The 60,948-nt window shown below is 43.4% G+C and overlaps 1 protein-coding gene across 1 annotated transcript; it reads left to right on the forward strand.

The window, feature by feature from the left end:
• The first annotated feature begins 14,295 nt into the window (after nt 1–14,295).
• Nucleotides 14,296–57,727, forward strand: LOC125457005 (transmembrane protease serine 3-like). Its single transcript, XM_059649987.1, has 14 exons — nt 14,296–14,306; nt 15,504–15,740; nt 23,018–23,254; nt 28,184–28,290; nt 30,265–30,388; nt 34,592–34,717; nt 37,287–37,330; nt 41,679–41,844; nt 45,594–45,659; nt 46,092–46,261; nt 47,606–47,701; nt 50,803–50,948; nt 54,860–55,012; nt 57,665–57,727. Exons 1-14 carry the CDS (start codon nt 14,296–14,298, stop codon nt 57,683–57,685), a joined length of 1,704 nt encoding a protein of 567 aa, XP_059505970.1. The 3' UTR covers nt 57,686–57,727.
• The last annotated feature ends 3,221 nt before the right edge of the window (nt 57,728–60,948 follow it).

The raw sequence follows: 60,948 nt of genomic DNA on the forward strand, positions 1-60,948 counted from the left end.
TTTCCATCCCAGGCAACATCCTGTTGAAGATAATAAAATGTGAGGCTGGATGAACACAGCAGGCCAAGCAGCATCTCAGGAGCACAAAAGCTGACGTTTCGGGCCTAGACCCTTCATCAGAGAGGGGGATGGGGTGAGGGTTCTGGAATAAATAGGGAGAGAGGGGGAGGCGGACTGAAGATGGAGAGAAAAGAAGATAGGTGGAGAGAGTATAGGTGGGGAGGTAGGGAGGGGATAGGTCAGCCCAGGGAAGACGGACAGGTCAAGGAGGTGGGATGAGGTTAGTAGGTAGATGGGGGTGCGGCTTGGGGTGGGAGGAAGGGATGGGTGAGAGGAAGAACCGGTTAGGGAGGCAGAGACAGGTTGGACTGGTTTTGGGATGCAGTGGGTGGGGGGGAAGAGCTGGGCTGGTTGTGTGGTGTAGTGGGGGGAGGGGACGAACTGGGCTGGTTTAGGGATGCAGTAGGGGAAGGGGAGATTTTGAAACTGGTGAAGTCCACATTGATACCATATGGCTGCAGGGTTCCCAGGCGGAATATGAGTTGCTGTTCCTGCAACCTTCGGGTGGCATCATTGTGGCAGTGCAGGAGGCCCATGATGGACATGTCATCTAGAGAATGGGAGGGGGAGTGGAAATGGTTTGCGACTGGGAGGTGCAGTTGTTTGTTGCGAACTGAGCGGAGGTGTATCCACTGTACCCGGTGCGGCTTCCTCTACATTGGGGAAACCAAGCAGAGGCTTGGGGACCGCTTTGCAGAACACCTCCGCTCAGTTCGCAACAAACAACTGCACCTCCCAGTCGCAAACCATTTCCACTCCCCCTCCCATTCTCTAGATGACATGTCCATCATGGGCCTCCTGCACTGCCACAATGATGCCACCCGAAGGTTGCAGGAACAGCAACTCATATTCCGCCTGGGAACCCTGCAGCCATATGGTATCAATGTGGACTTCACCAGTTTCAAAATCTCCCCTTCCCCTACTGCATCCCTAAACCAGCCCAGTTCGTCCCCTCCCCCCACTACACCAAACAACCAGCCCAGCTCTTCCCCCCCACCCACTGCATCCCAAAACCAGTCCAACCTGTCTCTGCCTCCCTAACCGGTTCTTCCTTTCACCCATCCCTTCCTCCCACCCCAAGCCGCACCCCCAGCTACCTACTAACCTCATCCCACCTCCTTGACCTGTCCGTCTTCCCTGGACTGACCTATCCCCCTCCCTACCTCCCCACCTATACTCTCCTCTCCACCTATCTTCTTTACTCTCCATCTTTGGTCCGCCTTCCCCTCTCTCCCTATTTATTCCAGAACCCTCACCCCATCCCCCTCTCTGATGAAGAGTCTAGGCCCGAAACGTCAGCTTTTGTGCTCCTGAGATGCTGCTTGGCCTGCTGTGTTCATCCAGCCTCACATTTTATTATCTTGGAATTCTCCAGCATCTGCAGTTCCCATTATCTCTAACATCCTGGTGAATCTCCTTCACACCATCCTCAGGGCAATCACATCCTTCTGATAGCGTAGTGACCAGAACTACACACATTATTCCATCTGTGGCCTAACCTATGGTTTGTAAAATGTAACAAGGCTTCTTTGCTTCAATATTCTACATTCTGACCAATGAAGGCAAGCATCCTGTATGCCTAATTCACTACCTGTGCTGACACCTTCAGGGATCTATGGATTTATACACCAAGGTCTCTTTGTTCCTCAGTATGCCCTAGGGACCTACCATTCATTATGTATATTCTTCCCCTATTAGACCTCCCAGAATGCATTCCCTCGCACTTCATGGGATTAAATTCCATCTGCCATTGCTTTGCCCAATTTACCGTCTGATCGATACCAGACTGTACCCTGAGACCATCCTCCCCAGTGTTAACAACATCACCAATTTTCATTTTGTCTGCAAACCTGCAAATTATACCTTCCACATTCACAGCTATATCTTTAATGTACATAAACATGTGGTTAACTTTAAGCCACCCTCTGAGCAATGCACGGATGGGCCATAAATGCTGGGATGCTTTTTTTTTATAAAAAAGACACTCTGAATCCAGGATTTCTGAATCAGAGGCAAGTGCCGCATTAAAATAACATGAGTTGCTCATTACCGCAGCAAGGCCTCGCTTCACTTCAGTTTGCTGCACTGCAGTTTCCCACACTGTAACAGCAGCCACATTGCCATTGAGCCCTCATTTCCTGGAAAGTGCATTGTTCACTCTTTTGGCTAGAACACAGAAAGGGAGAAAGCACACGACGCAGCAGCGCGGGCAACAGCAAGACGGAAAATTAATGAATCCGCTTTTCCGAAAGGGCAAGATGACGGAAGGAGTATTAAGACAGGCCGTTGAGAGACAGAAAAAGAGAGAGTTAACAGTAAACGCCAACATTATCTGGAATCAAAAGGTGAAAAGAGCCTAGAAAAGTAGACATTGGAAAGAAAATGAGACTTGAAAATTTTCTCGGTCTGCAGGGAAACAGTACAATGGTTGGAGAATGACCATTTACAGTGTTTCCACTGACCACATGACAAAATTCTACCAAAAGAATTCATTAAGAGCTCCACAGGAATCTGCAGAGTCTACAGCCACGGATTAAGCCCAAGGAATTACTGGGTGTTATATAAACAGAGGGCTGCGCGATGCAATGCATTAACATAGCTATCTGAGGAAAAGGATGTTCAAGGACAACAATATCAGATCCAACACCAAGCTCAATGCCTTACAGAACCATGGTGGTCCCCACTTTGAAACGACAGACAAGCCCCAGGTGGACAGAGGAAGTGTTTCAGGTGCACCTTCAAGGCTCATTTGTGAAGTGTGGCATTCCCACAGACACCTAGCAATCAGTGACCCAAGACTGGCCAAAAGTGGAGGAAAAGCAGCTGGGAAGCCCCAAACACGTCGCAACTTGCCGTCAGGAAAAAAAGTGGAAGCCAGGCAAATCAGCATAAGGAGCGTACTGTCACACCAATGCCACACCCACCCCTTCCATAACCAACTTCTGCCCCAAGTGTTACCAGAGCCTGTGATAGGCACATCAGTCTGTACGGTCACCTATGGATTCATCCTGAGGGTGGAAGAACAATAGAATCCCTACAGAGGGGAAACAGGCTCCTTCAGCTAAACATGTCCACACCGACACTCAGAGCATCCCACCCAGACGCAGTCTGCATAACCCACCTAAGCTACACATCCCTGCATACTACGGACAATTTAGCACGGCCAATCCACCTAACCTGCACATCATTGGACAGTCGGAGGGAACCGGGCCACCTGGGGGAAACCCACGCAGACACAGGGAGAATGCACAAACTCCACACTGTTGCCCGAGGCTGAAATTGAACATCTGTCCCTGGCGCTGTGAGGCAGCAGAGCTAACCACAAAGACAGCAGAGTCGTCCTCATCTGCAAGGGACCACCAGTGATGATGAAAATGTCCGAGGAAATAGCAAGGGGAGGCCGAATCAGAATGACAGGGAAAATAGAAGCGAAGAGACCCTAATCATCTTGTGAGAGCAGTCCAAGATTTCCAGTATGTGCTATTAATCTTGAGTCCCAAGACATTAGCCTGACTGAACCCTCCCAGTCAGATCGTTATCTGGGGTATGTAACATTTAGATAAAAGCAGTTATCACTGGTATTTTGTTTCAAATATCCATTGAACACATCCAATATGAACTGAGATTGATTTAATCGAATCATTTTTGCCATATTTGTGCTGTTAAAATGATGGTGATAGTGCACGGTGTAAAGGAGGAATGCACAATATTTAAGCAGGTAGGATACAGAAATTACAGCCAAAATATTTTGGATTATAGAAAGCCTTTGAAGATGTTGATAAAATGCCACAAAATGGCATCCACCGTGTGCAATGTTTAAGCACCAAAATATAGTTAATGATTTTTACTTGGTCCCCTTGCTGGTGTTTTTACCGCTAAGCGAAGTGACACACCACTGGAAGCCAACGCTTGATGATTTTGCAGAATCATCATTTTCTTGTGCATCTCAAAACCTCACACTGAGTCAGCACTCAAGCAGATCGAGCTGTTCACACAGTGGCTTATGCATTTCTCATTGATTCATAGGTGTTCCCAGCACAGGATGCCATTCAGCTCATCATATCCACACCAGTCAGCAGAGGTGTGTCTATATTAACGCCGTTTTCCAGTTCTTTGTCCGCAGCCCTGGACGTTGCAGTAGTGCAAGTGTATATCTCAAAACAGATTAAATGTCATGAGAGCTTCTGACTCAGTAACCGCACAAGTGCCTGGCAATTGCCAAGGCAAAATATAAACATTGCTCTTTGACACTCAAAAGCATAACCATCACAGAATCTCCCACTGTCACCATCCTGGGGTTATCATTGAGAAGAACTAAACTAGACTAGTCATAGAAATACTGTGGGTACAGGAGGAGATCAGAAGCCAGGAATCCTGCAGCAAGGAACTCATTTCCTGCTTCCCAAAAGTCCACATTGTGCAGGCACAAGTCAGAAGTGTGTTGAAATGATCTCTATCGGCCCAGATGAGTGCAGCTCTAACAACACTCACCCAAAAAACTTGACTCCATCTAAGTCAACCAAGATTGATTGGCACCACATCCCCATACATTCACTTCCTCTGACAACGACGCCCAGCAGCAGCAGTGTGTACTATCTGCAATATACATTGCATTCACTAAGATTTTCACCAAGTCTTTTTAGACAGCATCTTCCAAACTGATGACCACTTCCGTCTGGAAGGACAAGGAAGGTGGGAACACCACCATCTACAAGTTCCCCTTTAAGCCACTCACCACCCTGAATTAGAAATATATTGCCATTTCTTCGCTGTCACTGGGTCATTCCCTTCCTAAGGCCATTCTGGATCTACCCACAGCACATGGCATTTGGGCGGAAGATCCCCAGGTGAAATGGGGTTAGTGGCTGTGGTGAACACAATGATCTGATATTCCATGGTGGGGTTATAGACCAGGAGCAGGTAGGAGGAGGTATCTGAGAGCCACCTCTCAGCATCTGCTATGTAGGGGTCAGTCCCCCAGACTACAACACCACCATCCTTGTCAACAGGCTTAATTTACCAAGTCAGGGCTGGGTCTGAGCACATGGAGTTCAGTCAGTTCACAGAGGGGGTAGGTTGGAATGTGTGATGGGGGGGTTGAAAGAGAAATTAAACTGGCCAATGTCACATTGACAGATCTCAATGAACAGGTTGAGTACGGATAAAGGATCCCCAGAGGGAAGGCTCCAGGTGGAGGGAAAGCGTTGAAACTGAGCGAAGGGGTCTGTGGGTCGGGGAGAGGACTCTTGTCCAAAGAAATGGGTGCAGAAGTGAAGGCCACAGAGAAGAGTTCAATGTCATATCCTGTCTGAAACTTGTTAAGGTGGGGATACACAGGGGTAAAGCTGCGGCCTTTACTGAGTACAGAATGCTCAGCATTGGAGAGCGAAAGGTCAGGAGGAATAGTAAATACAAGACAGGAGATGAGGTTAGGTGAGGGGATTGAGTCAAAGGGAAGAGGACAGGAGGATGAAGCCAGAGAGTCGTGAGTATTCCTAAGTTGTCATAGAGCCATTGAGCCATAGAGATGTACAACACAGAAACAGACCCTTCAGCCCAACATGTCCATGCTGACCAGATATCCCAAAAATATCTAGTCCTATTTGCCAGCATTTGGCCCACATTCCTCTAAACGCTTCCTATTCACATAGCCATCCAGGCACCTTTTAAATAGTGTAATTATACTGGCCTCCACCACTTCCTCTGGAAGGGCTCATTCCATACATGCACCACCCTCTGTGTGAAAAAGTTGTCCCTTAGATCCCTTTTAAATCTTTCCCCTCTCATCTAAACCCGTGCCCTCTAGTTTTGAACTCTCACACCCCAGGGAAAAGATCTTGCTTATTTATCCTATCTATGCCCCTCATGATTTTATAAACCTCTATAAGGTCACCTCTCAGCCTCCAAAGTTCCTGGGAAAATAGCTCCAACCTATTCAGCTTCTCCCATTAGGTCAAACCTCTAACCCTGGCAACATTTTCGTAAATCTTTTCTGAACCCTTTCTAATTTCACAGCATCCTTCCTATAGCAGGGAGAGTAGAATTGCATGCAATACGCCAAAAGTTGCCTAACCAATGTCCTGTACAGCTGCAACATGACCTCCCAACTCACATACGCCATGTCCCGATCAATAAAGGCAAGCATATCAATAATGAAGCCTTCTTCATTATCCTACCAACTTGCAACTCCACTCTTAAGGAAAGATGAGCCTGCACTCCAAGGTCTCTTTGTTCAGCAACACTCCCCAGGGCCTGACCTTTAAGTGTGTAAGCCCTGCCCTGGATTGCCTTTCCAAAATGCAGCACCTCACATTTATCTAAATTAAACTCCATCTGCCTCTCATCTGCCCATTGGCCCATCTGATCAGGGTCCTGTTCTGAGGTAACCTTCCTTTGTACACTACATCCCTAACTTTAGTGTCATCTGCAAACTTACTAACCATACTCCCTATGTTCACATCCAAATCATTTATATCAATGACAAAAAGCAGCAAACCCAACACCAATCCTTATTGCACACTGCTGGCCACATGCCTCTAGTCTGAAAAGCAACCCTCTACTACTAACCTTCTACGTTTGAGCCAGATCTGTATCCAGATGGCTAGTTCTCCCAGTACTACATGTGTTGTAACCTTGCTAACCGGTCTACCATGAGGAATCATGTTGAACATCTTGCTGAAGCTCATATAGATCAGATCAACTGCTCTGTTCTTGTCAACTCCTTTGTAACTTCAAAACACTCAAATAAGTTAGTGAGAAAGAAATTATATTCCATGCACAAAGCCATGTTGACTATCCTTAATCAGCCTTTGCCTTTCCAAACACATGTAAATCCTGTCCCTCAGGATTCCCTCCAACAACTTGCCCACCACCAATGTCAGGCTCAACAGTCTATGGTTCTCTGGCTTTTCCTTACCATCTTTCTTAAATGATGGCATCACGTTAGCCAACCTCTAGTCTTCCGACAGCTCACGTGTGGCTATCAATGATACAACTATCGTTGGAAGGAGCCCAGCACTCACTTCCCTAGTTTTCCACAGAGTCCGAGGGTACACCTCATCAGGTCCCGAGGACTTATACACCTTTATGTGTTTTAAAACACCCCACGCCTTCCTCTCTGCTTCTAACTGTGTTATGGCCACTATCTCTAAGAATGCTATCTGCCCATTTGACCTTTCACCTGCCTTGATCCACTTACAAACATTAGCTCCAGAACTGCTATGTCTTTTGTCAGGCTCTCTCTAACCATGAATAAAAAAAAAATTTTCCAGGTAGCAAATTAAGAATTTTTCTCCATCTATCCCTTGCACATTATAACTGTCCCCAGTAATATTAGTCGAGTTAAAATCCCATTCTATTACTGCCTTATTACTTTCACACTTCTCTGAAGTTTGATGTCATGTTTGATCCTCTATCTCGCCCTGAATTTTTAAGGGTCTGTAGTACATACCTAGCAGCATGTGCGTCCCTTTTGTGTTTTTTACTTCTACCCATGGGTCATCATTTGATGATCCTTCCATGATACCATCCTTCCTCACTGCTGTAGATCTTTAGGCCAGTCTCAGTCATGGCTATCATTTACTCCCATGTACCTATCTATGCCCTCAGCTCATCTCTCTTATTCCTCAGGAATTAAGATGTAATCCATTTGGTCTTCCTGAACTCGTTTCTTTCTTATCTAGCCTGTGGTTCCTCCTCTTTCCAGATTCACCTCATGATGCTTAAACTTCAAATTCTATCTCAGCTTTCCTTCCATCTGAACTACCTGGCAGAACCCATCTCCAAGTTGATCTCTTGAAATCTGCTCCAACAGCATTAACATATCTCCCTTTGAGAATGTTGGTCTCATTCCTGTTCAGATGTAATCTGTCTGACTTGTCCAGGTCCTACCTCCCCCAGAAATGTTCTCCATACCTCAGTCATCTAGGGTCCTTCCTTTTTCACCATCTCTACAACCGTGCATGAATTTATCCTATCCAAATATTCCTGTAGAGTGTCACCAGAAGTAATCCAGACATTATTTCCTTTGAAGACTTGCTTTTGAATATCCAATCTAACTGCCTAAAGTCTGCTTGAGTCTGGCCTGTGGGACAATGATCATTCTCCTGCCTCATTCATTAGTGTTGTCAACTTTCATTGTCCTGGCCTCTGATACTCTGGAATTCCCAATTCATCTCCAGGACAGTCACTGAGTATGAAAGACCATAAGACCATAAGACATAGGAGTGGAAGTAAGGCCATTTGGCCCATCAAGTCCACTCCACTATTTAAATCATGGCAGATGGGCATTTTAACTCCACTTCCCTGCACTCTCCCCGTAGCCCTTGATTCCTTGTGATATCAAGAATTTGTTGATCTCTGCCTTGAAGGCATCTATCGTCCCGGCCTCCACTGTGCTCCGTGGCAATGAATTCCACAAGCCCACCGTCTCTGACTCAAGAAATGTCTCCTCATTTCCGTTTTAAATTTACTGCCTCTAATTCTAAGGCTGTGCCCACGGGTCCTAGTCTCCCTGCCGAACGGAAGCAACTTCCCAGCGTCCACCCTTTCTAAGCCATATATTATCTTGTAAGTTTCTATTAGATCTCCCCTCAACCTTCTAAACTCTAATGAGCACAATCCCAGGATCCTTAGCCGTTTATCATACGTTAAACCTACCATTCCAGGGATCATCCGTGTGAATCTCCGCTGGACACGCTCCTGTGCCAGTATGTCCTTCCTGAGGTGTGAGGCCCAAAACTGGACACAGTATTCTAAATGGGGCCAATCTAGAGCTTTATAAAGCCTCAGAAGCACACCCTGCTTTTGTATTCCAAACCTCTTGAGAGAAATGACAATATCACGTTTGCTTTCTTACTCACAGACTCTACCTGCAAGTTAACCTTTAGAGAATCCTGGACCAACACTCCCAGATCCCTTTGTACTTCTGCTTTACGAATTTTTTCACCGTTTAGAAAATAGTCCATGCCTGTATTCTTTTCACCAAAGTGCAAAACCTCACATTTGCTCAATTTCACATCTGTTGAATTCACATTTGTTGAATTTCATCAGCCATTTCCTGGACCACTCTCCTAAACTGTCTAAATCTTTCTGTAGCCTCCCCACCTCTTCAGTACTACCAGCCTGTCCATCTATCTTCGCGTCACAGGCAAACTTCGCCAGAATGCCCCCAGTCCCTTCATCCAGATCATTCATATATAAGGTGAACAGCTGCGGCCCCAACACTGAACCTTGCGGGACACCATTTGTCACTGGTTGCCAGTCCGAAAAAGAGTCTTTTATCCCAACTGCCTGCCTCCTGTCAGACAGCCAATCCTCAATCCAAGCCAGTAGCTCACCTCGAACACCATGGGCCCTAACCTTGCTCAACAGCCTCCCGTGAGGCACTGTATCCGAAAGGAGGGGTGCCATGGTGATGGCCATGTGCTCTGACCAATGACCAATGTTCTGATGATCCAAACCTCTCAGGATTTGGATGAGTGGAATCAGCTGGCCATATGTGGCAGCGTCCAGCATTATTTACAAGTTTGAGTCCTGCTTCTATAGCCCATTGTTCCTGTAGGCTTGAAATGCCACACTTAGATCCCAAATACTGGAACTTCATGAAGTGCTGCCCACCACAGGACTGATGGACCACAACATTGTTACATAGCTGAGGTGCAGCAGTAAAATGTACATTCCAGATCCCAGCTCAACATTCTCATCACAGGTAGTTCCCAGCACATATGCTAATGTTCCTACTACACACACACACACACACACACACACACACACACACACACACACACACACACACACACACACACACACACACACACACACACACACGCAAGCATGCACTTCTCTCTCTTACTTTCTGGTGTAAGGCTTAAGTTCAATTTCTCCAGTTTTGCAATGAACTGTACCTGAATTGAAGTTTGTCTCTTGGAAAATGTTTTCTTGGGCTAATGGGATCAAAGGGCAGAAAAAAACAAAGAGTTGTATGATCACCTATGATCATATTGAAGGGTCAATGGACCAAATACTCCTGATCCTGTTTTCTACATTCTATACATGGAGACGAGATAACTTCTACAACACATAAGTTGTTGAGAAACATGGAAGCCAGATGTCATTCATGCATCCTTCTTTTCTCTATTGCATTATCATAGACATATGACAAAGAATGAGATAGTCAGGTGTGGAGTTGGAGGAACACAGCAGGTCAGGCAACTTCAGAGGAGCACAAAAGCTGATGTTTCTGGACCCTTCTTCAGATTTTTCTGTGAAAGCGCCCACACCCAAAACATCAGCTTTCGTGCTCCTCTGATGCTGCCTGGCCTGCTGTGTTCCTCCTGCTCCACACCATGTTATCTCAGAATCCAACATCAGCACTTCCTACTATCTCATTACAAAGAATGAATTGTGTGTGAAGGTCTGAACATAGCTGACTCAGATCTGCATGTGCATGCATGTGTTTTTCAGGATGTGTGCATGCATGTGTGCGTGTGTGGGTATGTGAGCACATGTGTGTATATGCGGGTATGTGTGAGTATATAAAAGTGCAGTCATCTGTGTGTGTTGTCATGGAGCATAGGTTTAAACATGGAGGATAAAATTTTCCAGTCTTTGAAATGGTGAGAGAGAATCTTGATTTAAGACTCACAACAGTTATTCAGCCCAACCAGCATGTAATATCTCAAAAAAACTCCTGTGTCAGGCCAAAATACAGACCCCTTGGTTAGACTTTGTCAAAATAATGGCATATTTCTCTGTAAGTTGCAAGATGTCAGAGATGGAAATGACAAGACACCTCTTGTAGGGGATAGGTGCAATCAGAATAAATTGTCTACCTCCCTGATGGTCAGTTTGAAGGACCTGTGAAATAAGCTGTACAATGTCTGAATCACAAGCTGTAAATTGAGTTGCGCAAATTCAATATCAAAATCATGCCAAGAAGGGGAAATAATGAAGTGAAGAAAGAAGGGACTAAAAGAGGGGAAAGAAAAACTATTTTCCATCTTCAACAGGCCTGAAAGATACATAGATACATAGAACATTACAGCACAGGACAGGCCCTTCGGCCCTCGACGTTGTGCCGACCTGTCATACCGATCTCAAGCCCATCTAACCTACACTATTCCATGTATGTCCATATGCTTATCCAATGACGCCTTAAATGTACCTAAAATTGGCGAATCTACTACCGTTGCAGGCAAAGTGTTCCATTCCCTTACTACTCTCTGAGTAAAGAAACTACCTCTGACATCTGTCCTATATCTTTCACCCCTCAATTTAAAGCTATGCCCCCTCGTGCTTGCCGTCACCATCCTAGGAAAAAGGCTCTCCCTATCCACCCTATCCAACCCTCTGAATATTTTATATGTTTCAATTAAGTCACCTCTCAACCTTCTTCTCTCTAATGAAAACAGCCTCAAGTCCCTCAGCCTTTCCTCATAAGACCTTCCCTCCATATCAGGCAACATCCTAGTAAATCTCCTCTGCACCCTTTCCAAAGCTTCCACATCCTTCTTATAATGCGGTGACCAGAACTGTACACAATACTCCAAGTGCGGCCGCACCAAGAGTTTTGTACAGCTGTAGCATAACCTTTTGGTTCCGGAACTCGATCCCTCTATTAATAAAAGCTAAAACACTGTATGCCTTCTTAACAGCCCTGTCAACCTGGGTGGCAACTTTCAAGGATCTGTGTACATGGACACCGAGATCTATCATCTCATCTACACTACTAAGAATCTTACCATTAGCCCTGTACTTTGCCTTCCGGTTACTCCTACCAAAGTGCATCACCTCACACTTGTCTGCATTAAACTCCATTTGCAACCTCTCAGCCCAGCTCTGAAGCTTATCAATGTCTCTCTGCAACCTATAGCATCCTTTGACACTATCCACTACTCCACCGACCTTAGTGTCGTCTGCAAATTTACTAACCCATCCTTCTACACCCTCATCCAGGTCATTTATAAAAATGACAAACAGCAGTGGACCCAACACCGACCCTTGCGGTACACCACTAGTAACTCGTCTCCAGGATGAACATTTCCTATCAACGACCACCCTCTGTCTTCTTTCAGCAAGCCAATTTCCGATCCAAACTGCTATATCTCCCACAATCCCATTCCTCCACATTTTATACAATAGCCTATTGTGGGGAACCTTATCAAACGCCTTGCTGAAATCCATATACACCACATCAACCGGTTTACTCTCATCTACCTGTTTGGTCACCTTCTCGAAGAATGAGATCCCACGCTTGGAATCATTGATTTTTAGTGCCAACAAGGACCTATTGTAGTAAATACTTCATCATGTCATTAAAAATGTGCCTGACTTAAATTTCTGCAGTGAGTTTATTTCACATTGATTTTGTGAGTACACAAACTTAGCCCCTTAATATAGACTGGAAAATCCCAAGTGCAAATAATTTGGATGGAGCAGATTTTGTCAGGAAGGATTCCGGACTCAATATGTAGATAGGCCAACTAGAGGGGTGGCCATATTGGATTTGGCCCTTGGCAATGAATCAGGCCAGGTGCCAGATTTCTCAGTGGGAGAACATTTTGATGATTGTGATCACAACGCCCTGACCTTTACCATAGTCATGGAGAGGGATAGGAGCAGATGGTATGGGAAAGTATTTAACTGGGGGAGGGGGAATTACAATGCTATTAGGCAAGAACTGCAGAGCATAAATTGGGATCAGATGTTCTCAGGGAAATATGCGACAGAAATGTGGAGCACTTGCTACAAGTAATGGATAGGTTTGTCCCACTGAGGCAAGGAAAGGATGGTAAGGTGAAGAAACCTTGGATGACAGAATACGTGGAACATCTAGTCAAGTGGAAGAAGGAAGCTTACTTAAGATTAAGAAAGCAAGAACCGAACAGAGTTATAGAGGGATAAAAGATAACTAGGAAGGAACTGAAGAATGGACTTAGGAGAGCTAGAAGGGGATATAAGAAAACCTTGGGGAGTAGGATCAAGGAAAAACCCAAGACATTCTATTCTTCTGTGAGGAACAAGAGGATGGTCAGAGTGAGGGCGAACCGAACAGAGTTATAGAGGGATAAAAGATAACTAGGAAGGAACTGAAGAATGGACTTAGGAGAGCTAGAAGGGGATATAAGAAAACCTTGGGGAGTAGGATCAAGGAAAAACCCAAGACATTCTATTCTTCTGTGAGGAACAAGAGGATGGTCAGAGTGAGGGCAGGGCCAATCAGAGATAGTGGAGGGATCTTGTGCACAGATTCAGAAAAGGTGGGGGAGATCCTTAATGAATACTTTGTTTCAATATTCACCAGTGAGAGGGACCTTGACATTTGTGATGACAGCATGAAACAGGCAGATATGCTAGGAAGGAGGATGCGCTGGAAATTTTGAAAAAACATGAAAATAGATAAGTCAGAAATAGTAGGAGCTGCAGATGCTGGAGAATCTGAGATAACAAGGTGTAAAGCTGGATGAACACAGCAGGCCAAGCAGCATCAGAGGAGCAGGAAAGCTGATGTTTTGGGCCTTGACCCTTCTTCAGAAGAGCTGCTGTGTTCATCCAGCTCTACACCTTGTTATCTACGATAGATAAGTTGCCTGGGCCACACAGGACATAGCCAAGCTCACTAGGGGAGGCAAGGAAAGAGATTGCTGCCTTTGCCAATCTTTGTGTCCTCACTATCCACTGGAGTAGTATCAGAAGATTGGTTGGTGGCAAAAGCCAATCCCTTGTTCAGCAAAGGGAATAGGGATAATCCTGGAAATTACAGGCCAGTCAGTCTTACTTCTGTGGTGGGCGAATTATTGGAGAGGATTCTGAGAGACAGTATTTATGATCATTTGGATAAGCACAGTTTGATTAGAAATAGTCAGCATGGCTTTGTGAGGGGCAGATCATCCCTCACAAGCCTTATTGAATTCTTTGAGGATGTGGCAAAACACACTGATGAAGGCAGAGCAGTAGATGTGGCGTACATGGATTTTAGTAAGGCATTTGATAAGGTTCCAAATGGTTGGCCCATTCAGAAAGTAAGGAGGCATGGAATTCAGGGAAATTTGGCCGCCTGGATACAGAATTGGCTGTCCAATAGAAAACATAGGGTGGTAATAGATGGAAAGTACTCAGTCTGGAGCTCGGTAACTGGTGGTGTGCTGCAGGGATCTGTTCTGGGATCTCTGCTCTTTGTGATCTTTATAAATGACTTGGATGAGGAAGTGGAAGGGTTGGTTAGTAAGCTAGACGATGACACGAAGGTTGGTGGAATTGAAGACAGTGTGGATGGCTGTTGTAGGTTGCAACGGGACATTGACATGATGCAGAGCTGGGCAAAGAAGTGGCAGATGGAATTCAACCTGGATTTTAACCCCAATGCGAAGCATCTTCTAAAGTGTGAAGTGATTCATTTTGGAAGGTTGAATCTGAATGCAGAATACAGGCTTAATGGCAGGATTCTCAGCAGTATGGGGTCCACATCCATAGATCCCTCAAAGTTGCTACCCAAGTTGATAGGGTTGTAAAGAAGAGATAATGGAACTGCAGATACTGGAGAATCTGAGGTTAAAAAAAGTGTGGAGCCGGATGAACACAGCAGGATAAGCAGCATATTAGGAGCACAAAAGCTGACGTTTCGAGCCTAGACCTTTCATCAGAAAAAGGGGATGGGGAGAGGGTTCTGAAATAAATATGGAGAATGGGGGTGGCGGATCGAAGATGGATAGAGGAGAAGACAAAGGGAGCAGAGACAGACAAGTTAAAGGGGCTGGGATGGAGCCTGTAGAGGTGAGTATAGGCAGGGAGGTAGGGAGGGGATAGGTCAGTCTGGGGAGGACGGTCAGGTCAAGGGGGCAGGATGAGGTTAGTAGGTAGGATATGGAGATGCGGCTTGAAGTGGGAGGACGGGCTAGGTGAGAGGAAGAACAGGTTAGGGAGGCGGGGACGAACTGGGCTGGTTTTGGGCTGCAGTTGGGGAAGGAGGAATTTTGAAGCTGGTGAAATCCACATTGATACCATTGGGCTGCAGGGTTCCCAGGCGGAATATGAGTTGCTGTTCCTGCAACCTTCGGGTGGCATCATTGTGGCACTGCAGGAGGCCCATGGTGGACATGTCATCTAAAGAATGGGAGGGGGAGTGGAAATGGTTTGCGACTGGGAGGTGCAGTTGTTTATTGCGAACCGAGCGGAGGTGTTCTGCAAAGCGGCCCCCAAGCCTCCACTTGGTTTCCCCAATGTAGAGGCAGCCACAATGGCTACAGCAGATGAAATACACAAACATTTTCAGAAAATGTTAAGGCAACAAAAGAAAAAGGGATGTCCGATTTAGGAACAAAGTGAGCAACGTGGGCATTCTACATGTAGCTTTTCACAGGCGTACTGCACAGTGCTTGTGATTAAACCGATATGTCGCCCTTGAATTGGCTTTGGTTTCCCTTGTGACTCTTATCATAATGAAGAGCAGAGCAAACCTGCCTGGTATCCATAGCCACCTGCTCACTGGAGAAGCAACATGATAGGCACTGTCAGAGCCATTTGCTGGCTCTCTCGGCTTTCATTGTTCCTGACACAGGGATTATCGAACCAACTGCACTTTTCATCGCGATTTTGGCAAGACGAGTGGATCCTGTTGGATTAGGTCATGTATTCGCTCTGAGTTTTTCACAGAATCCATGTGAGGAATGTCTTCAGCAGAGGTAAGTAAGGTGCAAGTAATTAGGGGCTTAAAATTTGGCCTGAGGGTCAATCATTTATAGATTTATTGGAGAAATATGGATTGACTAGCATTGTTAAGCAGGGATGGAATTATTAAAGAGAAGAACGGCTCACATTTGTGATAATATCTGTCGTGGCACGGGAAGTCCAAATGTGTTTCACAGGTAATAAAACATTTTTGAAATGTAGCCATTGGTTTCACGTTGGAATGTCAGTCACTAAGTTGTGTTCCCACAAACAGCAATGTTGCAATAACCTATTTCAGTGATATCACTTTTGAGGACATATCTAACGGGTACATGCTATTCCACCCATTTCTTCACAGTTCCTTGTGCATCACTGTTGTTAGCACTGTAACATCATGCAATGTATGGCCATCTCATTACATTTTCATTCTGTGTATACCACAATTATGTCACAGTCCTTTTTTTTCTTCAAGACTTCAAAAATGGAACTGTTGACCTTCCCAAACTTTCCAAGCTCTTCCTTCAGTTTAAACTATGTCTTAATGATATCTAACTAGTATTTCTTGATTCACACTGAATCTTGACTTGAAACAATTTCATTGTTTCTTTCCAATCCTTTATGGAGTCAAGATGCTGATTTTCCCTTCCCAAGAGCATGGTGGGCAATCCTATGTCCCATGGACTGCAGCAATTTAAACATTGTAGCTCAATCTCACCTTCTCTAATTTGTGACGTGCAATAAGTCATTGCCTTTCCAGCAGCATGCACATCCCATAATACAGAAATTAAAAGTCCTGTCACTCTGGGTGAGGACTGAAAAAGACTTTTCCTTTAGGTTTCTTGAGGATTTAGTACCTCTTGTAGTGCCAAAACTGTTGCTATCATATTGCCAAAGAAGTGCTGTCTTGATGGAGGATGCATTTTTTGGATGTGGGGTCAAACCAAACCCATGCCAACCCCTCATATGTGGAGGTAATCTGAAAAAAAATCCATTATATTAATTCAAAGCACGGCAGAAGAATTTACTCTGTCCCTACATCTTAGAATCAAGAATAATATCAATTAAAAAGCCGGTCAAAAATATTCAGAGTCACTTTTAAGTAAACAGAAATTATTATAGACACAACCTGCCAGAGACAAGCCTGTCAATTTCTCCTATGTGCAGAGTAGAATATGAAATGACGAGCCTTGTGCCAACAAAAAACAATGTGACTCTTAGCATGAAGGCACGAGGGAGAGAAGAGTGTTGTAGTTCAATAATAATTAAAATGCTTCAGGATTTAAAATACCATTGTTGCTGCCATTCCCACAGAAGCTATCATTTATTAAAAGTCTAGGTGTATCTCACACAACTACGTTATTGCTATTGCCACCAGTCCTACCTCCAACATCTTTCCTGCAAACCCACCAAGACTGAAACAAACACAAGGAATGCTGGAGGTCCACAGCATCTGTCTAGAGAGAAACAGTGTTCAATTTCGAGTCTGATATCTCTTCTTCAGGACCACCAGTCCTTGTCCACTTTTACAAATCCTTCCTTATCATTCCCCAGTCGGTCTAGGCCCGAAATGTCAGCTTTTGTGCTCCTGAGATGCTGCTTGGCCTGCTGTGTTCATCCAGCCTCACATTTTATTATCTCTACTCCTACAACTGCCTGGTACTGAAAGTCTCAAATAGGCTGAAGGATCAAGACTACATTAATTTCATTGAGCTGAACTCAAACTCTGAGTGCGGCTCTGTGCAAGATATTATTTATTTTTCTAGTTCATATTAAGAAGAACTTTAATGCTAATTATTACCTCATTTCTTTTTTTTTCTACTTATTCTATTAAGACAATGCTAAACATTTTAAACTGTATTTCTTTTACTACTGTACACTTAGGCTTTTTGCACCTAGGTACCTTTGTACTTAATTTGGTGCCTTGCGTGGCACGTTATTCACTTTTCACTGTACTCCTGTAATTCTGCACTTGACTACACGTGACAATAAAATCTAAAATCTAAATCTTAAGATACAATACTATCAAGATTTGATACCCCTCATCCCTACTGCTGAGTAGTGGCATGTACTTTAATTATCTTTTTGCTTGTTTAATGGACTGAAGGTGCAAGCCGAGAAACCAGGTCATACAAACTTAGAAATTGTTTCAGTCACAGAAGATGAGCTGCCGACGATCAAACTCCCCCACATCGCACAAAGAATCCCCAACATACTTGAAGCAAAGATATTGCCAGTTGAGGCAGGTAATGAGCATATTCTTCTGTCTTTGTTCAATGACTTTTAGCATTTGTTTCAGAAGGTTATGTTGCAGAGTCAACATATAAAGGGTATGGTTGCAGCAATTTATTCACCTCACACAACAAACAAAGACATGAATCATTCATCTTTCAAACAGCCCACTCATTACCACCTTCAGTAACTGGCCATCTGCTATTGCTTACACCACCCTCAAATAAACCAATAACCAGCCCCACCAGCGGCAGAAGGGTATCAGATGAACAGGGACGACATTGTGTCCAATTTCAATTTCTCCTCTGAATAGGACGCCATTCTGACCTGGAGAAATAATGGTGCTGTCATTGTTTTCATGATTCACAGGCTTGAGCTAATCCTCTGGGCCACTGGTGCGAATCCCACCATGGCACCAGATAGAATATAGCTGCAATAAAGAAATAGAATGTAATGCTCCTTTGAGTCACAGTGACCATGAACATGATTGGTTGAAGCCCTTCAGGACTGCTATCCTCATTGGTCTGGTCCATGTGTGACTGCATATCCACAATAAAGTGGTTGACTCTGAAATGACTCTGAAGTTCACTGGAGATAAATATCCCTAACTTGAATGATGGAAGACCCAATACATTGGTGCAAAATGTAAGGCTGAAGCATTTGCAGTAATCTTCAGCCAGAAATGCCAAGTGGGTAAACTATCTCAGCCTCTTCCAATGGTGTCCAGTATCACAGATGCCAGTTTCGGCCAATTTTGATTCAATCCACGTAGTATTAAAAAATGGTTGGAGACACTGGATACCATAAAGGCTACGCCCCTGACAACATTTGGGCAAAAGCAAAGACTAGTGCTCCAGAACTTGCCTCTCCCTGAGCCAAGCTGCTCCAGTACAGTTACAACACTGGTATCTACCCGACAAAGTGGAAAATTGCCCAAGTATGTCCTGTACATAAAAAGCAGGACAAATCAAACCCGGCCAATTACCGGCCCATCAGTCTACTCTTAATCCTCAGTAAAGTGATGGAGGGTGTCAGTAACAGTGCGATCAAGCAGCACCTGCTCAGCAATAACCTGCTCAGCGACACCCAGATTGGGTTCTGCCAGGGCCACTCATCTCCTGACCTCATTACTGCCTTCGTTCAAACATGGACAAAAGAGCTGAATTCCCTAGGTGAAGTGAGAGTGACATCAAGGCAGCATTGGATTGAGTGTGCCATTAAGGAGCCCTGGCAAAGTCAGAATCAGTGGGTGTCAGGGGACAAGTTCCCTATTAGTTGGAGGCATGCCTGATACATAGGAACATGTAGATGTGGTGCGATTCAAGCAGGCTGCTTTGTCCTAGATAGCGTCAAGCTTCCTGATTGTTGGAGCTGCACCCATCCAGGCAAGTGAGGAGTATTCCATCACACTCCTGACTTGTGCCTTTAGATGGTGGCCAGGCTTTGGGGAGTCAGGAGGTGAGTTACTCGCTGCAAGATTCCTAGCCTTTGACCCGCTCTTGTAGCCAGTGTTTATGTGGCGAGTCCAGTTGAGTTTCTGGTAACCCCCGGGATGTTGATAGTGGGGGATTCAATGATGGTGATACTGTTGAATGTCAAGGGGCAGTGGTTAGATTGTCTCTTATTGGTGATGGTCATCTCTCTTTCTTCAAAACTCCAATCAATTACAAAATGGTAACGGTTTAACCTGAGGGTCACATCGTTTAAATGAGAGGAGAGGTTGAGAAGGAGAGTCCTTCACGTAACTAAAGCTGGTGTAGGAATTGAACTCAAGCTGTTGGCACAACTCCATATTACAAATCAGCCATCCAGCCAACGGAGCCATGCAACCCCTTTCACAGCCTGGCTGACCCTCTGGTTAAACCATCACCAGTTGTCTGTCTCTAATGCAAGAGGAGCCCTAGGATCCATTGGGTTATGGCTAACTAGGACTCAACTAGGGACAGCTTTAGAAAGTGTGTACACATGCAGTAAGCATTGCCTCCAAACTGGCCAAGTAGATTTCAATGTGAAACATGGGAAGAGGTATCATGCATTTTATTCCTCCCATTAGGTGGACAGTCAAAATTCACTGGATTGCTTAGCTACAGGAAAGCCACTCAGGTCCAGTTGTTTCACATAGTGTTTCAATTTGTATGCATCAATCAGGGCTCCACTATTACATCAGGTCCTAGTGAGGAGGATTAACAAGTTGAAATTACCTTTCTTTATTATTATTTTTGTGGTCAAGAGACCAGATAGAGTCAGTCATAAAGTTATAGAGGCCTACAGCATGGTCCTTTGGCCCACCTTGCCCGTGACCTCCCCCCCACCCCCACCCCAGTTTTCACAATTTAAATTAGCCTCACTTGCCTGTGTTTAACCAGAGGGCCAGCCAGGCTGTGAAAGGGGTTGCATAGCTCAGTTGGCTGGATGGCTGGTTTGTAATGTGGAGTGATGCTAACGCTTGAGTTCAATTCCTACACCAGCTTTAGTTATGTGAAGGACTCTCCTTCTCAACCTCTCCTCTCATTTAAAACATTTGACCCTCAGGTTAAACCACCACCCTGTTGTAACTGATTGGAGTTTTGAAGAAAGAGAGATGACCATATCCCATCCATGTACCTATTTAAAGTTTCCTAAATGACAAAATTGAACAGGCTTCCACCACTACCTCTGGCAGCCTGTTTCAGACACTCACCACCTTCTGTGTGGAAAAAATGCCCCTCTGGTCTTTTTTTGCATCTCTCTCCTACACCCCCAAAATCAATGCCCTCTAGTTTTAAACCCCTCTACCATGGGGAAAAGCTGACTGTGGCCAGCCATATCTGGCCTGACTCCGTGTTAAAATGTCTCTGATCAAAGGTAAAGTGAAAAGCCCAATCACAAACAAATCCTTTCCCTCTCAATTATTTGGATATAATTAGTCGGTGAGGGTAAATAATGCAACAGATGCATGTGATTCCAGAATTAAAGACGGTAATCAAATAAAATGATTGCTTAAAAGTCTTCTTCCTAAACTTTTCAGGAAACCAGGACATAACCTCTTCAAAGTGCCATATTCTAACATCAAAGAAGTTTCTGATTTTGGTAGCAGTGGGCCTATTTGGTGCAGTTTTAATTACAATTGCCATTTCTGTAGGCGGTGAGTATAAAATGCAGTGTTCAGTTTTTGAGCTGTTCACTATTCCTCCTCCCTTCAGAATTGAAAATGTGTTTTTTCTCTTCTCGTTTTAAGGGATTTGTCCTCTTTATATTAGGGGTTTGAAGCTGGAGGTGGGCTTGTGAGAGAATTGTCTTACAATACTATCTGTGCATGAAGTCATTTCAATAAATGTGTAATTATTCTGTTCACTGCTTGAGTGAGATGGCTAAGGGCATTTTGTTTATCTAGCTCAGTGAACTCTAAATCACTTAAAACAGTAAAGCACGCCATAAGTTATGAAGCAAGCGTAACAGCAACTTGCAGATTTCTGTGAGTGCAACTTGCAAATCTGCAGGAGAATAACTGGCAGGCAGAGTCACAATATTGTACGCATGCAACACATTGAGCCCTAAAAGATGAATTGTCTTAAAGGCAAGAAACACATACAAACACTGTGCTATTTTTCACTTGAGATGTTAAACCAAAGCTCAATTTGTCCCCTCAAATCACCATAAAATATATCTTGACAGACGATGAATTATGAAATATAAAATAATTACTTGAGTCTAAATGGACTGCAGTGGATCAAGAAGTCTGATTGCTACCACTTTTGCAAGGCAGCTAGGGATGACCGATAAATTCTGCCTGACCTGCGATGCCCACATCTCATAAATAAATAATAAAAGTAGCTGGTAGAACAGCCAATTTAATTTTTCAGTGGTGTTCTGGATAACACTTTTCCCCCAAAAAACAGCATCTAACAGGTAACCACATTCCTGTTGTAGAAAGATACTGTGTGCGAATTGGTTGCCATTTTTCTTATTTTACAAAAGTGATTGCATTTCACAGAGCACCACATTGTCTGAGAAACTCTTTGGCATGTCCTGTGAATATGAAAGGAGCTATATAAACGTTAGTTCCTTCTTCACTTTGGAAGACAGATGGTGGCTGAAACTTGAGCAGGAACCTCTGAATCATTTCATTGTACTTTGGGCAGGACATCTATGGGGACGCCTTCATCACTTCTCATGGGTTTGCACTAATCTTGCGCTAAAGTCAGAGCCAGTAGCCCAGAAAGCCACTGTGCAAAGTTAAGCCTGAATTTCCTCAGCAAAGTAAATGGTTGTTGCCTTGTTTGTCGTACTGCCTACCCAGACTGGTCATTTGTTCCCTAACTATCGCTCATTGCAGCTATGTGTAAGTTGCCGGGAGCTGTGCGACAATTGCTAGGTTAGAAGTATAGGCTCATTAAGCACACCGTTGTGGACTCCAGTTGGCGCCTCCTCTACATATGTGAATAAAGATTTTATTTTTAAATATCACCACACAAATACGCTTATATCTGTGAAATCCATTTGGATGTTTCCTTCTACACTGAAGATGCCATCAGATTGAAAGCTTTACTTATTCCTGCATGGGTTTACATTGACGCAGGCAATTGTTACATTGAATTTTACAGCAGAAGACTCAGGCAATTCTGTCCATCATGTGGCGGGAGGGAAAGGAAAAGCCAGTAACTTGGAAATGACATAACTGATTTGAACTCATCATGAATAGCTGAACATAGACTTGTTCAGAGTAGTGCTATCATTCCCAAATTTTAATGGGTTTTTAACTGATTTTTCCTTCTGGTATGGAAGTGGGAATGGGGACAAAATTACTTCAGAACAGACATGAGTAATATAATGAAGGGAATAGGTGGTGTCCATTTAAATAAGATGTCTCAGTAATTTGTTATACTAGTTGTCACAAAGCATTACCCTTCAGAGAGAGTTAGCACTTTCTGGGTCAGTTACCAAAACAATGCCGACAGTAGAGATTTCCGGTAATCCTTCAATAGGGGAATGCACAGTTTCAGAGGCTGTTCATGCAAATATTTAGCTCTTCCCTCAAAATCATTCCTCAAAAGAGTTGACACTGTGATCCAAATTTATTCAGATTCATAGGCTTTATCAACTCACTTGATGAGTCAAGTTTTATTACAGACTCAACGTTTACCATGGGCTTTGAGCAGCTCAGTGTCAAGGTGAAGCTGTGTGGATGGCTCCATGAAGCAGTGTCAACCCCAATTAGACAGACCAGATACTCTGAAGCTTCAACAGTCCCACAAGGAGGCATTACTGAAGGGGCAAAGGACTTTTGCAGGTGGCACGGCGAGTGGGAGACCTGTGGATAGTGAGGATTGCCAAAGGATATAACAGGACATAGATGGGCTGGAGCCATCAGCGGAGAAATGGCAAATACAGATAATCCTGACAAATGAGAATTGATACATTTTGGAAGGTCTAATGCAGGAGGAAAGTATACAGTAAATGGTAGGACCCTGAGAAGCATCAACATACAGAGAGATCGAAGCATACAGATCCACAGTTCCCTAAAAGTGGCTGCTCAAGTGGGTAAGGTGGTCATATGCCATGCTTGCCTTCGTCAGTCAGAGCATATATAACTTTAGTAAGAGCCACAGTTCCAGTTGCCACATTACCAAAAGAATGTGGAGATTTTAGAAAGGGTACAGAAAACGTTATAACTCAATCAGAGATAGTAAGAACTGCCGATGCTGAAGTCTGAGATAATAGCAGTGTTGGGCTGGAGGAACACAACAAGTATCAGAAAATGTTTACCAGGAAGTGACATCAACTTCCCTGCTCCTCTGCTGTGTTTTTTTGTTAAGATTAGATTCCCTACAGTGTGGAAACAGGCCCTTTGGCCCAACAAGTCAACACCTCCCCTTGAAGTATCCCACCCAGACTCATCCCCCTATAACCCACACACCCCTGAACACTATGGGCAATTTAGCATGGCTGATCCACCTAGCCTGCACACCTTTGGACTGTGGGAGGCAATCGGAGCACCCGGAGGAAACCCGCTCAGACACGGGGAGAAAGTGCAAACTCCACACAGATAGTCACCTGAGGCTGGAATTGAACCTGGGTCCCTGGCGCTGTGAGGCTGCTGTGCTAACCACTGAGCCACTGTGTTGCCCCCAGTGCCACACTGTGTTCACCCAGCTCCACACTGCATTACCCGGATTTTGCCTGGTTTGGAGAGTATTAACTATGAGGAGAGATTGGACAAACTTGATTTGTTTTCACATGAATGTCGAGGCTGAGAGGTGACCTGATAGAAATTTATGAAATTATGAGAGACATGGATAGAATGGATCAACAAAGTCTTTTACTTAGGCTAGAATTTCAATTACTTTGGAGAACAGAAGTTTAAGGTAAAGGGGGGATGAGTTTAATGGAGATGCGAGAAGCAAGTTTTTTTTTACATAGAGTGTGATAAGTGCCTGGAATGTGCTGCCAGAGGAGATGATGGAAACAGATACGACAGCAATGGTTCAGAGGAATCTTGACCGATATATGAATAGGCAAAGAGAGGGATACAGACCTCATAGAGGTGAAAGGCTTTCAGCTCGGAAAGTATCACATGGCAAAGTCCTAGTGAACCTGTTCCTGTGTTATACTGTGCTTTGGCCTCCAGGGCAAACCAGAGACCATCGCAAATCAGAGCCCATCTCTTAGGGGCAAACACTAGAATTAAATGGCTGTAGGAATCCTATGAGGTATGGAACATCAGGCTCTGAAGGACAACCCCGTCTCCTCCTTCTCCTCAGCCTCTTTGTTGACCGCAGAGGGGCAGCTCCCTCCACAAGGCTAGAGGGCACATCATGGGGAGGAGGGGTGGATGCAGAAATTTAAGAACAGGTTAAAGGGAGATAATGTGAATGGTTTAGAATTGCCCATAAACAAACAAGTTGTCTCCACATTACATTTGGAAAGTATAAGGAAACAGTAGTTACTTGTTCACCAAAAAGAAAGATTACAAAATTAACTCTAGCTTGAATATACATTTTTCTGTAGTAACGTTAAAAAAAGTCTACCCTCACAATACTAATTATATCTCATGAGGTTGTGAGGGAAATCTTAGTTAAGTTTACAGTGTAAAGAGGCAAACTAACATGATGCAGAGTCTGGAAACTTCAAAAGAATTTAACCTCTTGTCTCTTCTATATATTTTAAAGATCACAGAATGGTAATTAAACACTAGAGGTTTCAACAGTGTGTCTTTAAAGAAGCAACAATAAATGAGAAATCAGGTGAAAAAAGTTATACACTCCCATAGGACAGAATGATGCCATTCACTCCTTCTCTTTAGCAGGTTTATCTACTTCTTTCCCTCAAGTCCTGCAATTGTTTTTCTCCTTTGCAAACTTTTATCCAATTCCATACTGAGTATTACTGTTGACTTGTTTTGATCATCCTGTCAAACAGTGCACTTCTCCATTCTTTTAATCGTAACTATAGAGTTGTGTCTATTAGTCATGGATCTTTCTGCTACTTTAAGCAATTTCCCCATATTTATCAAAAACCTTAATTACTTTGAACATCTCTATCACTCAATCTCTTAACTTCCTCTGCTCAAAAGGACAAAATGAAAACACAGCTTTCCAGCCTCTCTGCTTATTCATCCACTTTGCACCTTTGCTCAGGCATCTTTTCCAAAGTGTGGCACACACTATTGATCACAGCTCTCTAGTGGAGTTGCTCCATAATGGATTAGAACAGCTTAAAATACACACAGAGAATGCTTGAGAAACTCAGCAGGCCTGGCGGCTTCCGTAGACAGAGAAACATGTTTACTGCTTTGAGTCTAATATGAGTCTTCTTCAGAACCCACTTACAGGGTCTAGGCCTGAAATGTCAGCTTTTGTGCTCCTGAGATGCTGCTTGGCCTGCTCTGTTCATCCAGCTTCACACTTTGTTATCTACAGAAGAACTTAATTGCCTTTGTACTCTTTGTTCTCTTCGCAAAGATTAAAATCCAGTGTAGCTTTCTCATAGACTTCCGAGCATGTATTGCAACATTCCTGGACTAGCAATCCAGTAACTTAGGTCAATGTTCAGGGGAAAGGGCTTCAAATCTCACAGTGGCAAATGGAGAAGTCTCATGTCAATAAAATCTAGAATAAACAGCTGACCTAATATCACCAATGTAACCATTGTCGGCTGTCCACTGTCATGGAAACCCATCTGGTTCACTAATGCCGTTTGGGGAAGGAAACTGCCATTCTTACCTGCTCTCCCAGAGGGAAAAAGCAACTTTAAAAAAGCAGCCTTATGTAGAAATGAATGCACTGGTGATACTGGAGCACTGTCCTGAAGTATACGAAACATGTTAGACCCGAATGTGTTATAGGCAAGTTTTAGTGTTTTGCTCTTTTGGTTGGTATAAATATGAGCCCAGACCCTCTGTATGGATGGGGGTTGGGGATCAAGGAAGATTGGGCTAAATCATAGATATTAATTAGATTGCCATGTTCATCTGTGTTCAGCTAAAATTACATTATTAGAAATAAATTGTTAATTTTGGTTTAAGTTGTAAATTTGGTGTGAAGGATCAGTTATTTGTAAATACTGGTTGGGAACAATTGAGCAATTTTGAGGATCATCAAATGTTTTAATTTCACTGTGTCGCAAATCCAGTGTTAGCAAGTCTGATTTGGTTTGGCTCACTATTCATGGGTCACAAAAGTGTTGATTGTGGCCTGAACAAGGAGATGACTGGTTCCCATTCTTCTTTACCTGATGCAATGGCTATGTTTAGAAGATATCAGTTCTTAGAGTATCCCAGTCACACCATCATGCTTGTGGGTCTCAGACATAGATTCACTTAGTCTGTTCCACCTGCTGGATTGCCTGGCCTTTCAAATCTCTTTATCTTAATCTATAGGTCAATATATTGAGAAAATCACAACATCAAAGACAGTTTCTTATCTCCTCCCTGGTGTTTACACAGCAGAATGGCAGTATAATTTGACCCAACATTCATGTTCCATCCATCCTTGACAGGGACTGATTATGGTCGCAGTTACAGGCAGATTGTGACATTGTTCAATTGTTAATGATTCCAAGTCAATCATGAGGCAGGATTTCAGCTAATACATTCCTTCAATGTAGCTAGGTATATTGTTTCTTGCCCTTTAATTTGTAACTGTTCTCAAAATAATTAGGGATTGTCAATAAATGTTGGCCTTGTCAGTGATGCCCACATCCCATCTGTGAAAAATAGTTTAAAGAATGAGAAGTGATCTCATTGAAACATACACATTTCTGAGAGGGCTGGACATGGTCATTACTGAAAGTTTGTTTCTGCCTGTCTCAGGAATCTAGAATGCGGGGCACAGTCTCAAGATAAGGGTGAAAACTTGGGACTGAAACAAAAAGAAATTTATTGATTCAAAAGGTTGGGAACTGTTGGAAGTCTCTGCCCTACAGCATCAAGGCTGTTGTACTCTTCACACTTAGGTAGATTAATTTTTAACATCCTTCTCTGCAATTTGCAGAGAAGGTGGAAGAGTACAAATAAAGCTAAAGATCAATCATAGGCCCGAAACGTCAGCTTTTGTGCTCCTGAGATGCTGCTTGGCCTGCTGTGTTCATCCAGCTCTACACCTTGTTATCTTGGATTCTCCAGCATCTGCAGTTCCTACTATCTCTCAAAGGTCAATCATGATTGTATTGAATGGTAGTACAGGTTTGGGAGCTGAATGGCCTTTTCCTCCTTCGACTTCTCAAGTTCTTATGATACAAATGGTAAGAAATTAATGAACTTAACATCGTGCTCTCAGGAAGATAACTCTTTTCTCGAATAAAGTTCTTCAATCGTGGAGACACAGAGCGCAACCTTCAATTTTGAAAGGGATGTCAAATAGGCAGAAAAGGATCAGCTTCCCTTTTAAACACACCATTTCATTTTACATTGCACTGAAACAGTAATTGCTACAGACTTAATGTGAATAGCTATCTGCTGAACTGAAAATGTTGTACATATCCAAACAAATCATATTATTTGGATTTGAATTGAACCACCTAGCTTCTCCCTCAAGCTAAAGTAAACTGTTTTCTTACATTATCATGTAAATGTAATCTAAATCAAAGCTTTCATGGAGAGAAAGTGCTGGAAGCAAAACCAGTTTAATCAATGTATAGGTATGAAGATCAACCCGACTTTATTTAAAGCTTGTTCTTTACTCTAAGACATCAACTGATATGAGTTGAGAATAATCGTATCACTCATTGAAATTCTCGCAGTTACTCACAGTTGCATTGGAAAGTTCCAGTGTCACACATCCTCCTCTTGTATATGGCACACAGCTCGGTGTGATGGTACTAAGGACTGCCCTTCTGGAGAAGATGAGCTGGGATGTGGTAAAGTAACAGAATAATTTCTATAAATGCTCTTTTCCTTAATGTGCCAAATTTTGATGAAGGAATAATAGTGTGTTAATACACAGATCAGCCAGTAAATTTGTAAGACTGAAAGCCACTAATCTCCACCTGCTCAGGGGCAACATGCAATAAACACTGCCCAAACCAGTGGCGCCCACATTCCATGAATAAATAAAAATAATCAAGAAATAACTCAATGATGTGAATTGTGTAGTCAGAAGAAAGAATTAGCGCGTGTCAGGTTAACATGGTGAAAAGTATTGTTGAACAGAGACACTGAGGAGTTCATGCGCATCATTCTTTGCAAGTTGCTTCATGGGTAGACAGTGTGGCTATGAAGTTGTTCAGCATGCTTGCCTTCATGGCTCAGACCACGAGCGTGAGAGTTGGAATGCGATGTTGAGGTTGTATAGAATGTTGGTGAGACCACTTTTGGAGTACTGTGTACAGTTCTGGCCATCCTACCAAAGGAAGGATATTATTAAATTGAAATGATTTACATGGAAGTTTCCCGGACCGGAGAGTTTGTGTTATAAGGGATTCACTAAGTTGATTTCAGAAATTACAGGGTTGGTTTATGAGGAGAGGCTGAAAAAACTGTTGTTATATTCATTGTAATTTAGAAGAGTGAAGAAGGATCTTATAGAAACATATAAACTTATGAAGGGAATAGATAAGATAGCAGCAGGGAGGTTGTTTCCACTGGGGGGGAAGGTGAAGCTAGAACAAGAGGATATAGCCTCAAAATTAGGAGGACTAGACTTAGGACTGAATTGAGAAGGAACTTCTTCACCCAAAGGGTTGTGAATCTGTGGAATTCCCTGCCCAGTGAAGTAGTTGAGGCTTTGTCATTGAATGTTTTTAAAGCTAAGACTTTTTTTTAATAGGAAATGAATTGAGGGCTATGATGAGAGGGTAGCAAAGTGGTACTAAGGTCATGAAAAGGCCAGCCATGATCTTACTGAATGGGGGAGCTGCATTGAAGGGTCAGATGGCCTACTCCACCTCCCAGTTCTTACGTTCTTATGGAGAGGTTGGGACATTTTTCACTAAAACATAGGAGTTTGAGGTGTGACCTCATAGAGGTTTATTAAATCGCGAGGGGCATAGGTAAGGTGAATGGTAAAGGTCTTTCCACTAAGGTCAGGGAGTTCAAAACTAGAGGGCATATTTTTAAGATGACAGAGAAAAGGTTTAAAAGAGACCCGTGCTGCAACATTTTCACAGAGACGGTTGTTCATATGTGGAATGAACAGCCAGAGGAAGTGGTAGATGTGGGTACAATTGCCATGTTTAAAAGGCATTTGGGCAGCTTCATGAATAGGAATGATTTAGAATGATAATGACCAAAGATTTGAATATCTAAAGTGCGTAAAGCGGCCATTCAGCCCATCAAATCTGCACCAACCCTCCAAAAAGCATCCAACTCAGGCCTACCCCTGCATCCTATCCCCACATTCCCCATGGCTCACATCACTTGCACATCCCTGGACACTATATTGCAATTTAGCATGGCCAATCCACCTAACCTGCACATGTTCGGACTGTGGGATGAAACCCATGCTAACATGGAGACAATGCACAAGCTCCAAACAAACAGCGCCCCCAGCATTGGAATTGAACCTGGGTCCCTGGTGGCTGTGGGCCACCTTGTTAGCCACATTTGACCCAGTGAATTTTTGTGTCTTTTTCGGTGGGGGATATTACTACTAGAGGACGGAACATGCTTGCAATTTAAACAATGAGTGAGTCCACTCACACGATAAACAAGCAACAGACCCTTAGGATCCTCATCCACCTGCTTAGTTTGATGACCTTTGCAGGAGAACAGCTCCTGCTGATTGCTTATACTGTCAGTTTAAGGTGTGGGATAGGGGTAGGGGAATAATGAAGGTGTATGTGTCTCAACTGTAACCCTGCCCTCCTTTCCTTCTCTTTGCTTGGCCTTGTCAGTGCGGATCAGTGGGAAGAGTTCAGTGGTGCAAATATACACTGGTGGTACCTGGAGAACCGTGTGCTGGGATGGATGGAATGCTGTGCATGGAACAGCTGCTTGTAAGCAACTCGGGTACAGCAGGTAAATTCAAGCCAATTCATTCCTTTACACTTATGACCTTCACTAGTTTCATCTCCTGAGGACCACTATACTCTTGGCCATTGCAGCATCAGAGTTTCCATCACTCTGATCAGTCCTGTCCCACCCAGGAACAGATCCCATGGGATCATTTCAAAGATAATCCTGGTCATAATTTATCCTTAAACCAACATTATACAAGTAAATAATTTCATTGCGGTTCGAATTGTTTCCCTAAATCAACCTTTCTCATAGCATCATAACATGCCTCTGGAGCAACTGGGACTTGAATCAATGTCTCTTGGGTCAGAGGAAGGGGCACTACCACAAGAAAGCCCACTGTTTGTTGGAGCTTGTGTTATCAAAGCACATTTAATACAACAGTGAACAGGACTGATTTGTCTCTGGAGCATTTTGAACAGGTGAAGTGAAAGTTGTGACAGTGTATTTTCCATTATTTCCCCTGCCAGCACAACATTCTCTGTGTATCTTTGGCTTTAATAGCTTTGAGCCACCTAACAATGAGCACTAGGTGCAATTCAATTAAATCCCTATAGTGTGGAAACAGACCATTTGACCCCATAAGTCCATACTGCCCCTCTGAAGAGCATCCCACCCAGACTCACCCACCCCTTTAACCTGTCCCTGCATTTCCTGTGGCTAGTGCACCTAACCTACACAACCCTGAATGCTATGGGTAATTTATCATGGCCAATTCACTCGACCTGCACAACTTCGGACTGTGGAAGGAAACCAGAACACCCAGAGGTAACCCATACAGACACGGGGAAAACGTTCAAACTCCAAACAGCCCGAGACTGGAATTGAACCCAGGTCCCTGGCGCTGTGAGGCCACAGTGCTAACCATTGAGCCACTGTGCTACAATAAGTGAAGTCCTGACAGATCAAAGCAATCTCATAATTGTTCAATTTATCAACCAATGGGGATATCTGTGGTTTTGGTTAATGTAGGATATACTCGATCCGTGGCCCATGTGTACCCTTTCCAATTATTATTTGTCAAACAAAGTATAATCTGGCCTGTTAAGCTACTATCAATCATCATCATCATGATCTCCAAAAACTCGCAATTAGGAAGAGGGAATCCGTTTTAACTCTCCCCTTCCTGACATAAGGGATGATGAGACCATTGTATGGTTTCAAGTACCTTGCTGATTAGCTAAGATGTGTTCTAGACAGAAGGTACAATGAATATGTGTCTCCTGGCCTGTACACCTCAGCATTACATCCGAGAAAGACCAAGCAATGTTCATTAAATTATTTTCTCATTTGCTGTTGCTAAGTGTTGTTGGCAAGACCAGCACTAATTCCCATGTCTAATTGTCCACAAGTTACGAATAATGAAGAATAGCTGGAAAAGCCATGAGGAAATATTAGAAAGGCTTGGGGCTGTTTTCCTTAGAACAGAAGAAGTTGAGGGCTGATTTAATCGAGGTGCACAAAATAATGTGGAGCCTGGATAGAGTGGACAGGGGAGGCCTGTTCTCCCCAGCAGAGAGCTCATTTACCAAGAGGGACAGATTTAATCTGATCAGTAGAAGGATTACAGGGGACATGAGGAAAACCTTTGTCAGCCAGAAGTTGGTATGTCAAGAATTCACCACCCAGATTGGTGGTAAGGACAGAAACTATGACCTCATTTGGAAGGCACCTGCACCTGGGCCTGCACCTCAAGTGTTGTAACCTATATGGCTATGGACTAGGATCTGGGAGATCAGATTAGAATGGGTGGCTGGTTTTATTTTTTGTTCTGTGTCTTGTAGATACAATGGCCTGAAAGGCATCTTTCTGTGCTATAATCTTTTGAAAGCTGTATAGGTCTATGGAGCTGAATATGTGACGCAGGCAAGGACACATTAAAGATTCACTGGAAGAAATACCATTCAAAAAAAATCACAGCACATGCCTTAAAATGTCAAGTAATTGCCAACATGTAGCTTGTATCAGTTTAAAGACTCCTCAAAAAGCCTGGGACATCCAAGTAATTGAAACTATCAGGATTAAGGTTGGGACAATATCGCTATCTAAGGGATACTTAGGAGTTTAATTAGAATAAAGATTTAGATCAACCATGATCAAATTGGATTCAGAGCAGATTCGAACAACTTAGCACTCTCATTCCTTTTTCTATCACAGCCAAAAACTAACTTGCCAGCAACCAATTGTATGTGTAATTGTTCCAGTAGCCAATATAGAGGGTCCGTGCTGGAGAGTCATGGTTATGTAAACCACAATACCAACCTGGGAAGTCTCCAAGCTGGATAGCTTGGCATGTAAAAATGCAAAACAAAGAGCTTGTTTTTAAAATGAACCAGCCTGTTCAGGGATGGCACGACACACCTGTAGCACGGTTAGACAGGCCTTTTGGCTCAGAGGAAGGGACACTATCACTGTGCCACAACAGCCCTAAAGGCAAAGAGCTTTTTTCATCTTCTTCTCCTCGGAGATGCTATTACACTCAACTGAACGATCTTCCCATCGTCAAAATCACTGTGATTTTTGTTTGCTTTTTCTCAACTAGCAACCCATGTGGCCAATTGAATATTTACAAACAAGCCCTCTATGGGCAGTGTAACCCATCAAAAGGTGAGAGGATAATGAAGATGTGATTATTTCAAACTATAATAGACAACCAGAACTTAGAATGCCACGGTCTTTACTTTTGGTGACTGACATTGCCAACAATGGGCTTTGCATGTCTATGCTGAGTTGGCTACATAATTTTTATTTACTGGTGGTGGTTATTAGTTGTAAAAAAGCGCAGATCACGTGGTAGAAAGGGTAAGTGATTGATAAATGATCAAATTGATTCAGAAGCTGGAACTTCACAGCGCCTGATGTCTGATAGCAGAAACATCCCAAAGACTGCACACCTTCAATAAGGCACAGGAGTGTGATGGAATACTCCCCAGTTGCCTGGATGAGTGCATCTCCAACAACACTGATGAAGCTTAACACCATTCAGGACAAAGCAGCCCGCTTGTTTGGCACCACATGTATCCACTCCCTCCACCACCGACGCTCAGTAGCAGCAGTGTGCACTATCTACAAGATGCACAGCAGCAATTCACCAAAGATCCCCAAACTGCACCTCCCATACCCACGATCTCTTCCATCTACAAGTACATGGGCCGCAAATATGAGGGAACACCGCCACCTGCAAGTTCTCCTTAGGCCAATCACCATCCTGACTTGGAAATATATCACCATTCCTTCACTGTCGCTGGGTCAAAAACCTAGAATTCCCTCCCTAAGAGCATTGCGGATCAACCCAGAGCAGGCAGACTGCAGCGGCTCAAGAAGACAGCTCACCATTACTTTCTCAAGGGCAAGAAGAGATAGACAATGAATGCAGGCACAGCCAGTGGTGCCTACATCCCACAAATGAGTAAAACAAAAATTTGATGCAATAAACCACATACCGGGTAGACAATACACAGAATTACCAGGACCAGGCTGACTTTACAGACTTGGGAGAGGAAGCCAGTGGGAGGAGAACATCTTGTCCCTAATCAGTCTGGAATTTGCTTTCTTTCACCTCTCTCTGAGAAGGTCACACAGTTTTGACTGTAGTGGAGAGTCAAAGTCTCTGTAACTTCTCCAATCATACTCCAAAATGCCAAGGCATTTCTGGAACTCAGAATTTCAGGGTCAGGAATGATGCTTGATCATCTGAGCAATGTGCATGTGACTTGGAAATAATCGTGGGCATAAATTTTAATTTTAAACAAAAACATGTTGCTAAAATATTATAAAGTAGCAATCAAACTTGTTTTGCTTATTCAAATTCTGCAGCTTACACGTTCCGCTCCTAAAGCACTGTTATTAAATGATGTTTCATGTAATCTGAGACTGTTCAAATGATTTCCTGATGTTTCTGAGCAGTGAGGTTACAGTGTGCTGTCACACACAAAGTACCACAATTTTGTGGGACACCCAGGATGTAGCAGCATGTCTATCATTATCCCAGTTCGTTCCTCTATTAGTACAAGCAATTAAACTTGGGAAATTCACTGCTTTTGTCCTAGTTCATCATTTGATCGATCACTTGTCTAAGGTAAACCCTCCAAAGCTGCTTCTTAATGCAGTACATTTTTTACATAGCAGTTGGATGGTGGTGGAGCATTTTCGACTTTGTCTTTGGAAGCAGTGGGATCTTTTTGTATCTCTGCTTTGTGTTCACAGTTACATAAACTCGACAGAACTTCCCATTGCATCCATTGAGGAGAAACTGAAGCTCAACTTTGTGGAAGTAAATTTTAGCCAGCACAAAATCGACAGCCCCAGGATACAAATTGTGCTCCCATTGAGGTATCCATGCTATTAAGACCTTGTAGTTCAGCTGTGTTTTAATTGCTCTGACTTGGTATGGCAAGTCTACTCACTTTAACAAAGATTATAAGAACTGCAGATGCTAGAAATCAGAAACAAAAACAGAAATTGTTGGCAAATCTCAGCAGGTCTGGCAGCATCTGTGGAGAGAAAGCAGGATCTTGTGGCCCTTCTTCAGACCTAACGGTAGTGAGGAAGAGGGTGACATTTATGCAGTAGATGGAGTGGAGTGAGTAGAGTAGATGATAGGTGGAGATAGAGCTCAAAGGGCAAGAAAAACGGACAGACAAAGGACTGGGGAGAAGACCGTCTAAGAGAATGAATCACTGTTAATGGAGGCCATTAGAAGCAGACAGTGTGTTGTGTAGTAGCCTATATGATGACAAGGTGTGGTGTTTGGGGCTTGGAGGCAGACAAAGTGGAAAATGAGGTGCTGTTTTTCCAGTTAGTGCTGAGATTCACTAGAGCACCGCAGCAAACCTGCGACAGAGATATTGGCCTTGGAATCATTCCCCCATTCCCACTGGGTAAAAGTCCTGGAGTTCCCTCCCTAAGGACATTGCGGGTCAACCCACAGCAGGTGGACTGCAGAGTTCAAAAAGGGCACCTTCTTGAGGTGAGAAATGCTGGCCCAGCCAGCAATGCCCGCATCCCACAGAAATGAACAAATGAATAAACAAGAACACAGTGCTGTGTTGAATTCACAGACAACTGGAAGCTCAGGGTCTTTTTTGTGGACAGAGTGGAGGTGCTCTACGAAGCCACCACCCAATCTGTGCTCTGTTTCCCCAATAAGGGAGCCCATTCATTTTAACTTCAGTAACCTGCCCAGGCACAAAGAGTTGTAATTATCATGAAGATAGAAAGCTTGCAGTTCAATTATCTATTTAATATATCGTGGCATTCCTGTCTGTCAGACATGGCCGTAATGCCTTATTCTAATCATTGCATTTTGCTTTAGCATGGAGTCTGTGGTGTTAGTGGTAATGTCACTGAACGGAGTATGATGGAATACACCCCACTTGACTGGATGAATGCAGCCCCAATAACATTCAAGAAGCTTGACACCATCCAGAAAAAAGCAACCTGCTTGATTGGCACCGCATCCACCAGCATTCAATCCCTCCACCACCAATGCTCAGCAGTAACAGTGTGTACTATCTACAAGATGTACTGCAGAAATTCACCAAAGTTCCTCAGACAGCACCTTCCAAACCCACAACCATTTCCATTTAGAAGACCAAGGACAGCTAACATATGGGAACATCACTACTTACAAGTTTCCTCTAAGCCCCTCACCATCCCGATTTGTAAACATATTACCAATCCTTGACTGACGTTCGGTCAAAATCCTGGAATTCCCTCCCTAATGGCACTGTGATCAACCCACAGCAGGAGGACTGCAGTGGTTCGAGAGGGCAGCTCACCACCACCTTCTCCAGGGCAACTAGGAATGGTCAAGAAATGCTGGCCAGCCAGTGATACCACAAATGAATAGAAAACAAAAATAGGAACTCATTTATTTCACTAATGTCCTTCAGGGAAGTAAATTTGCTATCCTTTTCTGGTCTGGCCTACATGTGACTCCTGACCCACAGTAATGTGGTTGATTCTCAACTGCCCTCTGGGCAGTTAGGGATGGGCAATAAATGCTAATCTAACCAGTGATATGCGCATCCAGTGAAAAAATGTTTAAAAATTGATTTTTCTACCCAGTTCTGTTCAGTCAACAGAAGCGAGTTAAGGCGAATTGGGAAAACACGCGGAGTTTGGAAGACACAGTAGCATTAATAGGGTCTGAAGGTTTGAATGGAGAAATTTCTACAACCTATTTGATTTAATCTGGAAGGACTTCAGCACATTTCAGTAACTGCCTCATTTTTAAATGTGTTGGGAGGGATGATGTGGATTTAAATTTGAATTTGGAGAGGAACTGAATAAGTTGCATTGAGACTTGTAATACCAGTAGGCTACATTGTATTGAGAATGCAGACAGTAAATGAGTGGATGGGGATGATTACAAACCTGTTCAAAGCTACTTTCCATTGAAATAAAGCTAAAAGTTAAACTTTGATGAAATTTAGGTATCATAGTAGCTTAGACAAACAGGAAGCTAGAAAATCACAGCAAGCCCGGCAGCATCTGGAGGAAAGGAGCAGTCAGTATTTCGGGTATTACCCTTCTTCAGGACTGAATGTGGGGATAGGGGGACCTGCAGATAAAGAGGCTGGTGTGGTGGGTACCAGATTGGAGATGGTAGGTTGACACTGGTAGTAAATACGACCTGGTTGGTTGATGGGAGGGATGAATCTGGTGGCTGGAAAGGAGCATCAGAAGGTGGAATGGAAGAGAAGGTGAGGCTAGAAAGGGAGCCGGAGGATGGGTGGGAAGGTTATTTGAAATTTGAGTTGAGTGCTCCAGGCTATAGAGTGTTTGCAATTGGAGCACTGTGTTGAGTTTGAAATTAAGTTGTTTACCATTTTAATAGTTTGGTAAGAACATATTTGTTTTATTTTGAGCCGTTTTCTGATTTTCTCTTTTTTTGCAGCACTGAGTGTAATTCAGGCAAGGTGACCTCACTAAAATGTTTAGGTAAGTTCATAGAAACATAAATGTTCTTTTCAAAGTTCCCCAACGACATGGGTTATCATTAACAACAGTTTATATATCTCCTTTAACACAGAATTGCATCCCAAAGTATTTTGCACAAAAGATTACAATAATATCTAATTTTATTAGAGTTCGAGTTGGGGTCCCACATAAATGGTACTCGGACTGTAAGTTTGTTTCAAGGTATAAGTTTTAATGCAGATCTTAAAGGTGAAGAGAGAATGATACAGAACAGTATAATGGTGTAATTTCAGAGCCCTGGTTGAATACATTGTTAGAAAAGGGCAGGTTGAACCCCTCTGATAATTAAAATCAAAACATAAGCCGTCATTCTGTTATGGCAGCAGTAGAGGTCCTCTTCTAATATTTAACCCCGAAGCACCCAGAGAAGCTCAGCTCACCTCGCCTAATCTGTTAAAAAGGAGTGAACAAATTAACAGAACTACTAAGAAATTAAACAATTCCACTTAACTACTAACTATTCCCTAACAGAACAAAATTCTTCCAGTATTCCGATAAACACGAAGTGCCACTTATATAAGTCCAAGTAAATCCAAAACTAAATTAAAACTTATACTCTCAAAGTCCATACAGGGCGTGTCTTCCGGAATGTTTTACATTCTTTGCTGTCTCTCCAGCCATAAATGCCTTTCTTCCACTGATCCTTCAATCAGAGATGTTTTGTCTGTGAATTCTTCTGTGAAAAATTTTCGTGAGAAGCGCCATAGTACCTTTTATGGATAGGATAGTGTTTTCCCAGAGAGCTGAGAGATTTCTGTGAAAGGGCTGATGGCTGTTGAGAGCTATTTTCTTTACAGATGACAGTTTGCTCTCACTTCACGTTTCAAAAACCCGCTTCTCATATACCCCCAATGACCTGTCAATTTTCTTATAAAAGGATTGTTCCGAGGTTGTCAAAAATATCAGATTTAAATTCCATTGGTTTCCAATCTCTAAGTGCTTAGTTTAATTTAATTGACTGATCTTCAAGCCAAAACATAAAAATAAGCCAAAGGTTTCCAATCACGCAGCCAATTGATACATGTTTTAATTTTAGAACTGGCTATAAATCTTCGGCTGCTTATAGACACAGTTTTCATTTAAATCTCCAAGCTTAGAAAAGCACATCACCTCTTAAAGGGACTATGCACTCTCCCCTCTACCATTTTATAACCAAATCCGAACTTGCTGCCTTCCAATTCACAAGTACTCTACACAACTGCGCAACAGCATGTTCAATAAGATCAGTGTGATGGTCAGATTGAGGAATCCCAGACTTGAAGGTATGGAGAGTCCAAGGGGGTGAATCTTTTGTGTTGTTAGAGTGTCAGCAGAGATCTAACCACAAAGAAGAAAGTTTTGAATTATAATTGTCAATGGAGGTGGAATCAAGTTAGTTGAGCAAGGGTAGGGTTGATGGGAGGAATTGAACTTTGCTATAGAACAGAAGTCAAGCAGCAGAACTCTGCATGAGCTAAAGTTAATAATCTTCCTCACTCAATGATGCACTTTGAAGAAACAGCAGAATCAATACGGTGGTTCTGTCATACAGCACCTATGGCGCACCAAATGATGTAAAGGATTTGCCAAGTAGATCTCAACAAGTCTCTGAAAAACTCCTGACCTCTGAACTCCAAGCTCCGGTGTCACACTGTAGCAAGGTAAGGCCAAACAGGAGAAAGTTGCAATGGGACACCAACACCATAAGATATATTTTTCACACAGTTCCTAAGTGGAATGAACTGCCAGAGGAAATGTAAATGGAAAGTAGAGTTACAGCATTTGAAAGACATTTGTACAGGTAGGTGAACACGAAATCTTTAGAGAGATATGAGCCAAACACAGGCAAATAAGACCAGTGATAATGGGAACTGCAGATGCTGGAGAATCCAAGATAATGAAATGTGAGGCTGGATGAACACAGCAGGCTCAGCAGCATCTCAGGAGCACAAAAGCTGACGTTTCGGGCCTAGACCCTTCCAGTTTAGTTTGGGAAACCTGGTTGGCATGGACTGAAGGGTCTGATTCCATTTGTTTTCTTTGACTTTATAACAAAGGGGCTGGAGAATCAATTTCCATTTATATTTGAAGCTGACGGACCTATTAAGAGGATACTTGGGAAGCATGTGGAATCTTTGACAAAATCTCATTTGGTGTAGCAATGATTTCGAAAAATACTCATGTGAGTTTTCTGTTTTGAAATAATGGGGTAATGTAATGTAAATTCATCAAAGAAAACATCACTCAACATACTTTTAGCCCCTATCTAACACTGAAATTACTTTTTGAAATGGTAAGGACAAAATGCATTTACCTAACAGCCTGAAGGGGTGAAAAGTTACAGTGCTGTTGTGAAGCATATAGAATGTAAATGTAAGTTAGAGAGCTGAATGAATAAAACATTAACTTGGGAAAGTGATTGCCAAATGGAAACGTAACTTGCAATAAAATCTTGTAAACAGTGCTTTTGCTAAATTCAGTTAACAAGAACATTAGGTTGCAATACCATTCATTGCCTTTAAGTGGCACTGCTGAGACAAGTGTTACATTGAGGCATAACAGCACGACCTGCTGGAAGATTAATTGAACTGTCATTTTTTTTGCAGATTCGGGTTAAAAGTGTGCGTTTACAAAGAGTCAATTTTCATCCTTGTTTGCTTAAAGCAGCACGCTGAAAAAGGACAGTTGCCTGTAGGGGGCCCCAGGCAATTATTGAGCAGGCATGGAATGGAGTGAGCAAGGTTGGGGGTGGGGAAAGTTCAGGGCATGACCAAAGGTGTTAAAGGGAGAGAGAAGTGATGGAAAATGTCGGGCAGGTGGCAATGAAGGATTAATGGAACAAATCTAAAGAAAGAGCAATGGAGCGAGATCAGAAAAGATTTACAAGAATGTTGCCAGGGCTACAGGCTTTGAGTTAATGAGAGAAGCTGTTTACGCAGGAACTTTTTTGACTGGCGCCTAGGAAGGTGAGGGGTGACCTTATAAAGGTTTATAAATTCATGAGGGGCATAGATAAGGTGAATAGCAAAGGTCTTTTCCTAGGGTAGGTGAGTTCAAAGCTCAGGGGCATATTTCTAAGGTGAGAGGAGAAAGATTTGGAAGGGAACCGAAAGGGCAACCTTTTCACCCAGATGGCGTTTCATTTGTGGAATGAACTGCCAGAAGGAGTGTTGGATGCATGTACAGTTACAATATTTAAGTGACATTTGGACAGGTAGATGAATAGGGAAGGTTTAGAGGGAAACAGGCCAAATGCAGGCAAAAGGGAATTGTTTAGTTTGGGAAACTTGATCTGCATTGATGAGTTGGATCGAAGGGTTTGTTTCCATGTTGTGTGACTCTATGACACTATGACGAAGGGGCTGGAGGGTGCACGTTCATTGATATTTTTGGTTGATGTATGTATTGAGAGACTGGTTGGAAAGTAAATGGGTCTCAAGATCAGAGAGGAAGCAAGAACTGCAGATGCTGGAGTCAGACATAACATAGTGTGGAGCTGGAGGAAAACAGCAGCATCAGAGGAACAGGAAAGCTAATGTTTCGGGTCGGGACCCTTCTTAAGGAAACCAACCCGAAAGGTCAGCTTTCCTGTTCCCCTGATGCTGCCTGGCCTGCTGTGCTCCTCCAGCTCCACACTTTGTTCTTTCAAGATCAGAGCCCACTTTTGCTTGCAAAAGTACGGAAACCTTTACAAAGCTCCTCCATGCCGAGGGAATTATTTTCAGTTCTGGTCACCACACTTCAGGAAGGATGTGACAATCCTTGAGAGCGTACAGTTGAGATTTACTGGAAAGGTCCCTGGGAGGTGAGATTTTAACAAGGTTGAGTTGGAGAAGTTAGGGCTGATATCCTTGGAGCAAATGAAATTGAAGCGGTAAAGAAATTTAACAGGATTCTGGCAAGATTAGATAAGGCAGACAAGGAAACGCCTCTCGTCTACTGATGGTATAAGAACTAGGGGAAACAGACTTAAGATTTTGGCATGAGCTATCAGGGAAATATAAACAAGAACTTTTTTACCAATGTAAGTGGTAATGACCTGGAGGTCATTGTCTATGAAGGTGGTGAAAGCAGCGATTAATGATTTCAAAAGGATGTTGAAACAAAACATGAAGGAAATAGACTTGCAAAGTTGAGATGACAGGAAAATGGGACTGACTTGTTGCTGAATAGACAGCTGGCATAACTTGACTGTGCCAAATGGCATCTTACTGCACTGTATCTTGCTGACCCTAGAAAGGAAGGAGGAAAATGCAGCAAGGAGAGAAGAAGAGAAAAAAACCTCAAACCTGTAGTTTGCCCTAAAACCTGTGTGACTTCCCCTGTGCAGAATGTGGTTCCAGGCCTCGATATACACCTCGGATTGTTGGTGGGAATGCCTCGATGGTTGGTCATTGGCCTTGGCAGGCAAGTCTTCACTTTGATGGACAACATCTGTGTGGAGGATCCATCATTGCTTCCCAATGGATAGCGACTGCTGCACATTGTGTTATTGAGTAAGTCGTTGCCTCACAACTTGAACGAAAGGTCATGATAAAAGCGACCAAATGTATCAGAGAATTGGCATATGGATTGGACTGATGGCTTTCAGCTGCAAAAAATGACATTGTTCTCTCGTCAAATCAAAGGGCTGAAGTCATACCTCACTAAAATATGAATTCCCCTCTCCTGCACTCCACCAGTTAAAGGTCAACTCAGCAACAATCTTTTGAATTCCTTTCTTTCTGGTATTTTCTATGACCCCCCCCCCCCCCTCCCACAATTCTTTATCCCGCTCAATATATTTGTCTCAGACCAATGGGTAGGGGGTAGATATGGAGAGCTGACCATTCAACCTCTTCCTAGCCAATTTGTTTTGGAAGGACCGCAAGACCGTAAGATATAGAAGCATACTGGTGGAGGCGATGGCCTAGTGGCATTATTGCGGGACTGTTAATCCAGAGACCCAAATAATGTTCTCAGGATCTGTGTTTGAATCCTGCTATGGCAGATGGTGGAACTTGAATTCAATAAATACCAGGGATTAAGAATTTAATGATGACCATGAATCCATTGTCAGTTGTCTTAAAATCCTATCTGGTCCACTAATGTCTCTTAGGGAAGGAAACTGCCATCCTTACCTGGTCTGGCCGACATGTGACATTGTAATAAGTAATGTGGTTGACTCTTAACTGCCGTCTGGGTAATTGAGGATGGGCAATAAAGGCTGCCTAGCCAGCAACGCCCACATCTGGTGAATGAATTTTTTAAAAAATTCGGCCATTTGGCCCATTCAGTCTGCTGCACCATTCAATCGCAGTGGATACATTCATCCATTAATCAGCTTTCCCTCCATCAGCAAGTCGAGCTGTTTCTCAAATCATTCACCCATTTCGTTCCCAGTCTCATGCAGCATGTGGACCTCTCTTTCAATTGTCTGGTGTCAAACCTTCGTGGAATCACTAAATGGTTGTAGTACAGAAGGAGGCCATTCAACACAAAGTGTCTGCTTTGGTTGTCCCAGCAAGCAATTTGTGAAGTCCCCAATTTGTCCATGCAGCCCTGCACATTGATCCTCTTCAAATACTAAGCTAATTCTCTCTTGAATACCTCAATTGAACCCACTTTTACCATCTTCTCAGGCTCTGCATTCCAGATTTTAACCAGTCCTTTAGCTTGAAGAGGTTTCTTTTCAAGCCTCCCTTGCTTGTATTGCCTTAAATCAGTTGCCCTCTCATTATCAAACCTTCCTCAGTAGGGTCAACTTTATTTAATTTGAGACTAGATTACTTTAGGATATCTGGTTGGCATGGATGAGTTGGGCCAAAGGGCCTATTTCTGTGCTGTCGATCACAGTGATTTTATGGTGCTATAGGCCCCTTATGCTCATGAATACTTCCTCTCATGAATAAACTCCTCTCAACCTTCTCTTCCACAAGGAAAACGGTCCCAATTTTTCCAATCTATCTGTGTAATCAAAGTTTGTCATCCTCGTTTACATCCATGTATGTCTTTTCAATGCCTTCTCACCTTTCTGACAGTGTCTTGCGGAGAACTGGACACCATTCTCCAGCTGAGGATGAACCAATGTTTTATATAAGTTTACCATTGCTGACTTATAGCCTCATCTTGCTCACATGCCTCTGTCAATGAGGGCTATGAAACTGACTTGTTTCCTGCACCGTCAAAGATCATATAATGTTGGTGTTGTTTAATTTTTTGAAATGTCAGCTGCTGACAGTTGACAGTGAGTCTGGGATCTGCTGATTGTCAGGGTTCAACAGTCTATCCCTCTAACTCTAACTCCCTCTCATTAATCCCCCTGAGGTTAATTAATCCGTCCTGAGATCAGGATAGAGCAAGAAACAGAACAGTGGAGAAGAGAAGTGTGAGAGCTGAACAGGAAGGGAATGCATGTGGAATGTGTTTGCTCAGAAATATGGTGGAGCCAGGTTCAGTTAAAGCATGCAACAGGGTCCAGGGCGATTGTTTGATTGAAATGGTGTGCAAGGTACGTGAGGAAAAGTCAGGTAATAGAATTGGTGCAGGCACAGTGGGCTTCTTCTGCACTGTAACAACACTGTGACTCTCTCTCAGGAAGAGAGTAAGGCTTTTGGAAGGAATTCCTGAACATGGAGCTTGGGCAGGTGAAGATGTGGCAGCAATGGTGGAGCTATGGAAATCCGGGGATTGCTCAAGAAGTCAGAATTGGAGAGGTTTCATGATTTCAGATGCATGTGGGCCTGGAGGATGTTGCTGACATATGGAGGCCATGGAAGGATTTGAGCACAATTAAGAGAATTTGAAAATTATCTCCTTATTCAACAGAGAACCAATACACAATAATACATCCACATTTATCCATTGATACCTGGATGGGTACAACCCCCAACAACACTCTTAAAGCTTGGCATTATCCAAGACATAGCAGCCCGCTTGATTGGCACTACATCCACAAGCACCTACTCCTTTTGGTACAGATGCTCGGTAGCAGCAGTGTGTACTATCTACAAGATGCACTGTAGAATCTCACCAAAGATCCTCACACAACACCTTCCAAACCTGCCACCACTTTCATCCAGAAGGACAAGGGCAGCAGTTACTTGGGAACACCACCACTTGCAAGTTCCCCTCCAAGAAGACAGAGGGTGGTAGTGGATGGGAAATGTTCATCCTGGAGACCAGTTACTGGTGGTGTACCGCAAGGGTCGGTGTTAGGTCCACTGCTGTTTGTCATTTTTATAAATGACCTGGATGAGGGAGTAGAAGGATGGGTTAGTAAATTTGCAGACGACACTAAGGTCAGTGGAGTAGTGGATAGTGACGAAGGATGCTGTAGGTTGCAGAGAGACATAGATAAGCTGCAGAGCTGGGCTGAGAGGTGGCAAATGGAGTTTAATGCGGACAAGTTTGAGGTGATGCACTTCAGTAGGAATAACCGGAAGGCAAAGTACTGGGCTAATGGTAAGATTCTTAGGAGTGTAGATGAGCAGAGAGATCTCGGTGTCTATGTACACAGATCCTTGAAAGTTGCCACCCAGGTTGACAGCGGTATTAAGAAGGCATACAGTGTTTTAGCTTTTATTAATAGAGGGATCGAGTTCCGGAACCAAGAGGTTATGCTACAGCTGTACAAAACTCTGGTGCGGCCGCACTTGGAGTATTGTGTACAGTTCTGGTCACCGCATTATAAGAAGGATGTGGAAGCTTTGGAAAGGGTGCAGAGGAGATTTACTAGGATGTTGCCTGGTATGGAGGGAAGGTCTTACGAGGAAAGGCTGAGGGACTTGAGGCTGTTTTCATTAGAGAGAAGAAGGTTGAGAGGTGACTTAATTGAAACATATAAAATAATCAGAGGGTCAGATAGGGTGGATAGGGAGAGTCTTTTTCCTAGGATGGTGACGGCAAGCACGAGGGGGCATAGTTTTAAATTGAGGGGCGAAAGATATAGAACAGATGTCAGAGGTAGTTTCTTTACTCAGAGAGTAGTAAGGGAATGGAACGCTTTGCCTGCAACAGTAGTAGATTCGCCAACTTTAGGTACATTTAAGGCATCATTGGATAAGCGTATGAACGTACATGGAATAGTGTAGGTTAGATGGGCTTGAGCTCGGTATGACAGGTCAGCACAACATCGAGGGCCGAAGGGCCTGTACTGTGCTGTAATGTTCTATGTTCTATAAGTCACTTACCATCCTGACTTGAAACTATATCATCGTTCCTACACTGTCACTGAGTTAAGATTCTGGATATTCCTCCCTAACAGGATTGTGGGTCAACCCAGGTGGACGGCAATGGTTCAAGAGGGCAGCTCACTATCACCTTCTCTAAGGTAATGGGCAGGAAATGCTGACCAGCCAATAACGCTCACATCCACAAATGAATTTTTTTTAAAATGCGCGAGACAGGATATGATGTCAGAGTTTGGAATGAGCACATTTCCAGGGGGTGACAAGTGAGCTGCTTGTAATTGTCAAGCCTGAGTTTATATAGAACAATTGACAAAATAGCCTTGCCATTGGAGGACAGAGAGCACATGGGGCTGATGTGCCTGCAAATAGCACCTGAAAGAGCAAAGGACAGAAACCTAAGATAACCAATAAAAATTATCTCCCAAAATTGAGATTCTAACCTTATGAGAATAATTTTCCAATCTTACCCTAAAGCATGACTTCTTAATTGGAAGGGGAAGGGTATAAGAGATCTCTGAACCAGCATTTCAGCAATGTGTAATCTAATTCAGCACTGTCCATTCTGGTTTCAGATTTATATTTCTCTCCTCTTGGAAAGTATTTGTTGGAATTGTAGAGCAGCCACTGACTGATAGTTCGTCCTATGTTGTGGAGAAGATCATACATCACAAGAAATACAAAGGACGGACTTATGATTATGACATTGCACTCTTAAAACTGGCGAGGCCATTGATGTTTAATGGTAATTTTATCTCCCATTTTGCGAGCTCACAAAAGATCCTTAACTTTGGTCTTTGGACCCATTCCAGAAATTAAATGGAATGACAGTTGTGTATGAGAAACATTAGCGACCTTTTCATTCAGGCCCTAGATCAAGACTTAGGTCAAATTGTTTGGATAAAAGTCTCTTCCTTCCCTTTGCTAACTTGTAGCATTGCCATCTGAGAATGAAGCTTCACCTATTTTTGTTAGAATTCTTGCTGAACCTAAACCCAAAGTGACTGTACATAATTACAACTGTCTTAGCACTGACACAGTACTCAGGTTGGCTACTGAAAAAGCATGTGCTGCAAATAGCATTTCACAATATCCCTCTGCTGAAATTAAAACTTGTTTAAGATGAACTACCTCAGCCCAACTTAATCCTGCCTTACTCGAGGGATTAGCAAGTTTGCTGACTTGGGGATATATCTGACTCAGTATGGCTTTTGCCTTCAAAAGACAGTATTGAGTTGTGGTCAGAGTAGAGAGAGCTTTGTTCTGATCAGACACTCTTGACCTGTCTGACTATGGACAACACAGGGCAAAGACTGTCGGAGTGACTCAGGGAATGTTCAGAACCTTTGCTATTTCCTGCTGTCTATCTGGAACAGGCAAAAGCCAGGTCATTTGTTAACTCACTGAGGTAGACAGGGAGATACAGAATTGGATATATGTCCAATAATACTCCATAATTAAAATTCTCATTCATTGTTTGCATGACCCGTCATAGCGTTGCTATATCTGTCATCTCCACCTGATCTACATTTTCAGGGATCTCTGCATTTGTCCAATTGTGTCCTCTTCCACTTTACCGGTTTTCATTGATGCAGCCTTTGTGGTGGATCTTCAGCTGCCTGACCCCTAAGCTTTAGACTGGCAAGAGAAATGGGAGAGTCTAGGAACAGAGGGCATAGCCTCGGTAAAAAGGGGCACTAGTTTAAAACTGAGATGAGGAGGAATTCCTTCTCGCAGAAGGCTGTGAGTGTTTGGAACTCCTCTCCACAGAATGATTTGGGGACGGTATCTAAGGCTGAGATTGATAGATTCTTGATCAGCAGGAGGAATCAATGTTCCTGTTGAATGGTGGAGCAGGTTTGAGGAGCCAGGTAGTCTACCTCAGTTTCTCTCTCTTATGGTCTTATGACAGAGAAAGTAATAGATCCACGGTCTCTCTCACAATTCTTGCATGCTTAAAAACAGCGCGCATCAACTCAAGAGAATTTAAGACTGTTTTCTTGTCTAACCCGGTGACTTTAGGATTCTGTTTTGAAATTCTAGTTTTGCTGAGAGCTTATGGGCAATTTCTTTTTTTTATTAAACACAGATTGGATTCAGCCTATCTGCCTTCCCAATTCAGGACAAGAGTTTGCAGAAGGTACAGCCTGCTGGATTTCAGGATGGGGTCTGACTGATGAAGGGGGTAAGTATGATCTGAGAAATCATCATGTTATCTTAACCAGGACATCTGGGCTCGATGTTGCTGGGCTAAAGAGGTGAAAGGTCAGGTGATCCCTGCTGAAAAATGGAGATGGTGGTAGTTTTAGACATAATCTACTCACCCTTCAATCTTAAAAATCCCACTGAGACTTAGTAGAAGGGGTTCAAGTCAGGTCAAGTCATTGGATGGCTGGTTTGGGGTTACCATGAATGGCTTCTCAACCTCACCATCATCTGAAACCTCATTACCCTTAGGTTAAACTCAACACCAGTCATCACTCTCTATCTCGAGAGCAGCACAATGATCCTCTAGGTATGTGGCAACTTTATCATAGAATCCCTCCCGCCAGGAAAGAAGCCATTTGTCCCATCAAACCTGCACTGACTCTCTAACTCAGACCCAGTCCCCCACCCTGACCCCTTAAGCCCATATTTGCTATGGTTAACCCAGATTACCTGCACATCAATGGTCATGATGGAGTAATTTATCGTGGCCAATCCATCTAACCTGCACATCTTTGGACTGTGGGAGGGAACCAGAGCTCCCAGAGGAAAGCCACGCAGACATGGGAAGAACGTACAAACTCCAAACAGACAGTCACCAAAAGCTAGAATCAAACTGTTTGCTCCCTGGCTGCCAGGCAACATTGCTAACCACAGAGCCACTATGCCATCCCTAACTTTACGTTTTACAAACAAGAAATGGTCTATCGCAGGAAGTGTTGGTGGGAAGCTCTATTCATAGAGTGACCCTGCAGAAAGAATCAAAACCTTCAGATGGAGAACAATTTATGTTTGACAAGGGGAGATAGTGTCTTTCTGAGGGATAGCACAGTGTCACCAAGATCTGGAGACAGAGAACTTATGTCTATCTAAGGCTGAGATTGATAGATTCTGGATCAGCAGAAGTGATCAATGTATGCATTGTCACCATACTGTAAATCATGGGAATATCTAGTAACTCCATATTTAGTTGGTCAGTCTTAGTAACAGACTGAGAAGGTCCTTCAGGGTTCTCATTCCTGACCCTGATCCCCAGAGAGATGGGAAGCAGGGTCATTGAATACTTTGAGGCCTGAAGTAGGTAGTTCTTGACAAACAAGGGAGCCCAAGGTTATTGAGAAAGGACGGGAATGTAGTGTTGAGACCACAATCAGATCAGACATGATCCTATTAAATGGTGGGTCAGACTCAAATTGTGACCTGCTCAAGTTCCTAGTTTCTATTTATATTTGTATTTTAATTGTTGCTGTATGGTTGAAACCTGGCTATGACAGTTTTTGCTGTGTGATGGTGTACTAATCATGTGTGAAGTATCCTTGATAGAATGTTACCTATGGAACTGTATCAAAGAATCAATGGAAATCGTTTTCACATAAAAACATGGGAGGCAAAATACACTCCAGGGAGCCCAGAACAAAAGACCATGTCTCACTGTATGAGGTAGGCCAATTCAATCTGAGATGAGAAGAATTTGTTTTCAGTCAGATGGATGGTGAACCTATGGAATTCTCACCACAGAAACTTGTGGAAGCCAAATCTTTGGATATAATTAAGCAAGATGTAGATAAATTTGTAGTTTTTGAAGGTATCAAAAGGTATGGCGAGTTAGATATGGTTTTTAGGGCTAAAGAGATCGAATGTTATGGGGTCAAAGTGGGAACAAGGTATTGTGTTGATTGATCAGCCATAATCATATTGAATGGTGCAGCAGTAAGCCTACTCCTGGTCCTGTTTATGAAATGGGCTGTGTTAGGCCATAAATGTCATGTTAATGAAGTGTGTCACAGACCACGTCACACTATCAATCAAAGTCAAAGTATCCTCCATTTTCTAGGTGAGGAGAGTTGAGGGGTCTAGGAGAAATTGGGGAGGGCCAAAAGAAAATCCATTTTCCAACTGGCGTTGATAAATAAAGCATTAATAAGCTCTGTAACCAGAGGCATGCTGAGGCGATGGTAGGCCAGTGAACAGTTTACATTCAACAGCTTCACACTGATGATGGTACATTTATGGACAGCTAGGAGGGGTATAAGAGTTAAGTCTTCATCATACCTTTTGATTTTATTGGACCAGCCAGACTGACCGGAATGAGCTTTTCCAATCCTTTATATCCCTTTGTAAGTGAAATATAAGAGCTCAGATTTTGCAGGAACTGAATACATGACTCCGTTAGTTGGAATTCTTCCCTCATCCATCACCTTGAGAAATATGTTTTGATATGTTACTGGAAGTAGGTGTCAGTCAGCTCAGTTGGCTGGATAACTAGTATACAATGCGTGGGGATGACAAAAATGTGACATGAATTCCACACCAGCTGAAGTTGCCATGAAAGTCCTTCCTTCTCCATCTTTCATCTTGTCCTGGGGTTGAATTCATCACGCGTTATCTCCCTTTAATGAAAGAGTAGCCCCAAGGGACTATAATAACTTGACCTGTTTCTTTACTGCAAGTGTGAGTTGATGGTCAATACAGTAGACATCTGGGACCTTCATGAACATTGGGACCATCAGATATAAAACTAAAGATGGAAATGCAGCAGGTTAGTGTCAACTCAGATTGAGAAGTAAAAGCTTAGATTGTCAAAGGGAGACAAGAAGAGATAGACAAAGAACTGAAACGTTAAAATTCAAATTTTAAAAATGGCTAATGATAATTCCCTCCCTTTCAGGATTAAATTCATGTTTTAGATTGTTCCCTTACTGTGTCAGAGAGTTTGAGTGACATCCATCTTCTTCTCTTTGGAGAGTTGCTTACACTGTAAGTTCCAGCCATAACTTTCCAAAGATGTTAATAGGTGATTAATCTGCAACTAACAACAACTTCATTCAACTCTCAGGAAGGGCAAGAACACATTGGCATTTTTATGAGGTTAAAAGTAGATTGGCTCAAATCTCCTAACAACTTGGTGATTTCTAACTCACTGACCATCTCTCCCTTAGCTCGGACTGTTGGGTGCTGCAAAAATTAATCACTAAACACCTTAAACTCAGTGCTACTTTGCCAGGTAAACCTGGGACAACGTCTTTTTTTAATCTATTGTTCCAATGAGTGAAACACTAAATGATGTGATTTGTAATTCAGCAGATGAAATTTCTGTCAGTCTAATGGAGGCCCAGATTCCCCTAATATCCAATCATGTGTGCAGCCGCCCAGAAATATACTACAAGAGGATAAGCTCCAGAATGATTTGTGCTGGCTACCTTCAGGGAGGGATCGATTCCTGCCAGGTAATGTTCCAAGATGCACACATCTCTTGGGAACTCGTCACCAATGAGGAACTCTGCCCAACAGGGTAGCCCCATCCTGTTTTCTTTCAGCTTCGTATATTCCATTGTTTATAAAAGTGTCCATTACTTATAAATAGCTATTTTACTCACCACAATGTACAATACACTTGTGTCTATGGGCCAAATGATGGAATATGGCACGAGAACAGTTAAGTGCCTGCTTTTGGCCGGCACAGACTTGATCTGCTGAAGGGCTATTTCTGTGCTGTAACTCTCGATGACAATAGTCATAGAGCTATACAGCACAGATACAGACCCTTCGGTCCAAGCCGTCCAAGCTGACCAGATATCCTAAAGTTCTATTGACCTGCATTTGGCCCATATCTGTCTAAACTCCTTCAATGCATGTTCTCATCCAGATGCATTTTGAATGTTGTAATTGTATAACCCTCCACGACTTCATCTAGCACCTCATTCCATACACACACCATCCTCTGTATGAAAAAGTTGCTCCTTAGCTCCCTTTTATATCTTTCTCCTCTCACCTTAAACCTATGCTCTCTAGTTTTGGACTCCCCTACCCAGGGAAAAAGACTTTGGCTGTTCACCCTATCCATGCCCTTAATGATATTACGAACCACAATAACCAAACCCACCCTGGGAACACCCTTGTCAATCTTTTCTGCACCCTTTCAAGTTTGACAACATCTTTCCTACATCAGGGAGACCAGAATTGAATGTAGCATTCATCAGTGATTTCCACAATTTCCTAGAATCCCACTGAGAGTCTACTGTAATTTCTCCATACATTTGCTCATCATCAGATCCCCCTCCCCAACAAACCTCATCTGCGTCCATAAACTGGATAGCAGTAAGGTCCTGGGATCACATTTGGTTTAGTCATGAATCTGTGGGGAGAACCTCTCCCTCTGAATCCAATGGTTTTGGATTTAAGTTTCATTTTCAACGATGAGAATATGTACTATAATGGAGCGATGACTGAATTCAGCGCCACACAGTGTGTTTCATAGCTAGTCAGGTGATTTGAAACATAATCATTGTCATCCTGACATTGGAAGGACCATTCCTGACACCAAGTGTACAGTGTGCATTCTTCCCAGGGATGGTGCCCCCTCTTCCAGCTGGTTAAGGATGATGGGGCCCAGTGTGAGCCCGGACGGCAGCAGCAGCAGTCAGTTATGAAGGATGGCAGCAGCAGTGAAGGGGCAGTCAGGGCCGAAGCCTTGAGGGCGTCAGCGAAGCCTGGTGTGCCCAGTGGAGATCCACAGCAGTGGTCAGCGGTGAAGGTGGCCAGCGGGCATGTGTGGGGCTTAGCCCAGCACAGATGAAAGGATGCCCAGCCATGGGGAGAGCGAGCCCTCTTGGTGAAAACTAGCTTGGAGCATCTCCAGGCCCATGGCTTATGAAAGGATTGTAATCTTGCCTTTTTAACTTCATTTCTTTATTATTCTACTTTTATACTAAGAAGACTGTAGTGCTGAACTTTTAAACTTATTTCTTTACTTTTTTATCTCTTTAACTAAGATATTGTACCTGGGTACAGTGTACCTAAGATGGCACCTGTGTGGTGACATTTCACTGTGCTCTAACACCCTGTACTTGAGTACATGGGACAATAAAACTTAAACTGCACTCTCAAATCTAAATGTTCCTGAGGCATCAAGCTCAGTTACAGGCTTCTCAGCTGAAGAAGGCTTGAGGAAGAGAGTTGGGTGCCGTTCAGGCAGAAAGCAATGTGTGACATTGCCTCGAAATGGAGGTGTCTCAAGGAAGTACATTGGTTTTTAAACCAGCATCTGGAATTGCGAGTTAAATTCATTAAAACAACGTTGTCTTTAGAAAGGATGAAAATGATTTCAAATCTGTATGCATACTGCTCAATCTAGTTGCATCACTATATATCTCACATGAGCATATCACCTTGAGGGTGGTTGGCTTGCTGAGCTGGTTTGTTGTTCCGCAAATGTTTTGTTACCATGCTGGGTAACATCCTCCATGCAGCCTCCAATGAAGCATCGCTGTGTTTTCCCGCCTGTTTTTTAAACTTTGGGGTCCCTTAAGCTGGATTGCCTCACTTCTGGTTTTCCCTTGTGGTGGAAACATCTCCGAAACAAGAAACCAGCTCGGCAAGCCAACTAACCTCAGCACCCCACAACCCGAGCTACCAATCTACCCCAAAACCTTAGAGCCTATCGAGTGTTAAAATAGTGGCATGTCCCAGCAATTTGTGAGCAATGTCTTCCAGCCTTAATAAGGATCACAATGGAAGTGGCCTACCATACTCAAACAATTAAAAACAAACTAGTCAAAAGTGTGGAACAAAGACTGAAATTGCTGGGGAAACTTATCAGTTCTAGTAGCATCTGTGGGAAGGAAGTGGAATTAATGTGTTGAGCCCAATGACTCTTCATCAGAACTCCACAAAATTGTTGATCTTGCTTTCTAGACAAATGACCTTTTTTTTAAGGTAGCTCTCCAAACAAGCTAATGGAGTAGGCACTGGAACACACACCTTTAGTTTCATTAACTGGCATTTGGAGAGAGGAGTCTCTCTGCGTCTGATTTAAGAACATGCTTTTGAGCAGAATATCAGCAGCAGCTAAGCCACGGAAAAAGCTACTACAATTCTCTCTTATTCTCTACCTAAAAGCAAAGCCCAGTCTATTATTTTAATTATGCCTCTATCCTAGAGTTTGTGAAAGAAAGAATACAATTTCACATCAAAATCTTCAGAGATGAAGAAAATACCAACTACAACTTCAAACCACCTCAGGGATAAAAGTGCATCAACTGGATCCTAGCGGTCGTCGGGCAAGACAACAAACTGTGAATTTCCTTTTATCTTTTTAAGAACTCTTATTTGGCCAAAATGTCTCTTCCTCTACTTTGCAATCTGTAGTTTACTATGCTCTTCAAGATATAAGTAGGTTTGTGTTCATGCTTTTGAGGAAGTCAGAAAGTATTTCAATATTTTACCTAGGTCAGTTTATAGTGTAGTAAAACTAACACTTTATTTTATTCACCTCATGGAAACCAGTCTGAGAAATTCTTCATCAGATGTTAGCAGCTAAATGCACATTAAAATTGACAAGGCCAGCTTCATCCAAAACAAAATAAAACCTTGTTCCAGTCATAAGAACAGAGATGAAAGAAAAGCTCTTCGATCCTTCAGTACAGATTTTAAGAAGTATGGAAACAAATTCCCATCATTGGATTTACTCAATCATATCTTAACTCCATGCCTTCTGATTACTGATTCTATTGTCACTGAAATCAATAGGGTCCCTATTTATGCTTTCAAAACCTTGTATAATTATGAATTCCTCTGTTAAATTTCACCTTTTGCTCTAAAAGTAACATCTCAGGTTCTCTCGCCTTGCCATAGATATGATTTGTTTCAAAGCTCACCTCCAATTCAGTGTTGGTAGTTTAAGAAGTTTCTCATTCCTCTCTTTCCATAGATTAATCAAAATAGCCCTTGCACTGCAAATTGTTAAAGAGTTCTGCTTCCCAAACCTTTACATAATTAATCACGAATGTGGGTTGTATCTAAGTCTCTGTGTAACATTCCTCGGTTTAACATTTGTTGAGATTGTGGGCTGAATTTTGCCTTAACTGAACTGCAAGCTTCCTATTGACCCTTGCACACCTGGACAAATAGCCTACAACTTGGCCACAGTTGGACCAAAATCATTGCACAATAACTTGTTTCACACACTCACAGAGGGGTCGTGACCCCTGTGTATCCACAATGCTGGAATCCCAACCTGAAACACTGTGTATCCCATGTCCAACTCTTGCATTCTTGAGAAGTGGATATGCATTCTCCAGAGGGGATTTATGTATGACTTTCTGTTCACCTTGGAATTTTTTCCTTGGGCACAAAACAGGGAGACAGCGGAGGCCCCCTCGCCTGCAAGGAGAACAATGCTTGGAAATTAGTTGGAATTACAAGCTGGGGAGCAGGCTGCGCAAATCAGAACAAACCTGGAGTGTATGCACGGGTCACTGAATACCTAGACTGGATCCACAAGCAAATGGAGGTACACACCAACAAGCCAAAGCTCTGTGCTCACAATGTTTAGTCACTTTGTGTTCCTGTCTTTTCCCTCCCGCTGCATCAGTCCCAGTTCCCTGACCTACAGAGCAAAATGCTAGTCTACCACCTGGCATCTACCGCTCCCAACCTGTGATCACTCTGACATTAGGACTCAGGTATATTATCATTGCCAGATTTTGATCTGGACAACATTTCCACACTCCACATGAAGGTTTTTGGATAACAGAAGCCTGGTTTGCATAGTATGCTTTCTTTTTTCCTTACTTAGTTTAATGCCTTGTAATTGGAGCTGCAACTTTGAGGGAATAGTTTTCTGTTTTGCTTCCAATTTCTGATGGAATGTAAATTGGGCAGGGCCCACAACGTGTGGTTCTACAAGTCGACAAGTAATTAGCTGCTCCAGGCTCCCGCTCAGACAACAGAGTTCAGATAATGCAGTTGGCATGCTGCCATCTGTGAGAGATGCCAGGGAGTGCAACCTAAGAATATTAGTGATTGTTTGCTGCACATTTTTCTGATGGCTGGACTCGCTGATTCTGCAGGGCACAGGCTGCCACCGGCGCCACACGTAAAGTTGTTACTCACTGTTAGTGACACTGGCTTGGCATCTGCTTTGGAGATTCTAAATCCGCACATCAGGTTACTGTCAGGACTTAGCGTCACATTCGCTTCAATGGCCAGCTAAAGTTTCCCACTTGCCATCATTGTCACTGTGGGCCTTCATGTCTCTTTTGATCATAATCTCAGGCACTCTGTTTGTCTCTTATCACAGGCAACCACCCTGCATTGCACAGCCTTGGAGGTGCAGTCGTGCATGGATGGCCAAGCTTTTAAAGCCTTCCTTGCTTGAGTTGTGTTAGCAGGCCTGGCAGATTTACCAGATAGCAGGAACTGCAGATGCTGGAGAATCTGAGATAACAAAGTGTAGAGCTGGATGAACACAGCAGGCCAAGCAGCATCAGAGGAGCAGAAAAGCTGACGTTTCGGGCCTAAACACTTCTTCAGAAAAACTTTCTGAAATTTTCTGAAGAAGGGCCTAGGCCCGAAACGTCAGCTTTCCTGCTCCTCTGATGATGCTTAGCCTGCTGTGTTCATTCAGCTCTACACTTCGTTATCTCTGGCATGCTTACCATTAGGTTAAAAACTTCCCCTAGTATTTATGTTGCTCAGGATTAATAACTGTGGAGCTAGAGCACAGCCAGACAACATCTGCCCAACTTTTCACTGACCAACGACAATACCCCTCTACTGCATTTACCTATCTGCATCTCACCTATCCTTCCCCCCCCAGCCTCACCTCCTCCCCTATTTATATCTGTGCTCCCTCCTTCCCAGTCCTGATGAAGAGTGTCGGTCCAAAATGTTGACTTTCCTGCTCTTTGGATACTGTGCTTTTCCAGTTTCACATTTGTTGACTTTAGCTTCCAGCATCTGCAGTTCTTACTGTCTCCATTTATGTTTTTCATGTCTACAATGATAGGGGAGCTCAGTCTGTCTTGCTGAGGAAATAGGAACACACTTAATGCACAGACTTCCAAGTCCTCCATATTCAATGTTTGCTTCTCTGATAGAAGACTTCTCCCACTACTATGGACCTGACTGAACCCCCTCAAACCATGTTCAGAAGATAGTCTAAACCCGAACATTTTATTACTTTAAAGGTGAGTGTGAGGCGTAGCCAAGAATTGGCTTAACTGTAACTCAATTGAAATGCTTAACAAAATCATAGATATACTAATTAACTGTGCCAATATAGGAAAATCTTATTAAACACACCGTTGGCAAAGATAAAGTCAGTAAAACAGAGTGTCTCACATGCAATTCTAGCAGCAGGAAGAGAATCTCAGCTTTTCGCTGCAACAGCAAATAGAATAAGCTTCCAAATACAACTTCTAGGCCCCAGCCACTACAGAAAGCTAAAACTAAAAATCCTGGTTCTGTGGGAGCTTGACCCCACCCATTCAGGCTGCTTCTATCATTCTCTATCATTCAAACTTTAAAAAAAAACAAAGCCTCACAAGCAGAGGAGCAGGAAAGTTGTCATTTTGGGCCAGGACCAGAACTGTCCTGCTCCTCTGATGCTGCCTGGCCTGCTGTGTGCCTGCAGCTCCATACTGTGTTATCTCTGAATCCTGCATCAGCAGTTCTCATTATGTCTGAGTGAGTTATAACCCCACTGCAAAGCTTCTTCCAAGGATGTCCATTTTGAAGAAGTTGTCCTCGTCCCCCCAGAATTTTCATTTCTTAAGAACGGCCCCGACCCGAATCATCAACTTTCCTGCTCCTCAGATGCTGCCTGGCCTGCTGTGTTCCTCCAGCTCCACACTGTGCTAACACTTATTCTATGGTTCCTCCACCTTCATTCCTTACCCCAGCCCCTACTTGTGTTCAAATAACTTTCTGAACTTTCTTCCCTTTCTTTGTGCTTTGGCTCCCTCCAAACCCATTTATATTTCTGTTTGATGTCAGTTTGGTAGCCAAAGTCCTTTCTCCATCCAATTGTGGTCTCTACCCAGCCCCCTGCACCCCCGTCCCTCTCCCCGCCCCGCTCCCTCGCTCTCTTTTTCTGGGGAGTGTCATTGTAAAGGCAAGTTGTTGTAACTAATGGTATGTTAAACTTATCTTTATTTCACAGAGAGAAGAGTCAAATGGCTGAAGACAAGAATAAATCAAATATATTTTAATAAATTGATGCCTGCACTTTAAGCCGATTTCTAAAAATGATTGCATCTTTTGAGGTCATGTATCAACCATCTTTTGAGTTATTTTTCTCATGCCTTCATTGTCTTTCTTTGGAGACCAATATGAAATAATGGAATGATTTCAAGTTTTCATATCAGCTTGTGAGATGAACAGACTTCCCAGGGCCACACACCATTCTTATCCCAGCTGACAGTCAGAACCAGAGTTGAAAAGTCTAATAGTAAGGAGCATACATTTAAGATAAGGAGGGAAAGTTCAAAGGAGATGTGAGGGGCAAATTTTTTACACATAGAGTAGTAGGCGTCTGGAACACACTGCCAGGGATAGTGGCGGAGACGGAAACAATAGGGACGTTTAAGGGTCTTTTAGACAAACACATGAATAAGCAAGGAATAGAAGGATATGCGCCAAGGGAAGGCAGGGGGCTTACAGCTGGATGAACACAGCAGGCCAAGCAGCATCAGAGGAGCAGGAAAGCTGACGTTTCGGGTGCAGACCCTTCTTCAGAAATGGGGGAGGGGGAAGGGAGTTCTGAAATAAATAGGATTGAGGAGGAGGTGGATAGAAGATAGATAGAGGAGAAGATAGGTGGAGAGGAGACAGACCGGTCAAAAAGGCGGGGATAGCGCCAGTAAAAGTGAGTGTAGGTGGGGAGGTAGGGAGGAGATAGGTCAGTCCAGGGAGAACAGACAGATCGGGGGGGGGGGGGGGTGAGATGAGGTTATTAGGTAGGAGATTAGATTAGATTAGATTAGATTCCCTACAGTGTGGAAACAGGCCCTTTGGCCCAACAAGTCCACACCGCCCCTTGGAGCATCCCACCCAGACCCATCCCCCTATAACCCACACACCCCTGAACACTATGGACAATTTAGCATGGCCAATCCACCTAGCCTGCACATCCGTGGGGCTAGAGGTGGGAGAATGAGATAGGTGGGGCAAGTTAGGAAGGCGAGGAAGAGCTGGGCTGGTTCTAGGATGCAGTAGGGGGAGGGGAGATTTTGAAGCTTGTGAAGTCCACATTGATAATATTGAGCTGCAGGGTTCTCAAGTGAAATATGTGTTGCTGTTCCTGCAACCTTCAGTTAGCATCGTTGTGGCACTGCAGGAGGCCCAGGATGGACATGTCGTCTGAGGAATGGGAGGCAGAGTTGGAATGATTCGTGACTGGAAGGTGCAACTGTTTATTGCAAACCAAGCGTAGGTGTTCTGCAAAGCGGTCCCCAAGCCTCCACTTGGTTTCTCCAATGTAGAGGAGGCCACAACGTGTACAGCGGATGCAGTATACCACATTAGCAGATGTGCAGGTGGACATCTGCTTGATGTGGAAAGTCTTCATGGAACCTGGGATGGGGGGAGTGGGGAGGTGAAGGGGCAGGTGTAGCACTTTCTGCAGTTGCAGGAAAAAGTGCCGGGTGTGGTGGGGCTGGAGGGTAGCGTGGAGCAGATAAGGGAGTCAGGGAGAGAGTGGTCCCTCCGGAAATCTGCTATGGGTGGGGAGGGAAAATGTCTTTGGTGGTGGGATCGGATTGCAGATGGTGGAGGTCTTGGAGGATGATGTGTTGGATCCAGAGGCTGGTTGGATGGTACATGAGGACGAGGGGGATCCTGTTTTAGTTGGTACTGCGGGGACGGTGTGTGAGGTTTGACTTGTGGGAAATGCGGGAGACACGTTCAAGGGCGTTCTCGACCACTGAGGGGGGGGATGTTGCGGTCCTTGAAAAACGAAGACACCTGAGATGTACGGGAGTGCATCATGCTCAGCACAACATTGTGGTCAAAGGGCCCATTCCTGTCCTGTACTGTTCTAGTCTATGTTCTTTGGCAGTTTTGTTAACTAAAACGCTAACATTTAAAGGGCTCCCTTAGGCTGAATTGACCTCTGATGTCAGTCAACAGTGAGATGGACACATTTTCCATTCAAAAGCTGACATAATACTGAGGATCTAAGAGGATGATTGACCCTTTGCTAAACAAAAGCTGCAATTCGATGAGTGAGATAAGAATCTTCTCAGCTCTTAAGAGCCCTGGGCCATAATGAGAAATATGTGAGATCAACAGTTAGGAACTTCCCAGCAGTGAGAACAAGAAGTGCCCTTTTCCAACAAACCGTCGAATGGTGAGAGGGGATTTTCACTACTGAGAAGCAAAAGACCTATTTACATCGAGCGAACATTAATGTATCATCATGACATTGTTGTTATGAGGAAGGTGATGGCCTAGTCATATTGTCTAGCCTCAAAATCTAGAGGCTCAGGTCATATCCTGGGACACCAAGTTCAACTCCAATTGGGGAGTTTAAAATCAATAAAATAAAATCTGGGTTTGAAGTGTAAGGATAATCATGAAACAATTGTCAGTTGTTGTAATAATCCATCTGGTTCACTAATGCCCATTAGAGAAGGAGACTACTAGCCTTGTCTGCATGTGAGCCCAGAGCCACGGCAATGTGGGTGACTAACAAATGGCCTAGAAAGCCATACAGTAGCATGGACTGCAGTGATTTAAGATAGAGGCTCAAGATTATCTTCTCAAGGGTAAATAAAGATGGGCAGTAAATGCTGCCCAGTCAGTGATGCTCATGATTGAATTTTCAAAAAAGTCTCAACATTCTCAGTGCCACCATGACCCAATGCTAAACTGAGCTATCCATATAAACACAATGGTTACAAGAGCAGGTCAGAGGCTAGGAATCCTGCAGCGAGCAATTCACCGTCTGACTCCCCAAAGCCTGTCCACCATCTACCAGCTACAAGCCAGGAGTGTGGCGGAATAGTCCTCACTTGCCTGGATGGGTGCAGTTCCAACAATAGTGTCAAGAATTTTGGCACCATCCAGGACAAAGCAGCGTCTGCTTGATTGACACTACCTCTCCAAGCATCCACTCTCTCCACCACCAACGCTTCATAGCAGCAAGATACGTTTGAAGTAATTCACCGAGGATCCTCAGACAGCACAATCCTAACACTTGAAAACTTCCATCTAGAAGGACAAGGGCAATAGATATGTGGGAAACACTGCAAGTTCCCCTTCAAGTCACTCACCATCCTGACTTCAAAGTATATAACTGTTTCTTCAGTGTTGCTGAGTCAAAATCCTGGCATTCCCTCCCTAACAGCTTTGTGGGTCTACCAAGAGTGACAGTTCAAGAAGGCAGATAACTACCAACTTCTCAAGAGCTCACCTGTGGCCATCAATGATGGAAATATCTCAGCA

This window comes from Stegostoma tigrinum, chromosome 12 (genome assembly GCF_030684315.1).
Source record: "Stegostoma tigrinum isolate sSteTig4 chromosome 12, sSteTig4.hap1, whole genome shotgun sequence".
In the NCBI taxonomy this organism is placed as follows: Eukaryota; Metazoa; Chordata; class Chondrichthyes; order Orectolobiformes; family Stegostomatidae; genus Stegostoma; species Stegostoma tigrinum.

Excerpts from the sequence above, each read along its gene's own strand:
- LOC125457005 (XM_059649987.1), top strand. Across the intron at positions 15,741-23,017 it reads GAGGAATGTCTTCAGCAGAG|ATTCATAGGCTTTATCAACT; the intron begins GTAAGTAAGGTG and ends AAATTTATTCAG. Across the intron at positions 37,331-41,678 it reads GACCTCACTAAAATGTTTAG|AATGTGGTTCCAGGCCTCGA; the intron begins GTAAGTTCATAG and ends TCCCCTGTGCAG.